We start from the raw sequence: 55,688 nt of genomic DNA on the forward strand, positions 1-55,688 counted from the left end.
AGCAGTTTCAATGGCTCTGCAGAGAAGGAGGTTTTAAGGAAAGATTACACTTTTAGAGCCATTATTGCCCAAGCTCACGCCCAATTCCCAGGATCTTTGTCAACAGACTCACAAAAACGCAAACTTAGAGATGCCGTCAATGGCAAGTGCAGGAAATCAAAATAATGAATAATTCAACTCATCCTTTCGTCGCTATTTATATCAACATAATCACATGACGTTGGGTAATTCTACAAAATCACATGCCAATCATATTTTTACCGTTATTTGGTCTCTGAACATTTGTTTTGCATTTAGGGAATTATAAATTTGGTGTTTTTCTGTTAGAACTGAACTAAATGTGCACAGACATGTAAAGTTTTCTATTCCTTTTCTAAAGTTGAATGCGGTTTGCCTTTTAATACTTGTTCTCTGAAATCGAAATGCATGTTGATGCTTACTTCTGTACTAACATAATTATACATTATATATCTTGCGACTCTGGGGTGTCAATTTGTGTCATGTGTATCTTTTAAATTATTTTTTCAATCATTTTTATCTTAGTGCTCCAAGACACTTTCCTGGAGCATTCTTTAATCAGTCTACAGTTCACACACTAAAGAATTATGGGGAAAACTTAATTTAGATAATTTGGCTGATTCAACACTTGATTTTGTAGACAAAGATAATGTGCTATCCAGCAGGCCTTTGCGTTGTTTTAGTAGTTCAGAAATTTTCATATCACTGGATTAGTACCCACAAGACACGTTCAATTTTAAAGATCAGCAAATGAGATGGGAAATTATAGTATTTAGTCTGAACAGCACTATCAAGACGATTCAGAGAGTTTTCAGAGGAAAAAGCGCTGGGAACAAGCTCACAAGGAAAGCAGGCACATCAGCGGTCAAGCAAGTGGCAAATCACCTCTTTTAGAATTCAGGAAATCAGCTACTCCCAAGAGTGGTTCAGATATTTGCATGTGCGTTGATTAAATATCCCCTGTGTAGTTTGACCAGGTGGCTGAGGCAGCACATGCTGTCTGTGAACCAGACACAGCTCAGAGGAATTGAAATACCCCTCCAATTTAATCAAGTTGTCTCATGAATCAAACAAGTTGGCATCAGTGAAACTGGCATCAGCTCTTTGTCAGAGAAATGACCAGGCTAGGGTAGACACTGAGGAGATTCTATGGACATGGACTGGTCAAATACCACACAATTTGCTATTCTGGCTATATGGAATAGGGCATCAAAGATGCCGCTACCATAAGATGTACAGAAGATGATCAAATTTGTTAGCCAAAAATGTGACTAAGCTGTAGCTCTGAAGTTCCAACATTGTTAACTATTCCAAGGCAGACAAGGCATTAATGAAAGTGACAGATTATCACGCAGCTAGAGGGGTGAAGGTTAAGGCATAGATTTTCTATTTGTCTCCCTCCACAAATGAAATTTCAGAGCTTGGGCATTTCTTCCAAGTTCATCGTGTCACTGCCGATAACCAGCAATAACCTGGTAGTAGTGTCGCTGCCCAAAAAGCAGCAGATGACAAGTTCAGGTCGTGTGGTTTCTTTCTTTCCCCTGACATATTCATTGAAATTATAGATCAGCACTTGCGATCTTTCAAACCATGTCAAATGAGGCCAGATGTAACTAGATACCTGGTATGATAAGGTAATTTTGCAGGTCTCATTCCTTCACACTCTTCTGTTTCTATTCCCGATGTAAGGAAATACTCCATGTAACAAGGAAATGATAAATCTGTGGTTCTAAGCAATTCCTTGTAATGAGGTTCTCCTGTACCAGACTGGCCTACTCAGCCATGGTTAAACATATTGCTTGAAGAAACTTGAACTCTTCACAATGATGCTAATCTCCTCACACAACCAGTCACAGCTAAATAAACTCTTGCCCACTGCTAACAGTACTCTTATGATTCCCTTTGTTGCACAGTTGGTTTTCCCTTACCAACACAGTGACCTGAGCAAAATACTTTGGGGATCATCCCGTCATCAGTGAGGGACTGAAATTAATGACAATAAATGTGCCTTTTAAAGGATTTCTTTTGCAAGTAGGAACTTGGATCCACATCAAGCAAATATTGAAAGAATACAGCAGTCTCCACAAGTGTCAAACAGACAAGCTGTGGCTGTACACACTGACTTACTGTGCTGCTAAATTGGGCACATTGCTAGATCAGGTAAAATATGTTCAGTCTGACACTACCCCATTATGAGGAATCTACTTTACTGGAATATTGAATTACAGCGTGTTGTTTTTGCACACAAACACACAAACAAAAAAACAATCAAAAACATATTAATAATCAGATTGGCACTAAGGTCATACCTCAACCTTTGAAAGCAATTTTACACTACGTCACACTTCACAAAGGGTTTTCAAACTTTAGCCCCCCCCCCCCCCCCCCCCCCCCCAAAAAAGACAAGCACACACAAACAGGATAGATACAATGTACTATTGTTGAACATGAGATGCTGGGATAGTGCTTACCTCAGGAAAAGGTATTTAGAAAACAAACTATCACTCAATGAGCTTTATAGGGCATAAACTTTGGTTTCACTTCAACCAAACATCTTAGCCAACATCACTGTGATTTGCAAATAAATTGGCATGAAACTGATATGCGCTGCCATGGCTCAATGACTGCAAATTGTGATTGCTGAAAGGTTAACCCAATAAAGACTAGTCCAAGTATACTCGGGTGGGTGTGTATGGGAAATGTATGATATTGCAAAATTAGCTTGTCCTCAAGCGGGTTAATGAAATGCACACAGACCAGAGTGCACTGAATCTAACTCTTAAAAACAAAAATAAATAAAATGCAAATTAGGGACTCTTTCTTGGCATGGTTACATAATCTTGGTCCCCAAATAATATTTCATTACAAGGCATTTGCTAGTGAGCAGTGGACATGAACCCAATATGCACGGACTGTTGTGAAGTTTTTCACTTTGTCATGATTCCAGAGCACTCCCTACATCTGTAGATCTCTGATGATACCTTCATTCCATTCATTGCCTTGCCCCAGCTAGGCTGGTTTTCATTCCCTTTGTTTAGTGTCTCTGTATTACTGCAAATAACAAAATGATTGTGAACATCAGTACACTGTGTACAGGTTGCACAACAGATTGGAAGGATGGTGTTCACATCAAGCCTGTTTACATAGCTATGTTGAATGCTTGTAAGCATTCAAGCAGTTTTACATAAGTTTAAAAAAAAAAGGCTAAATGCTTTAAGCACTTCACGTCACGTACACAACACCGTATGTTCCACTTGCCATGGTTCATGCTATGCATTGACAGTGCACCATTCTTGCTGAGAGACTTGATAAAATGCATCAGAATCGTGATTCGAGGGCAAACAAACGTTGCTATATACATGTAGGGCTGTTCTGCTCCGCTACCTGGTACACTTTTCCCTCGTTTAAATGGAGACAAATCACAGACATGTGGTGACTGTCGTATGCTTGCTGTATGTGACAGCACTCAAGCACCCTTCGTGTTTCATGCACAACACCTCATGTTTGACTTGCCATGATTACTGCACTGGAGTGTTGGCACACCATTCCTTGCTGGCAGACTCAATACAATGCATCAAAGTCATTGCATGTAACTCAGCACCCATAACAGAGGCAACAGCAGTACTCACAGATCCATCTGGAGAAAAAAAATATTATGAGACAGTGGCAAATACACTAGCTTGAGATTGTGTTTGTTTAAGGACATAAAAAATGTTAATGCTTTTACCTCATTTCATGAATGCAGTGATTTGTGCTTAACATTTCCCCCAAGTCACCGACGGAACAAACTTCATTCTTGGTGATCCTTGCAAAGAAAAGGGTAACACCAGTTACTACAATTCTAATGCATTATCTATCCTTAGCTTTGAAAAAAGTGAAATGAAGGTGGGGCTAGGGTCACAATATCATCCTTGAAACCCATACTTGTTCTGACATATCATACAGTATAACTTATCAAAGAGATTATCTGCTTTTTCTAGGTGACCAATGCCCTGAACCACTGCAAAATCCCTGGAGATATTTGAGTTGTGAGTGAAACACCTTCCCACATCGTAGCAATCTTTATAATATGGCCACCTTATTGTCTCCCTTGGTGATTTATGGCAGAGTTTCTGCATCTTTTTTTTTTTGTGCTTTATTCAGGGCCAATCATAAATCAATAGTAATAAAATTTTAGTGAATACAGTTGAACCTCTCTTATCCGGCCTCTCTTTACCTGGATCTCTCTATTATACGGACGCAATCTCGCGGTGATTTTTTTTTTCAATAATTACGGGAGGAAAGGGGGATTCCCAACTCCTTGAGAACTCTTACACAAACACACATGAATTACATGTACTTGATACACTTCTTAATAATTATTTAGGTGAATCATCCCAAGAATTTATAAAGGAAAATGATTTCATTCTTGCAAACACGAACCTCTATTTTGGGGTCTGTTACTGAGCGTAACAATGAAAAGGTTGCAGTATACACATTACTACATGTGGTACTACAATGGGCTACATCAGTACATGTGTATGTATGTGTATGTGTATAAAGCATCGAGTCTCCCGTATCCGGCCAAATCCCTTATCCGGACGAGCCCCAGTCCCGACTTGTCCGGATACGAGAGGTTCAACTGTACCAAGACTGTTTTGGATGTCTAATGAAAATAGGAATACCTTAGAATATTTTCCACCTTACAAATGTGTCTGCGAGAGATGTGTGAGACATCTATTAAAGTTGTTACGTGTTTACAGAGTAAATTACTTTGGCCACCACAGCTATGTAAAGAAGCCACTCTTCCTATTTCACATATAGCAGTGGTCATTACAAGCAAGTTTGATTGTACTGTCAAGTGCTGTGATGCCAAAATAATTCTCAAGAATGCACATACCTGTTACGGCCAGGCACAGCTGGGAGGAAGCATGCCATTACAAGTTCTACGTAGTCTACATGGCTGGCAAGAAGGCATGAGGACATCTACTTCGCTCAGACGACAACGGTGTAACCACCCACCTCACTGCTTGCACACTGCTTGACACAATAAACAGGGAATTTTGAGAAAACATTTACATAAACATGCTGTCCTTGATCTTTTTTTCACTGTAAAAGGAAGTCCACATTAACCAAACTATTATTGAATTCCTATGCAATCACAACAGTACTGCTTAATAAATGTACAAGACCGCATACTCGGAATCAATAGTTATTTTATATTCTATATCTGTCATATGGTGGGGAACAACTATCAAAGTTCCTATAAATGATTAACAAAGAAAGAGATATCATAAAGCACATCCAATGTTTGATACATTTTGATGATACATTTTGCTATTTACAAGAATGCAATGAATAACCTCAAAACTTTCTTCATGTTACCATATTCTCAAGCAGGGCTTGATCTTTATCAGTACATATCAATTGTCAGTTCGTACGAGGTGAGTGGTGACGGGGCTCACCATTCGGCCGACTTGTCAAAATGTCGCAGCAGGCAGACGGGCGCTTTGTCCATCTCTGTCTTCAGGGCTCTTGACCGCCAGTCGTCTGATCAGAAGCGAAGCATTAGCAGCCCTTCTCTGCCGAGTACAACGAGCCTTTCTCTGCTGACACCGTTGAGGGTGATCTTGTTAATCCGTACGGCACCTCACACCTTGAACACAAAGTTGTCCTGCTTTGAAAGAAAAACACGGCAAGACGTCCTCCAATCAATAAAACTTAAAAGATATACCTGCCACCAAATTAGTCTGCTGCCCATTAATAGCATCACTGCATGCTTTGCTACAGAGCATTTCAAGCGTCACTAGGAAACTGTTTGGATTGCATCTTGTAGCTGTAAACACAGCAAAAATCACATGACTCTGTAAAACTTCCAATAGAGAAATACTCGGTGTCAACTGAGCACTGTTCTTTCCCGTAAATGGGAGACCTCTCCCCTTTTCAAACAGGTAGAAACAGATTCCAATGTCAGAGTATCACACATCTACAAAATAATAACTTTACTGCAGATGTAAGTGAGATTTTGCGTCATCAAAGGGAACAAAGCAAGGACCACACAAGGAACGGTTCGAAGCTTCAGCATTTTTGCTCTGGAAATCATGTAATCTAATGCATACTTAGAAATATAATATTTTGTCAATTCTGATTTCTTTTTTTTTTAATTTTGTGTCAAAATGTGACATGCTTGGTGGTTGAAAATCCACCTTTTTGTGTGTTCTGCTCTCTCTCTATTGTTGTTTTGTTTGCTGTTTTTTGGTTTGTTTGTTTGTTTTTGAGAGAGGGAGGTGTGAGGGAAAGCTTGTCACAAATGTCAAGCATGTGAGCAAAAGAGAGACCCCTGTGATGTAGTCATGAGTCAAATGCCCAGAGAGTGAGACATACCAGTACATTGTAAGTTCACAAAAGTATGGACAATCGAATTTTCATGGTAGAGTCTAACTTTATAAGGTTCTCGATCAAAACATATACAAGAATCAAACACATATTTTTCAGTTGTCTGGAGAAAGGAACTAATATTATAATGCATTACAGACACTGAAAAAGTATTCTGCTATTGTGCATATTATCACATTTTACCACATTGACTCCTTGCAAGATGTGTTTTAAAGTATACACTATGGAAGCTGATTAAATTTGTATGAATTGTAATACTGACAATTGAAGATATCATATTTAGGCAGTAGCTCTACGCAATGTCTGTTTGCAATTGCTCAACTTGTGAATGGTTGAGATCAATTGCCTTTTCCTTGGATCAATATATATAATACCTGCCTCTATCATAGTATCACATCACAAACTCAAAGATGCTCTGAAGGGTGGTTTGAAGTTTGGCTTGTTTGGTGTGCCCTCTCTTGATGACAGCATGACTAAGTGGTTGGGAGGTTTCCCTGGATACCTGCCTCCTTCACTGTGCCTTCCCAGAAAAGTCTCCTTGAAATCCTCCATCCACGATAACAAAACCTAATTGGAACATATAAAGTAAAATGCATCAGAAATAAGAGTTGATTCATTGACATAACTTTATTCAATTATTGCTTCTTTGATTTGTCTATCAACATCCAAGGACAACGTCTTTACGACTTTAGATTAATGTATTATAACAGTAGTACTGGGTATCGGGCATATACATAGCCTATTACCTCTCCAAGAAATATGCTTTCCCTGGTGGCCCTTTTATTTTGTCTTTTATGTTTTATTAGTGTGATCATGCACACTGTGAATCACCGCTCTCTGGGGCCTGGTACAAATAGGTACATCATTTAGATAGGAAAGTGAAAATTTTTTTTTCAGATATCAGAAGCAAGCCACCCCAAATTTGATTGCCAGCTACATGTGGAACCAAGGAGGTTTTATATGGAGTTCCAGCTGGCTGTAATTATTCAAACAGTTGTCAGATTTCTATTGATGTACAAAAGAATTCCACAGGTGCACTTGTGCCTTTGATGTTCGATGTTCGACGCCGCCGTCCTGCTGAGCAATCTGAAGATTCATTTTGAACGTCTTCATAATGTTGGCCATATTGTGCTTATTTATCTATTAAATGAAATGAAAATTCACTTAATGATAAAGCATGTAAAACAAAAGTCAATCCTGTCCAGAAATTTGTGCAAAAGTGTAAATCAGAAGTGTATCATGTGAAAATGTTTAAAACTGTACCATCCTGGAAAGCTAGTTTTATCACTTTTTTGCTTAATTTCCACAAATGAAACTAATATGGAATAATCTTCAAATTCTTTACTGATACAATTGTAGATATACACCGTATCAGATTAGTGCCCAGGTATGCCCAGTCGAGTAATTTTCACCTTTATTTCAGCATTTTTTGCTCAATTTCTATTCGCGCATCCTTGTGTGTGTACCACCTACCTTTTATATTTCAAGAAGGGATAGCGAAAAATAATTACCATCACAAAGACGTGTATCTTCCTTTGAAAGTGGCTGGTGATTATGCAATGAGACACGACTCAATTATCTTCGTATAGCTGCGCGGCAGATCCTGTTTGGCACATGCTTCAAATATTTCTTCGTGGCAGCATCAAACATGGGAATCAAAGGGAATAACACTGTTGTTACTGCATCTCTGAACCTCCTTGGTAGAACCTATGCTTTGCGTGCAGTTGAATTTTGGTACGGCAGGTCAATCCTTGGTGCGGGCATATTCAGGCTAGATACGCCGCCTTTCTGTGACCGTTTTGCGTCTTCTACTAGAAACTCTAGTTCTAGAATTGCCGAAAGGGTGGGTTGGGTGGTGGCGAGTCGCGTTAATGGGAACATCACCCTTCGTCCAAAGCCCCCCCCCCCCCCCCCCCCCGGTTTTGCCGAAAGGGTGCATTGGGAGTGTTGGGTCGCGTCGCGTTGACCGGAACCCCACCCTTCGTCCAAAGCCCCCCCCCCCCCCCCCCCGGTTTTGCCGAAAGGGTGCGTTGGTACTTTTTCTCATGTACTATTAACAGACGAGTTTTGAATTTATATTTAACATTCAAACAACCATTTCAAAGAGGCTATCGTCCGGATCTAATATTTAGTTCGTCCAATGTTCATTTGGTCCAATATCCATTTGGTCCAATATCCATTTGGTCTAATATCCGTTTCTGTTTTACATTACAGGGCATGGATCATGTGGATAATCAGTGGCCTATCTATATAGTCCAGCTGCTGGGGGCGCTGGCCTGGCACCATGGGGGAGGGGCGAGGGACCCTAAACTTTACCCTAATCTTATTTCATGTGTATGAACATCTGTTTTCTCCCTCAGTGCAGAGTCAGAGGGTAGTCCGTAGTCGTAGAAAAAGCCCCCCCCCCCCCCCCCCCAAACAAAAACTAGAAATGTCGCTACAGCGACTGGTTATACCCCCGCCAAACAACATTTCATAAGCTTTGGTCAAAAAACTGAGGAAGTAGTTAAATCCGCAAGATCTTTCCTTGATCTTCTGCCATTAATATGCCGTTACCATGGCAACGTACTTTCGGGTACTGTCGAAAAATGCGTCTTGCACATCTACAACCAAAGGCACACATCTATACCAAATTTCATGGAAATTGGGCAAAAACTGAGGAAGTTGTTTGCAACACAAAATTTTCCATCATTTTTTGGCTCATAATATGTGAGCTGTTACCATGGCAACATACTTTTTGTCACTGTCAAGAAATGTGTCATGCTGACCTATATCCTAAGACAAACATTCAATATGAATTCCATGAGAATTGGAAGAACACTGATGAAGCAGTTTTGCCATGAAGCATTTTGCCCTATATTTTACCAATAACATGCCGTTACCATGGCAACGCACTTTTTGCCACTGCGGAAATATGTGTCTTGCACATTAACATATTCAGATGAACATCTGTACCTAATTTCATAAAAATTGATCAAAAACTGTGGGAGGAGTTCGCGACGCAAGATTTGTACCCATTTTTGCCCATAATATGCCGTTACCATGGCAACGTACTTTTGGGTACTGTCAAAAAATACGTCTTGCACATCCACAGCCCAAGGCACACATCTGTGCCAAGTTTTATGGGAATCGGTTGAAAACTGAGGAAGTAGTTCGCGACGCAAGATTTGCAACGGACCGACCGCCCGACCGACCGCCCGACCGCCCGACCGACCGCCCGACCGCCCGACCGACCGTCCGCTGATTCCTATATACCCCCTTCAAACTTCGTTTGGCAGGGGTATGATAAATAAATAAAATAAAAATAAAAATAAAATAAAAATAGCCCAGTTGGTCGATGATTGGACCAAATGGTACCTGATTAGACCAGGAGGCTGGCTATTAGACCAAATGACTGGCTATTATACCAAATGACAATAAGATCAATGGTTATTAGACTAAATGGGTGTAGACTAAATGATGATAGACAGAGGCTAGACCAACTGGGCAATGGACCAAAATTAATGATGTGTACACCAAACTTATATTGGACAAATTTGGTTTTATTTTAGACCATTTGATGATTAGACGAAATGGATAGACCAACTCATAATAGACCAAATCGGTATTTGATGATATAGTTCTAAATTGGTGTTCGACCAAAAATAGACCAAATGGCTATTATTAGATGAATTGACTGTAGACCAAATAGTAATTAAACCAAATAACAATTAGACCAAACAGTAATGGGACGAAATGATGACTAGACCAACAGGTTATTAGACCAACTGATATTAAATAGTCTATTAGACCAACTGATATTAAATAGTCTATAGTATATTAGACCAACTGGCTGTAGACCAAGTGGTAATAGAGTGTAAACCGTTCCGGACGATAGCCTCTTTGTAATGGTTGTTTGAAGGTTAAATATAAATTCAAAACTCGTCTTTTAATAATATTACATGAGAAAAAGTACCAACGCACCATTTCGGCAAAACTGGGGGGGCTTTGGACGAAGGGTGGTGTTCCCATTAACGCGACGCGCCACCACCCAACCCACCCTTTCGGCTCATTTGCATTCTATGAATTCTGAGCTTTCCAATGATTTCTAATTGAAAATGCCATATTTGAGCATTTGCTTTGAATATCTAATCTACTTTAAATGTGCAAAGTTCAACTGGCATAGCGTTAGAACTCTGCTTTTACCTTTTAGTTTGTAACCTTAACCCAAGAATCTTTAAAAATGCCGTTGTCACAGCCTTCTGTTATCACAGTTATATACAAGGTCAGGCTTCCAGTTGTTGCTCTTGTGCCAGTGGTCTAGACTCATCCTTCCATATTAATATTCTCAATCTTTTCGTTTCTTTTGGCGTAATTTTCTTGCTGATAATAGTCTGGCTCTCTTCTAAGATCTGTGCTCTCGGCATTTTCTTCTACATATTATGTACCACATAGAAATCCATTGAGTGTGGAATTTCAAGGCTTGCACCATGCTAAATACAACTGTTAGAAATGGAACCATTTCTGATTCATATTGTACCAATTGTAGATACTCTACAACTACAGTACAAGTTAAACGTACGGCATCCCATGTTTTAACTTGTTAGTATTTTAATATTATTTATCAATATACCCACTAAAAAATACAAACGTTATTTGATTTTATTACCAAAGGTAGGCCTAACTGTTACATTTCTCTGGTGCCACACTTCTGCCACTGGCCGTACTGGGTGTCATTTCATTTTTTCTTTTTATTTACACGTACTACTACTACCTAGGCTATCTATTTTGTTTTTAACGAAAAATAAGGAGGGGGGGGGGGCATGCGCCGCTTGCGCCCTCCTCTGGATCCGCCACTGGCACTGGTATGATACTAAGTCTTCTAAGATAAATGCTGAGCTCCAGGACCAGGACCAGGACCAGGACCAGGCTCCAGTCTTTTGTTTGTTTGTTTTGTTGTTGTTGTTGTTTTTTTGTTTTTTTTTTTGTTTTTTTATTGTCCACGCATGTGATTGAGGCATGCCGTGATTGAGTCATTTAAAAGGCAATTCTAATCGCATCAAATATCACTCATCTCCTGTTTTTGTATTTAATGGTTAACGTTAGGTATATCTACCCTTAACTGCCACCGACCAGCAGCGGTCCCACCACGTTGACGTTCGTGTCCGGCTGCGTTTGCTTATACAGCGCACCAACCACCAACCGCCCAAAGACCGCATCGTCCGCCCGGGATGCCTGGTCAGCTGGACATCCGACCTGGTCCAAACAAGTCGGCATAACAAGATTGCAAACATGCAGCGTTCATGATCAGCTGACATCAAGTCCGCGTTGCGAGTTTTTAAGTGTAGGGCCTACTTAGCCATACTAGTACTAGGAGTAGACATTCTCGCATTGCTCTCTGGAAGCTGTGGTTCTAGCTACACCAAAAGATCTTGTAACGCTAGATTTTGTGGTTGCCATGATGCAGGGGCGAGCCGCACAGTTGAACACGTGTGTGTTGATCATCAAAAGCTAGAGACAGACGATCTCGTCGAATCCCTCTCTTTTCACGTACCTCGATCATTGGTCTCTCTTCAAGACCAATTGAGGTTAGTGCGTGTAATGAGAAATCGTTTTTCTACATTTTCTAATAACTGCGATATTTGAATGTTCATCCATTTCAATTATGTAAAGTTATATATGTCAATTATTTGACTCTGATGTTATAATCTTAACGAATGTGATTTTCTATAGGTCTTGTTGAAGGTGCACACAAGTAATTAGGTGACCACAAGGCTGTATGTAAGACTACCATTTGTTATGTAAAATCTGTTCCCACACAAACTTCACTGACACGTGGTTGGTGCTGCCTCTGTCATTCAAATGGTATTCAAGGCATCCTCTTGCTTAGACATCATTCTTCGAACTGATTTCAGAAGTCGCAATCATGCCAGAGGGTCCAGAATTGCATCTTGCAAGCAAATTTGTGACTGCGAATTGTGCAGGCCGCATATTTGGAGGGAAAATAGTCAAGAATCCAGTACACAAAAGCTACGACGTTGAGTTCGACAGCTCGGCGTACTCCATCGGGGCAGTTTCCCGTGGGAAAGAGATGATGCTGATACTCACCGATGATGCCAGCAAAAATGGCGCGAGCTCCAAAACTGACAAGAAGCCAGGTAATGATGACAAGGAACAGATCAAAGGCAAGGAGAAGCTGACTGTTCCGAAGTTCATGAAGATTTTATTCCGGTTTGGAATGTCGGGCAATTTCCAGTTCACGACTCCAGACACGATTCACAAACATGCACACCTGAAATTCTACACAGCGGACGACAAACCCTCGATGGTGCTGAGTTACGTGGATGTTCGAAGGTTTGGCCGATGGGAGGTGGATGTAGACTGGTCTAAAGAACGTGGACCTGACCCAATGTTCGAGTATCGTGACTTCAGGTAAAATTCAGGATTTGAGGAGTGAGGATTTACTGAGAAAATGACTGTACAGCGCACCCCGGCTGACTGCTGCATAATATTTTTTTTTTTTTTTTTTTTTTTTTTAGAGAGAGAGAGAGAGATTTGAGAGCAATTGAATGCGAGTGGAAATTTACTGGTTAAGTAGTGGTAGAATGGAATAATGTACCGTTGTATGTGAATTCAGGTTTTCATAACCAAAGCCAATTAGCAAAGGATACTGCTTTATCATGGTTATAGTTTGAAGAAAAGTATTTCCCTTTGAGAATCCCTTTTCTTTATGTATTAATTTCTTTTATACCAGTATATCTTCCCCTCAACTGTGATATGATATCGTCTGTTGAGAATGAGAAGGGCGTTAAGTGGTCTTGAACACTATACCTAGATGGGTTTTGTGGCAACTTAACGCCCTTATCATTCTCAACAGACAATATGTACCGGTATTGTAGATTAACGCATTTTGTAATATGCTCTCATGGTAGATTATACTTGTACCTGTTGGGAAAAACAAAAGACTGCACTTAATACATTTTGCACATGAAATAGAGATTGAATTGTGATGAATTGTGCTGGTTCCCCAAAATAAGCTTGTCGATGGAAAAATAGACTCATCTCTTGATAATTTCCAGATGCAGAATTATTTCGCTCAATATTATGTTATACAATGTTACCATGTAGGCCTAACTTACTCAAGCAAGCAGGCTCTATTCGAGTGTATGCATTTTGGCAAGGCTCTATACTTCTCAATGTCAAGTCTTTCAGAAGAGATCTTTGTCATTGTGAGTCTTGTGTGTATCGATCTACACTGTGCCATGCATGTAAAAGAATCCCCTTAACTTCTCTTGTAAAAAGCTAGATTCCTGTTGAGATCTTGATGTCGTCAAACACTAAATATTAAAAAAGAAAAGAAAAGAAAGAAGAAAAAACTGATATCTGCAGATATTAGTCTCCAGAATGGAAGGAGGGTATACAGATTGTACCTTCACACAAGAAGGACAGCTCAGGACTGCTTTAACTTAATTTGTAGTGCTGCTGGCTCATTGGTAATGACACACTTGTATTGTAATTGCAATGATAGACATATCATTTCTGACCATATGGCCTGTGTGTGGCATTTCCACTTTTAAAAACACTTTTTTATACTGTCTTTTGTTCGAGAGCTCTTAGAGGGCAAGTACGTGTATACACTCCATCTTGGTGCCCAAAATCATGTTCAGTCACTCTGTCACTCCACAAGCCAGGTCGCTATGAAAATGTTCACCAAACATGAGGAGAGGCTGTACAGAAGCAGACGTCATTGGTAGTTCCTGTGGTAGGCTGTGCTATATAGTCTACCCAAACGTGCTTGGTTCTCTCATTACATATCATAGGGTACTCAAACTAATGAAGATGTTAACATGAAGAGAGTTTGACTTGAGGTCATGATTCGAGGTCAGAGAAATACTCAGTAACCTATGCCACCATGCTGTGCTCTTTGCATTATTTCTTGGCAGGTCAAACGTTGTGAACAGTTTGAGTGATGCTGCCTTCAATCATCCCATCTGTGAAACGCTGCTCAACCAGAAGTACTTCAATGGAATTGGAAACTACCTGAGAGCAGAAATACTATACAGGTAAATCTGGCTGTCAATGCTGTCAGCACTTCTCAATGATTTTAGATAATTTTAAGAAGTAAAGACAGAAAAATAAAGACAATAAAAACAAATAATAACCAGGAGCTGTTTTTTTTTTTCCTGAGATATGTTGGCAAATTACATTCATTTTAGTCATCAAGAATTGCATATATGTACTGATATCACCTATTAGCATTCACACATTAGTATGCATATGATGCATTGTGTAGGAATCAGCAGGATAAATGGAGCATGTTACAGTGCCTGTACTAGTTGAAGTCTGCATTTATAATACTGGTATGTAATGATATTGCAATTTGATCTACGAGTTGAAGTACATGGTACTTTCCCTGATCAGCTATCGTGTTCGCAAGGTTTTGAATGATGATCTTCGTCCAACTGTCTCTTGTGGAAATAAGTTATGTGCACAGAAAATTTAGTAAACTGAAGTGTCTGTGTATAGAAGTTTTCCCTCATTCACTGTAGTATGACAATTGACTATCTCTTGTTACTGTCATACAACTTATGTGTGCAATCACTCGATCATTGTATGCTCCAATGCAGCTGCATTATTCCTTGATTATTGCAAAATATTGAAACCTGAATTTGATACTCGATATCTGTGGGATAACAGCCCTGGGTCAACAAGTGGATTATTGTGTGTTTTCTAAAGACTGGCATACTGTGTGTGTGTGTGTGTTTATATGTCTGTATTTGCAAGTGTATGAATAAACACACACAGACAGAGATAGATAGATAGACACACACTTTAGCTGTGAAGTAATGCAAATCTGTACAGTATTGAATTGGTGTTCATGTTCATGAGACCTGCCAGTTTCCCCTGATTCTGCAGTACCGGTACTGAGGCTTTCTGAAAAAGAGCAAGAAGTTAAATAAACTACCTGTACAGAACATCTGTTCCTCCTAATTGTCTTGCTGTATAAAAGCAAAAAAAAAAATATTAGAATGAATTATTAGTGCCTATTGAAATGTTGTCAGTGATATAGGAGTATCTCAGTCAGAGTGCTGTGGAATTTCCATGATTTTGATGTGTAATCTCTCAGATTGTAAAGAGTAAGATGTTGGCAACCAGATAACTTATGTGATTTTAAAGGACCATTTCCTTGACCCCCTCGAAGGCTCCAAATTCCACCATTTGAGAAGGCGAGGACGGTGCTGGAAGGCCTGAATGAGGAGCCACCCGATGTCAAGCCGATGAAAGGAGGAAAAGGAGCGGTGCGTAATGGAGGAGGGGGAGATCTCCTCCACCTGTGCCACACAGTACCCCTGGAAGTGATTTCTATAGGTACGAACAGGTTGCAGGCATTAGCTCTTAATGGGAGATTCTGCTTTGGAAAGGGAGCTCATACATCTGCACTGCACTTATAGGGCTTTACTTGCTTGTAGCTTGTGTGTGCTAGAATCATTAAAAGGTAGTTTTGAAAGCTTTAACCCGTTGAGGATGAGTCCGGAGTATACTCGGGCGGGTGTCTATGGGTAATGCGTGTTGTAGCAAAATCAAACCGTGCTCAACAGGTTAATGCCCATGCTCCCTCTCTGTTGATGCACAATGCTTAGTTGGGCTGGATATTTTCCAGTCATGTGTATGCAGTTGTTCAGTTTGATTTTAGAGATTAACTTACAAAAAAAAAAGAGTGATGAATGGCACCAAAATGGTAATATGCCATTGAAGCACACAGTGTTGCCTTGGATCCAGGATACAAAGAGAGTGTGGTTGAAAGTAGATGTAACCCAAAGAGTATTTCATACTCCACTAGTGCAGGAAAAGAGCAGCAAATACTTGAGGATGTGTAAAAGAATTATCATAAACATGGCACTCGAAGTACTGTAAAACACAATATTTTTGCGGCATGAAATTTTCTTTAATTGGAGCCGACAGCCTTTTTCACGGCATGAAATTTTTGCAAAGTGCCTCTGGCATTCAATGCACATAGTGTCAACATACAAGAGCTTTTGCATGCATTTTAATTTTGTGAATCTTGGCTCTCGCAAAATTCGCAAAATTAAAATGCGAGAATACGAGAACATTCCTCATTTTACAGTAATATTTGTAGTATGGACCTCTACATTTTGTTTGTCTGATTTGATTTTTTTTTAGAAGAATTAATTGATGTAGATAACTGGCTCTACATTTTTATGTATCATTTCTTATCCAAGACATGACAATATGCCAGTCATTACCCCCCCCCCCCCAAAAAAAAAAGAAAAAAAAATATTGCCTTATAGCTTCCTAGGCAGAGGAAATCATCTGCTACATGGTATTTTGTCCTACCCCTACCCCCCTGTGGCTACTAAAGACCAAGTAGGTTTCACTACTACATACGATGTCTTAGTGAGATGACCTCAACAGGTATTTGAAAACCAGTGTAGATCTCGACAGAGTTTCTTCCAAGTTATGTCAAAGACATGATTTTATGCATGTACACTTAATGTGTCAAGGAACAATATCAGACATTCTTCACTTAATGAGAAGTGAGATCCATTTGGGAAAACAGCTGATTGAATTCATCTCTTTCAGGAAGGAGGCAAGTTTTTGAGAAGTCACACTTGTTTAGAAATAGTCCAAAATGACTGAAGGTATTAAAGGGATGTCACTCACATGAGAAAATCAAACCTTCCAGGTGGGCATTACACAGTAATCAGCCAACATCAAGCTTAAATGACAAGTCCACCTTCATATACATTCGGATTGAGAGAATGCAGCAATATTAGTAGAACACATCAGCGAAAGTTTGATGAAAATTGGACAATCCGTTCAAAAGCTACGAATATTTTAAATATCTGCGCAGTCACTGCTGGAAGAGAAGACTACTACAGTGTATGATGTCACATGCGTACAACTATATAAGGAAAATAAAAAGAGAATTTCACAAAACTTTACTTTTTGAATAAAGTGGACATTTCTTCGACTTGCTACTGACGTATGATAAGGGTAATATTATTCCTCCTGCCTCCTGAAAGAGAGAAGTCGAGTATTCTTTTTGTTATGCGAGAAAAATGAAAATATGTTGAATTTTCTTTATTCTTTCTTTATATCGTTGCACTCATGTGACATCACAAGCTATAGTAGTCTTTTCATCCAGCCGTGACTGAGCAGAAACTTCAAAAATTCATGAATAACTTTTTAACGGATTGTCCGATTTTGCTCAAACTCTCACTGATGTGCTTTACTAATATGGCTTCATTCACTCAACCCACATGTCTACATGAAAGTGAACTTGTCCTTTAATATTCACCACAAGATGGCAAAACACGCAAGGTTAAAATTCTTGCTATTTGTGTTTCTATGACAACAGGGGCTGGAGGATACACAGCTGATGGCAAGGCATCAGACTACTCTGATTTCATGAAATGGCTGAGATGCTACTACCAAGATGGCATGAAGACCTTAGTGGACCACAACAAGCGTACAATTTGGTTCTCTGGTCCACCAGGACCAATGGTGCCAAAAGGTAAGCTGCAAGGGTTCATGTCTGCAGTTATCATACAGTAATTGTTTGTTATGCAAAGTGTTGGAACTAAATGTGGCTCAAATATTTATAGCCCTTCATTTATTTGGTACAGTTCCATAAATTTTGCTAGAGGATGATATTAGAGTTCAGTATAGAGGTGCAGAAAACTATGCAGCTAGAAAAGTTGAACCTGGTTGAATTTTGTGACAGTGTTCTTTCTGAAAAAGTGAAAAACGTTGAATTGCTCCCCAGCCATTGTAAACTGTAACTGTTCAATAGATGTTCAATTACACAACTTCTGCATAAGTTGTCATTGTGAAGATGATACATTTGCAGAATGTTTTTCGGTACCGGTAGAATACTTCTTAATTGAAGACTGAAGTGAACAGAAACTCAAATTGTATGATGCACACGCTTGTACCAGCTATGTTTCTGAAAAAGATCATGTATACTGCTTCTGAATGTAAACCTGCGGTGTGTAAAAACATTTTTCCAGTAATACCAGCTGTCTTTCAAATCAGAAGGAGGATGCTGCTTACATGATGTCCTGAATCTTCATTCACATTTTTTTTCCCGCTAAATGCTCCCCCAGGTTAATTCCTTGTAGTAACACTTAATGAGTCCCTATAAATTGTGGCTTGTATAACTGCGTCCATGTCTATGTTCTGCTGTCATACATGTATATGTGCCATTACCCTTGAGAAAGGATGTGAAAAATTCATTTGATATCTGTCAAGATTTGCCATCATTGGAAAGTAACAACTACTGTAAAAGGTGTTATTTTTGCTACGCTTTAATTTCTGTGAATTTCACAAATCATTGTTTGGCCATGTACACTTTGTATTTAAAAATGGACAAAAACATCACCATATGCTATGGTATAATGATAGCCTTGGTGTAAAACCAGGAAAATATGTTGCAAAGGTGTCTGTAACCTCAAATGCGAAAAACATTTGTATGCAGAAACAACAGCTTTTACAGTACTCGTGATATGCCTGGATATAACACCAACTGCTCTGCACATGATTTCTCGCTAGATGAAAAGTCTCGTAAGCCACGAAGTCCAAAGAAGAGGAAGCAAGAGAAAGGTGCTGGAGATGAGGAAAGTAGTGAAAAGGTAAAGAAAGAAAGCTTGTTACCCTATCACAACCCATCTGAAGCATCAAGAGGGCTAAAGAGGAGACTTGCTCAATGTTCAAGAAGACTGTCATACATAGAAATTTAGTCAAAAAGCCAAACCAGTGGCTGGTTCATTAATCTGGTACAAGAAGTGAAGTACATGTAGTAAATTATATGTTTAAAGTTTCTCATATTTGAGGAGATAGGAAATTCCATTGAACTAACAAAATTTTGATCAATTGATGGCATTAGAATGAAAATGCAAGTCTCCCACATATGCTAAGACAATAATTTATAGGAAAATTCCTTTTGTAACATGAAATCAAGGAAATTATTTATATACTTTGCAACAGATTATTATAGACTTGTAGGACTTGTAATGATTTAGCTTTGATGACTTTGTAAATGGAAGGGTGTTAATGGCAAGACCAGTAAGAAAGTTATGAGACAGTTCATTGTTCAGCATAAATGTGTTTTTTTCCCGAGGACATGTCGAGTAGATGGTTTGTTAAGATATTGACCTCAAATTATTTGTAATGGTTTCACTTAGGTGAAGAAAGCGAAAGAGGAGTCACCCACAGCAGCAGGTGATGCAAAGAAGGGAAAGAAAAGCAAAGGTGCTCCAAAGACTGCTGCCAGAGCTACAGCCAAGAAGTCAGCTGCCTCTAAGACGCCAAAGACATCCTCAAAGAAACCGGCTGCAAAGCAACTACTGTCATCAAAGAGTAAGAAGAAGAAGACGACGACGCAACCAGCTGCAAAGAAAAATGATGTGGGAGCAACAGATGAGACTGGTGATGGGAAGACAAAGAGGGCGCCTGCAAGGTCAAGCAAGAGGGCAAAAAAATCAGTGCTGGACAATCAAAACTGTGTGCAGGAAACAGTGGATGATAGAAGGAAAGCAAGCAGAGGACGAGCAGCCAGAGCAGCGGCACCTGTCACACCTGGGAGAAAAGGGAAGACCAAAGCAGCTCCCAGAGGAAATGGGAGGAGGCAGGGTAGTAGGAGGGTCAGCAAGAAGTGATGTCCCTTTAGATTTGAGGTTGACATGGTGCAAACATTCCCGTTTTCCACTCCTTCAGACTTTCCTTTATACATAGCATCATGTGGCTATTCATGTTTTGTAAGGGAATATTCTTCACTGCTTGCAATGTATGTTCAGGCATGTTTGCCATTCAGCGGAGGAGTGTCTTTTATTGTGCCATACAGTATTGGGTTAACATACACTGTAAGTCTGTAGAGAGAGAATTGGAAATGAAATAGATGTTTTTGATACCATGGGAATTAATCAGTGGTATGTACTTTCTGTCTCCAACATAGTGCTTCATTGATTAGATATTGAAAAATGTAGGAATTTTCAAAGATAGCTTTAGATGTGCTGTGATAAGATTACTGTCTACAGCACACAGGAGTGGATGTAATGAACTTTACTCATGTGATTTGGATCAGATGTATACTTTAAAGCCAATTCTGATTGTGCTATGTATCAATTTTATGTTTTTTGTTATAGATGTGTATGAACCATTAACAATTAATCAACTATTTCTGGCAATCATTTGTCTAAACAAAAGATAATGGGGTTAATGTGTACCATGAATTCTGGTGCAGTGTACATGCATAATGATTCAAAGAAGTGAAATCTTGAAAACTTGGTCACTTGAATTAGTGTTGAATTGTTTTGCTGTCAAGAATTAATGGACATTTTTCCCACAGCCTTTCTGTTTAAAGGGATGGTATAGTTTAGGTTGAGGTGGGATGTTCAGATTATAACTTTTGTGAACTAATGAAATAAAAGAAGATGCACGGAATTCCAAGGATATATGTATCTGTGATGGAAATCAGTTTTGAAATGACTGAGATATCGAAAAAGAAAACAAAACAGTGGTTTAAATGAAATTTGGGTCCCACCTTTTATTAGGGCCTTGTTTTTTACATCATAGCCATTTCAAAACTGACCTTCATCAAATAAACTTTGAATCCTCCTAGAATTATATGCTTTTTCAAATTTCATAAGAGGTTTCTCATTTTCTCTTAGAAATTGGAAACCTGAAGCCCATCTCAACCAAAACAAAACCATCTCTTTAAGTTAAAAATTGTTTACATCTATTCAATTCAAACAAAATCAACGTTAGCATTTGTGCTGATATTCTGGGGAAGATTCTTAACCTAAATGGTAAAGTATTCATTCAAAAGGCACTGTACAGATTAAATCGTTATAAATGTTATTTGTTATGTGTCTGTTTGCTGTATCTACACATCAGGTTGAGGAAAAGTCTTTCATTTTGAAAAATGGCCTACAAACAGAAGCTTGCCTCTTTGTTAAGTAATGTTAAAGGGTGTGTACAGTTCTGGTCGAGGTGACGATTTAGCTTTTAACGTTTTGTGAGATATTCAGAAACCACTCTATGAGATGTCAAAGAGCATGCGGTTCTAAGGGGTATCAAAAGTTTATTCGATGAAAATCGGTTTTGAAATGGCTGGGATATCCAAAAACAAGGTGAAACAAAGAGATACTAATAAAGTTGGGGCATGTCGTCTTTTATTATTAGCACTTTTTTGGATATCTCAGCCATTTGAAAACCAATTTTCATCAAATAAACGTTGAATCCTTCTAAAAACTACATGTTCTTCATATTTCATAAGAGGCTTTTCATTATCTCACTTAGGAATGTTTAAAACATGAATCCCTACCTCAACCAGTACTGTACAGTCCCTTTAAAGGGATGGTACAGTATTGGTGGAGATGAGAACTGGGCTTTTAACTTTTTGCGAGATACCAAGAAAACACTTATGATATAGTACAGTGCATGCCATTTTAAGAGGAATTAAAAGTTTATTTGATGAAAATCGGGTTTGGAATGACTGCAACATCCAAAAACAAAGTAAAACAAAGCAAAATATTGTAATAAAGTGTGCCTCCCACACTTGATCAGAATCGCTCTTTTTTGGTTATCTCAACCATTTCAAAACCAATTTTCATCAAATAAATGTTGAATTCCCCATAGACTTTAACATGCTCTTTCCTATTTCATAAGAGGTTTCTCATTATCTCACCAAAAATGTTAGAAACCTAATATTAGGTCTTAACGAAAACTATATGATCCCTTTAACATGTACTGGAAATACCTCATGGACAAATTATCTTTTTTCATTTCTTGTGTCATTTTATGGCCAGTCTCTTTGGTCTCATTTGAGGTTTGCTCAAGTATCTTTTCCATGTGTACAAATGATGATTGTTATGTGCATGAACTGCACAGTACAGTATGTTCAGAGAAAAGTTTGTGTGTGTTTGTATGTGTGTTGTGTGTGTGGGTGCCTATGTGATAATATAAAGGTATTCTCAAGGCAAAGACACTCTTTTGTACAGGTACTTGTACTTGCAAACAGCTGTTAAGCTGAGTACCGGTAGTGTATTTTCACTTACATGGGCAATATGTTCTTTATGTCTCTGCTGCCTCAATGATATGAAGACAGTGACATTTTTAAAATAAGTGCATGTGAAAAATCAGGAAGCATTATTTTGTCTGTGTGAGCCACAAGCCTGGACAGAATTTTACTCTTGAGAAGGTAATGCCTAAAATGTGCTGAAGCATTTAAGATGAAAAAGTTAACAACAGCAATAAAAAAACAGCTGTACTGTCTACCTAACTGTCACTGATCATGATCACATAACTACAGTGCATGCGATATGCTTTTTATAAACTTTCAAAGACAATCAGAAAATGTTCATGATATTTCCCTTTTGGTGTATATTTGAGTGATTGGTAACATCATTACCAGAACAGCAAGGAGACATACAGTGATGTTGAGGTCTGTCGTACAGAAGCATTTTGCCACAAGCGTGATATGTTCTCTACTAGCAGCTAGAGAGCATGATTGTGGATGGTCACATTAGTAAGGATTACAGCATGGTTGATATTTGATAATTCAAAATTGATTGAACTGTCTTAATTGTCCATCTTCAGGCCATCTGGAATTGGATTGAGGACTGCAGTATAGTTTACTTGTGATACTTTTTTTTTTTTATAGTTCAGATATGTTTGTAGGCATGAATTGTGCACAGGTGCCAATTACAGGTGATTAGAAGTATAAGTTAAAGTCATGAGTAATTACTCTGTAGATGATGCCTTTGTAGGCTGATCTCTGTTCCATTGTGTGTGCTTAGACTAGGAGAATAATTAACTGTGTATTTTATCTTTTTTTTCTGTAATGATTATAGATAATATTTATATGTTTTGATTAAATTCCTCCTGGTTTTGTGAGAGTATTTTCAGCACATTGGCAACTAGTTTTATCTCCACTTATTTTGTCTTTGCACTCTAAATTCTTCCCAGTCTTGGCATCACCTCTGTTTTCTAAGGGTATTTCTGTAAGCACAAACCTGCGCGGGACTTTCTAATATGAATACAAGTCCCTTCAGTAATGGAGACTGTATTAATTTTGGTATCTTTGTCATTGTTTTTGCCAAATACACTATGCAAGTACTGTATATGAAGTTTAGAGTTGCAGATACGCACACAACACACACGCACACACACGCACACATACACGCATATTTTCAAGCAGCCCTTCAAATACAATATTGTGTAGTGTACTATCCTTGAACTGCATATGTAAAATTTATACAGAACATTTATTTGGTTAACAATTTTCTCCAGATTCCCTGTCAGCACTATTTCTGTCAAAGTCCAAAATCAAGGAGGCCCTGTACACAATGGGGTACAATGTCCAACGGGTTTGATGGTTTATTGCCGATATTCTCCGCCTATTCTGGGTTTGATGGTAATAACAGAAGATGCCAATGTGTTGTGTGTGTGTGTGTGTGTGTGTGTGTGTGTGTGTGTGTGTGTGTGTGTGTACGCGCGCGCGCGCAGTGTGTGCAAGGGTTGGGGGTAGGGTAACTGCGACCAGCAGCCCCAACGTACAACGTACAGTGTTCTAGGGGTAGGTGGTTACTGTGGATTTAAGTGATCACAGGGCACAGAAAAGGGACTCGTTTCGATAGTTATGTTGAACATTTTCTGCATTTTCTAAAGCGCTTTTTTGATGAACATGCTTTGCTCTTTTCTATCCTCTCTCTCTCTCTCTCTCTCTCTTTATATTGCCGACATTACATACCAAGTTTTATTTCAGCTTAGAGTGTAAAAACAGGTTCATACTTCTCAGTAGTATCTTACTCATTTATTGTCTCAATTGTGTGTTACACCTTGGACCTACAGTATTGTATATATGGACATTCATCATTTCGTCAATCAATTCATGCCTCTGTCTATGTCAAAAGTGTCACATAAACATTTTGAACATTTTCCCTGCCTTGATCGTATGATCTCCACAAGCCGGGGCAAAACACAACGAAGCTTTGAAAAAGCTAACCAATAAACAAAAATAAGCAGAAGATAAAGTTCTGTCTTAGATCAAGAAAAAATGCATGCTCATTAATTTTGTGGCATGTATTGGTAAATCACCGCTCAGACATTTTCACTAGCGAAATGCACGTACTTTTAAAGAGAGAGCTAGCTTTTAAGCATATTGATTATGATGATTTATGTAATCTCATTTCCCGTTTCCCCCGCATATTTCCAGAGTAAGAACAGATACTGGTAGTCTGAAATTACATACAAAATTGCATCCTTTACAACAACAAAAAGGACAAACAAACAAAACCCTGTTAGACCTCGTTGATAAAGCAAGCGTAAACTTTCGTTTTCTCGTTCGAGTTGTGGAGTTACACACAACAGTACCTGTACAGTAACTGTATGGGTACATTTTGAACGGAAATACAATGGAAAGAGACTTAAATGTACAATTCTTGCACATATTATGCAACCCTAACAGCTCAGAAGATGAATAGTACGTCGCTGCAGCTAATCTACTATTGTATTGCGCATGCTTCATGATTTTTGCACGCAAACCGTTATTGCTGAAGAAGATTTTTTTTTTTTTTGGGGGGGGGGGGGGGGGAACAGTGATACAGACTGCACAGCGAGTCAAACCTCACAGCATGTTGTCCTTTTTTCTCAGTTTCCCAATATTCCCATAAAGCTGGGTTTACACCATGTTCCTGGCGGCCACGGTAGCCCCATTTGCCCGAAACGTATACTGCGCCGTGGGTGGTTTTCCCCCTCCCCCTTCGCATCGGTAGTCTTCTTCGTTCCAGTCCTCGCCCCGGTATTGCTATCAGACGCTGTTCTCGCGGCGTCTGGTCTAGCTAGACTATCAATATTAAATGTTGATTTAAATTTAAAAAAATTTCGGTGGCGTCCCGCTGCAGACAGCCTCCAAGTTTTGTTACGGCCTATTACGTGCGGCCCCGTTTTGTTGCGTCCACCCCGTTTTCTTACTGCATTCAAGATTCCTCATTAGCACCGGGACTGCCGTGGCAAGTTTTTTTGACAGTCTAACAATCTGACACGGCATCTACGGCAATCACGGCCTGTCGCGTTTGCTTATATCCCGTCTCACCGCGTTGTTCCAAGTCCATCCCGGTTTGTCCACGGTGGCCTGAAACGGGGCTGTCGTGGTTGCCGGGAACATGGTGTAAACGCAGCTTTAGCAAGCCCCAATTCGGCAAGACTTTCGCCACAGTCGCTCGGTCAAGTGGCCGCCAGCAATGCGGTGGACGAGACGATCATCAGTGCGCCGACGACGCTGCTCCACGACGGAACGTTGCCGAAGAAGACGAACTGGAAGATGAAGGAGAAGATGATTGTCGAGTTACGCATGAGCGTGACCGAAGCTGCGGCTTCTCGTTTCAGAGCTTCACCGGTCAGAGCCTGCGACGCCAGACCTGTGGATGACAAGCGAATCATTCATATTGTTTAAGAATCTGATTACAGGACGGATTAAGGCCATTATCAAATAGGGCAAAATGAAACCTTTCATACCTTACTTATACCATGATAAGTACACTGTAATATTCTCAGAGTTATGATTAAAGCTATCCAATATTTTCTTTTTGTGACCGTGCACCACAAAACGAACAAAAAGTCGCACACACTGATTTTGTGTGAGGACTGCAAAATAGGTGAAATGGGTCAACCGAGCCAATGTTGACTTTTTCATATTTTCTGAATGAGCAAGTCTTCTTCTACACTATGCTAAAATTGGGGATCATAAAACGGGCAGGAAAGTGTGATTTTTAGCCGTTTTTTCTGGAACATTATTTGGCAGAATAGTGTGGTTAAGTGTGTCTTTAGAGTCCCGTTTTCATTTCTTAAAAACCTTGTACACACTCTTCAATTTCACGTCCTATAACTTTTGAAGGGATGGTGCTACTGCTTTGAAAGTTGGCATAGATTAAGGGCAGAATGTGTTAATAAGGCATGTTCAATTTCAATTTAATCTGACAATCCCTTCATTGTTGCTACTCCGGGGGTTTACATCCTGTTTTTTGTCACATTCATTGCACAGCTAGCACAGCTTGGTAAGGATTAAGCGCTTGAATAGACCATGTACTTCAGAGCCTCTTTTCTCAGTTTACACTTTTCAAGAGTGTCTGCCTTCTTTCCAATATTTAGATAGGTTAGGAAAGTCCATTTGATTTCAGTTATACATCATTTTAAAGCTAAAAGTCTGCTCTTTCAGAATATGCTCCTAACTAAAATTTCATGTCTGGCGACTTTTTGTTTGTTTTGTGGTGCAGGGTCGCTTTTAATCTTTTTCGTTTTAGCAGGTTTAATCGCATGCAAGTTAACTGGGTTTGAGATCAAAACCTTTCGAACTTCTAACCAACTATTCCGTGTTCCTTGTATGATATTTTTGTTTTCTTTTCGAAGAAAGGAAGTTCAACTTGGCTGTTGCTCCTGTAGATGTCAGATAGATTTATTTTAGTGATAGAAATCATCAGACAATCATGATAGCAAACGAATGGTAATGATCACGATAATGTCAACGAACGATGATGACAATATTAGAATTATGATAAAGTTAATTATATAAGTATTAAGAATAAGACAATGTAAAATGAGACAGGAGTGTTCTCATATGTGGCGCAAACTTCAGGCATGGCCGCTTTTTACATTCTCTTACACTGCATAGCAAGTCAACATTTATCAGTAGCGTACTACAATGTACTTTGCTTTTCTTCCCTTAGGTCTTCTGGTTTCATACAGCAATCAGTGTCATGTACCATTATGTATCGTGAAATCACTTCTTCAGTAGAGATGTTGTTTTATGATAACTGAACAAAGACGCACGACGCTCTCTCTCTCTCACACACACGAGCCCACTCACACCCTTGTCCGTTCGTCCAATTCCCCGGAATACCACACAAATCAGTTACCTCACAACCAAGGATCATCTTGACGCATGTTTAGTCTCCTCTCTGTGATTTCATGTAGGATTCCTTAGATGATTACGTTTTACACAGAAAGTATACACAAACATAAACCAACACATGAAAAAGCATACACTACAATTTCATACGCATAAAACATAAGATTACGAAAGTAAAAGAAAGAGGAAGAGAAACTCTCCAAACCTGCCACAATTTCCGGTATCAAAAACTTCCAGTCACGAAAGGGCGGTATACTGATGCCTTCTACCGTTGCCATGACAACGCATGAATACAACGTCACTCCAATGAAGGTGACGCAAATGATCATTGATTGTGGCGTCGACTGTGACAGTTTTCTCGATATGACGAAAGACAGTGAGGACCCAACGGGCACAAGTAACGCAAGCAGAAGGTAGAATTTGTCCGGAGGTGGGTTCGCAGTCTCCACCTCGAAGCCGTCGTATACGTGAGGGAGAGCGTTGATGAGGAACTGCGGCTTGTATATGAAAATTATTCCAGTCCAGGCAAGCAGAGTCAGGTGTATATGTTTCTGTTGCCAAGCCTCGCCAAGCATCACAATACTCAGCAATCCGCTGAAGACCGGGGTGACACCGAAAATGGCAGATGCGTCTCCTGAAGAAAATGTGAATATTGCATTACCTATTATGAAAGAGAAACATGGTCAGCAAATTCCGTTGGCTCTACAAGTCTACAACTACGTTTACATTTGCACCACACGCTATATCAACAGTTATGTCTGCTCACAAGCGATCATGCAACCCAATATCCAATGGAACATTAACGGAGTGTGGTTGCAGTGGTAGTGATAGTGACAAGAAAGGTTATAAAATATGAGCGACATCGCTGAGCCTAATAATGCACCTAAACTGTATTGCTCAAACAAGAACGAAAATTATGTTTCTAGATTTACTTAGAATTTAGAAAATTACATGTAAGGAATAATGTGTGTGGATGTCTAAATCCACTCACAAATCTTTATCACTTCACTGTTAGAGGTGGGGGTTTTGCTTAATTTGTTTGGATAAGGTTTAATCAAAGTGTAATAATACCTTCTTATAATGGCGATGAGCCATTATCACTAACGTGAAGGTAAATAATGACTCACCCATCGGCACTTTCTTATACACGGCGTAGATCGTCATCATTGCCACAAACGATGAAAAAGAGCGCATGACAAGCCATCCGAGAGTTCTGATCGGCAGGTTTGGTAGGAGGTTGCCCGAACTTGACCAATGGCCTTTCGCGAGACACCACACCAGCATGAACCCGCCAATCACAATTGCCCGGACTAAAGTGATTTGTAAGAAGGTCGAACTAGTGGCGAGTTTGGTCATCAGAGACGAGATGGACACCGTAAAGCCAGACATGAATGCCAGGAAGAGACCACTGATCCTCGGCGTTCCATCTTTTCTCCTTGGCGCCCTGGAGTTTTGGTGATCGTTGGCTGCAGCAGCCATTGCAGAGGTACCTACAGTAGTACTTTACAGCAAGAATCCTGACGTCACTCTTCATGCCGATAAAACATATCATAGATGTCATTATTGTCATCTTTTATATTTTACATAGATAAAAAACAAGGTAAGTATTATTCTCATATCAATAATGAATACCAGATGCATTAATACTTTAGTTACGAGTCCGTATCAATAAAATGTAAATTAAAAGCAAATTACAGATGGGATTTTAAAATACTCATGCTGGGCACGCAAACAACAATGCTTGAGAAATAAAGCTAATGATAATGATATTAAAACAAGAAGTGCATAAATTCAATAATAATAATAATAATAATGATAATAATAACAATAATAGTAATGATAACAATAATAATAGTAATAATAGTAATAACAATAACGTCTTATTTACCCAGGGTAGCCCCTTCAGTGTTGCCACTGCTCTACCAGAGGGCCCTGCCATTATTATTACCCTAGCGTTGCCAGGTACCCATTCATAAACCTGGGTCGAGAGGGATATGGTGGGTAAAAACATCTTGTCCAAGGACGTAAGCACTGGGCGGGATTCGAACTCGGGTCCTCCGATCGGGAGTCGGAAGTCTTAACCATTATGCCACAGCGCCCCCAATCAATGACAATTATTACCAACAAACTGTGAAGAAATGGGACATTACACTCTTACTAAGGTGCAATTACAAAACAGAATCGGTAAGTAGTACAATAGACTTTCGAGTCTCATCATTATTGTATTATATTCATTTATGTAACAGCGTTAAAAATACCAGAAAAAAAAATGTCCCCTGCCTATAGCTGTGCTAGATCCCAGCTTGTTTGCATGGTGTTTTATATCACTGATAATGATCGCCTGATGATGTCAGATTGAAACCCGATTCCAACCCGGGATTCCACTTTGGTGGACGTTCCGCAAAAAAAACAAAAACAAAAGGGGGAAAAAACAACAACAACAACAACAACAACAACAAAACAAAAAGCACATATGATATACATATTCTATGTCTTTCGGTAGTGAACGTGTTAATGAACTGAATGGTCTGTCCAAATTTGATTTTATTCAATTTGATCTATTGCCCATTTTGTCTTGTCTGCTTGTGAAGCGTTATAGAAGTCATCATGATACGTATCTTGCATGAGATAATGTATCCTCTTGTCAGTCGCATTGATTGTTTGGTTCAGTGTACACATAGATAGTAGAAGCACCAATGTCAGGACAATCATGATTATGGTCGATTGTATATTATGTAACTTTACCCTGTATTTGTAGTTTATAACAGCAACACTCGATCACAACTTTAGCAGAGCAAAAATTTTGTAACCGACTCTCTATTTATGTAACAGATAACCAATGATGACAAACCGAAGAGACACGGACCTATACCGAATTATTCATGGCTGTTTACACACTTTTGAACTTCACAGGGTATTGTTCAAATCGTTAGTAAGGTATATGACACATGTCTAACCTGGTTCACATAGGTTTATGTCCTACACTCCAGAATTTTGCACCTTATTGTGACACAGTGGGAGCACCTTTACGGGTGCAAATTTGCACCTTTCAGACCAGAAATGTGCAAAATTGTTCCCGTGAAGGTGCTACAATAATGTCACACGTAAAAGGGCAAAATTGAATCTATTTTTCTTAGAGTGTATAGGACATAATTATTATCCTGAACCAGGTCAGAAATGTGTGATATGTCGTTCCCATTCCCTTGGGGGAGACGTTGCAATGAGGGAGATCTAAATATGTCTTTGCGTATGTCGTTTCTGCCTTCTAGAACGAATAAGCCTTCGTATACTGCTCAGACACACTATTCGTGTTCGTCTTCAATACACTTTTCACACAGTTTTTATACAAAGACATGCTGTATGACATAGCTAGATCGGGCGTTGTCTATTTGGTTTATTTGTTTATTTGTTTTAAATTTCACAATCATGACAACAGACCAAAATCAATACATATACACAAATAGAATACATTCGTTCACGCATCTATCCATACACAGTGATTACTCACTCACCAAGATTGAGTCCCCTTCAATGCATGAATCCTCGCTGTCCGGGTCATACAGGCGATAATTTCTAATACATGCTCGTCACGAGTGGCTTATTGATATTTTATGATATCATTGTATTCGGATATATCTGTAAGGCACCGTGTACACTGCAAGCAACGTGCAGCTACCTCAGTTCCCTCAGTTACCATCACCGGTTGGTCATACAGTCACTATAAAACTGTTATGACGTTTTACCGTTGTATATCGTCTTCCAAAAAGTATCATGCCTTGTGTAAAGCTCCTTACATGATCTTCAAAAGAACTCGCACTTTGGACTTTTCGCGATTAACAGCAAACGAATGTAGATTGTAAAGATAGGCTGAAGAACAGGAAATTCCACAGCCTGCTTCACCCTGTAATACTAAATTATGCACCCCGACAAATTCAAATGGTAGAATTTCACATTACATGCACGTGAAATACTGGAATATGCCCCGTTTTGATGCTGCAAGGTAAAAGGACTATAAAAACCAACTACTTCCGCGTTCTCCTGTTGTCCCCTAGCTCACTGGTGCAGGTACCAGCAATTTGACTGTGATAAGCATGTAAGGTGATGGGCTACCTTGGATCGAATCATTATAATCTCGAGCGCTGCCTGTGTTATATAAAGATAAGAGAATGTCTTTTGAAATTCTTCGTTTTCTCTTCAGTTCTGTCTTTCGAAGAGAATTAATTTAGAAACGCGTGAGCTTTATACATTACGCACACAGACACAGCAAATACTTTTCGAAGACACAAGTCAAAGGCTTTTGTGATGGTAGCAACGGAACTTTCTATCTTTTTGTAGGGTTATGTTTTTGTTTTTGTTTTTTCAGCCATCTTGATAAAGTCCTGAACAAATCATAATAATTTTTGGGAGAAAAGCCCACAGGCACAAGTTTTTCTCATGGTGTACAAAAGACAGGAAGTCGGAGGACGAACAGATTGGCCAATGTCAAAGCGTTCTACCGTTTATCTACTCCACTTTCACTTTGTTACTTCCTATTTAGTATCCTTAAACAAACAGACAGACACACACAAGAACGCAACAATGCTGCATTAAGAACAAGAGATCGATATGCCACTTCGCAAAAAGACTACATGTATATAATATATACAAGAATATGGAGCTAGTGTATTTAATTGCAATTCATCTGCAACATGGCAAGGTCTTTATTTCTTACACCGATATCCAATTAAAATACATCTCTGAAAGACATTTAAACAAAAACAAAAAAAAAGAAATCCTGGTTCTTTTAGGCTGTTTATTTGTATGGCTCATCAAGTATATGAAATTAGCACATGATGTGACAGCACTATAGCCCAGTTGAGCGATAGCCCTATAGAGAATGAATTAATGATTATGTATTCTGAGACTTAAGTCACTGCAAATATCTATGACTTTGCCCACAAAGATCCATGAAGTGAAAACCTAATAACACGCACGCATATAATTATTTCGTATCGAATGTGACGAGAATGGAAAGGCAGTAACTTCCGAGTATAGGTCCTACTGCTATCTTTTTTCTTTTTTTTTTGCGAGTTCATCAAGTGGCTGCCTTTTGATTCAAGAGTCGATTTTTTTTTCCTTTACCAGGAATTCTATTGCCAACTATCTTGGAAGAGTCTGCGTTTTCTTTTTTCTTTTCTCTGTTTTGACCTGGCCTTTTCCAGACTGCAACCTTTCAACTCTTTTTCTTTTTCATTCATAGGACATGGTACATCATTAATCATTTCGTTTCAGTTCATTTCATTTCATTCCATTTATTTAATTTCATTTCCAACAAAAGTATCAAGTACAATGTAATATTTGCAATCACTCGCGATCAATGCATGCTTTATTTTAGCATTATAATAGATAAAGCATAGTTTTAGAGAAATGAATTCATAATGACATAGGCAAACTTTAACAGAATTGTATCAAGAAAAAGTTGTTGGAAATGGAGGAAACTGCTGAACCGGGCTTGTAGAATGCAAGTCCACTCATGAACAATAACTAATCGTATTCTGACGCAAACAAAACCTCCAGTTTTTTGCCTGAGAAACTATAGGGAAGACAGGGGAAAAAACATTTAAAAAAATCATATGAACACAACAGCACACACAAACATAAACAATCAGCTTTCCTATAAAGAGGATCAGGACACGCATTGAAAGAACAAACAGAAGATCAAAAGGGACGGGAAAAGGGGGACAGGGAAAGGAGCAAAGGAAGATCAGAGCTCAAAGGTTAATACAAACAACGCACACGAGCTCACTAAAGAATACTGGGAGACAATGTAGTTTAGATGAATCAAGCAAAATTAATTACAATAAAGCAATGGAATAAATTTACGGCTTTCAAAAATTCAAATGCTAGTGATGCAGGAATTGAGAAGAAATTTTTTTAATCGATAAAAGTAAAATCATTAAAACTTAAAGCTCCTTTTATGCTGTTATCAAGACAATTCCCAAATTTAGGACCAGAAAAACACAATATAGATTTTCGTTAAAGTGGTCCCATACAATGGCAATTGTTTTTGATAAAGAGAAAATCAAACAAACACAAAACAGAGGGATCTATTAATTAGTTTGTTCACAAACTCTTCAAATAATGAATCTTTAACATGTTAATTTCATGTAATAAGACATTTGTATGAAATCGCTCTGATTCATTACAAATAATATGAATATCTTTTTTTTTTTCTGCTATGAGAAAATGCTTTCTAAATACGAGGAACATGTGTTACCCCAAACGAGTACGCCATATTTCAAGTCGGAGCCTATCGTGTAAAATCAAAGATGAGTAGGCCTATGTACAGTAGCATTAGTACAAACTTTGTAGAAAAACAAGTGCTTTAAATGCTTTTTAATGCTTTACACACACAAAAAAAATGTGCTTTTTAATGCTTTACTGTAATTTTCTATCCTCTCCCTTTGAACAAAGTAAAGCTTGATAAGTGAGAGGTTTTTAATACTTTATTGAAAAACAAAACATGTTTTTTAATGCTTTCCTCTAATTTTCCAATTTCTCCTGAGCAAAGCAAATAGTGATAAGTGAGGGATTCTTAATGCTTTGCAAAAAAAGAGAAAAACATATGAATTTCAATGCTGTACACACACACACAAAAAGGTTTTTTAATGCTTTACTCTAATTTTCAATTTTTGAACACAGTAAAGTGTGTAACTGAAAGATAACTGAATGATAATGTGATCATACAGGAATTTAAAAAGAGTGTGTTTCTCTGGTGTTTCTCTCTTTGTCATTCTGATTCTCACTCTCTCTTTCTCTCTGGTCTAAATATATCTCTAAAAAAGACTTATAGAAGTAAGGGTAATAATGTGTAGAGTATATAGTTTCCATCATTATATACTGAACACAGTAAAGTGTGTAACTGAAAGATAACTGAATGATAATGTGATTATACAGGAATTTAAAAAGAGTGTGTTTCTCTGGTGTTTCTCTCTTTGTCATTCTGATTCTCACTCTCTCTTTCTCTCTGGTCTAAATGAAGAGTTTGTTTGCAAAAACCGATAAGTCATAAGTCCATATTTGCCAAATGGAGATATTTGCGATTAAAGGTCAAGAAAAATAAAGAGAATAATAAGAAAAATTTTGCTTCTTTTGACCATAACTTCAAAAATATGCCTTCATATGTAGTGACCAATATATCATTTAAAAGGTATTATTTTGTACTTTATGACAGAGATCGGACTCCAAAATCTTCAAAAATGGACTTATCGGTTTTTTGCAAACAAACCCTTCAAATATATCTCTAAAAAGGACTTATAGTAGTAAGGGTAATAATGTATAGAGTATATAGTTTCCATCATTATATACTGAACACAGTAAAGTGTGATAACTGAAAGATAACTGAATGATAATGTGATTATACAGGAATTTAAAAAGAGTGTGTTTCTCTGGTGTTTCTCTCTTTGTCATTCTGATTCTCACTCTCTCTTTCTCTCTGGTCTAAATATATCTCTAAAAAAGACTTATAGAAGTAAGGGTAATAATGTATAGAGTATATAGTTTCCATCATTATATCAGTTCCATAAGGAGTGAACGGGTTATCCAATTACATTTGTACAATGATTAATAAGTATCCAAGGAGGCTGAGGTGTAGGAGTGATGTGAGATTTTACATCACTGAACTGTACATAAGCGATGCTTTTCCACTTTACAATCTATGTTTTGGAATGTGATAATATGACTTGTGAACAACGATATCCGATGGAATGGAGTTTACGTCCGAGCATCCTGGAGATAAAAATATATAAAAAAAATATTAGAATTAACTGCTGAAACAGCTGTGTTTGTACTGCTATCATAATCATTTGATATATTATATATATATATATATATATATACATATATATATATGGATGCACGTAATCAACACTCCTTTCAATAGTTAAAGTAACTTTTGGACACTTGCGGAAAGCGTTAAAAGAACAGTTAGAAGTTAGAAGTCACGGCAAAAACGACAAAGTTTAATTAGCAATAAAAGAATTTAAGAGATACAGAAGCCATTCCTATAAATACACATTTCATTTTTCTGTTTTTTTTTCTTATTTGTATTTTGGAGACTTCTTGTTTGGTCACATGTATGGCCATAAACCAGACTTGAGAATATCACAAGGATTTTATGAGAGCGCGTAATGGTAATGTCTTCGGATTTTTCACTTCAGAGTTATTCGTGACTGTATAATGTACCCTTTCTCTTCCTGTTATCAACAAAGTCTCAGAAATGAGCTACATAAGCATTCAAAATGTGTTTATCAGTTTCATTTGTATCACCTCACGTTATGGCCTTTCTCTCTCCGAAGGCCCCCAAAACGGAATTCCCTTTCAAGATTAATATTGTACTCTTTCCCAAATCAGGATTAACAAATGTCTCATTCTGTTAACTCTACAGGAGATCCAGCGTGCAACTGATCATCGTGGTTTCTTGTTTTCAACGGAAAGGTTCAGGGTTCGGGACATAATTATCATGCCATTTCAACTGTATCCTTAAACAAGCCAAATTATCCAATCGCCCCGCTGTACCCACAGGTATAAATGGTTGTCCAGTAGGAAAATTACATGTTATTGTTTCAGGTTTTACAATACACGAGTGCATCGAAAAGAGCACAGCAGAATGTTAGCACGGCAAGTTCCTTTGGTGCACGTATGGGTATTATTCGATCTATAGGACCATGCAGGGTAATTAGGTTTATTTGTTTGGAAACTGCATGGACGAAAATGATATACATTGTAGTGCATGCAATGGGCGGGTGTGCTAACAGTGGTATTTTTCTGTGTTTTGTAAACTCAGGACATTAGCATCAAAATAGAAAAAAAAAATTCCACCACAGGGGCGGATCCAGAAGGTAGGGGACGCGCCCCATGTTTAATTTGTTTATCTTTGAGATAAAAGAAATGACAAGGATGAAAAAATAAAGGAGGGTGTACTGGGATCGCGCGCCCCCTTTAGTTTTCTATCTTTCTTTTTGAATAAAGTATATCCCCAAAATTGCGCTTAAAGGGGATGGCTAATAACCGATCAGTGGGAATCAATGGAAATGCTGAGGGATGATTGTTCCAATCCTTGTGGGATTCATTTAAGAGTACATTATATATCTACTGTTGTGTGAAAATTATTTGCTTCAGAACGGTCTCATTTTCAAGTAATGTGCAGATTAATGCCCCGTCACTGACCAGGGACGCTTACCTGGAAACATTAAACTGTACATTACTTGAATATGAGACCATTCTGAAGCAAATAATTTTCACACAAGAATAGATATATAATGTACTCTTAAATGAATTCCACAAGGATTGGAACAATCATCCCTCAGCATTCCCACTGATTCCCACTGATCAGTTACTAGCCATCCCCTTTAAGCCTTGTCACCTGGTGAAACCCGGAAGTGGCACCTTACTCCCCCCCACCCCCCCCCCCCAGCTTTTTACGGAATTCCTGTATTCGCCGCGGCCATCATAATCGACAACCTCATATAGGTAGCAGAATTGGGATACCTACCACATAATGCCATGGCGTAGTCCAGTTCCTGTTGTAGGATATCGAATACGTGCTGAACCCCAGATGACCCCTGTATAGGGGAGAAATGATGATATTCACACTCGGTTTTCAGAAAACGGTAGAGAGTTTTCTAGAGCACATTGCCGCGTCATTAGGATCTCTTGACTTTTGTCTTTCGTAATCTTAAAGGCAAAACGCGCAAGAATGCCTGCTGTCTTTCATGATACCGGTTCGGTTTAGAGTCCTGTACATTATTTGTTATATCCGTGGACTGTCATGGCAGGTGTCACAAAGTTTAAGTCACGGATTCATTTTAGCTGGTAAATGACTATAAATCTGTGTGTCGTGTTTGTGGACTGTATATTTCATAAGATCTGCTCCAAATATACATAAAATGATATATGACAAAAAATTACAACAAAATACTGTAGATGTTCAATCAAATCCCCCGTAAAAGAAAATATTATTGCTGTTACAGTACACTCTAGTCCTCGGGACCAGCGGTTTTCTTTCTTTATATCTAAATTTCGTTTTAACCGAATAGTAAGATCTATAAAGATAAGTAGATCATCATTTTGGAGATTGAATTTTTACTCTGTTGTGACGAAATCTATGTTATAACCATGTGCGTTTTAACGGGAGTGCGCTGCATTGGCTTTTAGTTTATTGGAGTTCTAAATGGGCAGGTGAGTTCATCTCTTTTAAACTGGTCAAAAGGATATACTTGTGTACAATACTCGAAGTACCATCAGTGACCATGTATAAAAGTCAAACTACGTGTATATAAGTGGGATGGTAGATGATGTGAACTTTACCCTACACGTCAGTCCCCAAAGTATAGGTCTGCCAATAAACACTGCCTTGGCTCCTCTAGCCAGAGCCTTTAGTACGTCGGCTCCCGTCCTCACTCCACCATCCATGTAGACTTCCACGTTGCGACCACGGACAGCCTCCACCACCTCGGCCAGAGCGTCGATCTGGAAGACGGGGGTGGGGGGGGGGGGGGGTGGGGGGAGGGGGACCATTCATGATAATGCACAAGGATTACTGAAAGATGAGGTAGAATGTTTTATTTTTGTTAAGGAATTCTAGACACTTTACACATTATAAGTAATGATTAATCGTCTCTGTCTGTTTGTTTTGCCAAATGTACCTATAAAAATCATGTAGAGATAAAGAGATAATACACTCAGCAAAAAAAGAAAGTAAGCACTTTTTCGAGTTCATCTTTCTCATAGACTATTTTGCTAATAATGGTGTTTTATACACCATGTTAAAGGTAATTCAATTGGCTATCAACCTAGTAGGTCAGTAAAAAGGAAAACTTGAGTGAACATATTGGTTTTTCTCTTCCAAGGCTCAAAAGTAAAAATTGCAAAAATGGACAAGCTGCACTCTTAAAACATCCGAGTGAGAACTGACCCGGAACTGGGTCTGTTGGGGTCACATCCCGTTCCGGGTCAGAAATGACAAGGAATAGGGTCAGATATGACCCCATTCAGAGTAAAAAGTTGTGTCAAGGTCGTCATGACCAAATTCCAAGTCATTTTTTACCCGGAACGGGGTGTGACCCCAACGGACCCAGTTCTGGGTCAGTTCTGACCCGGACTTTCTTAGAGTGTGTTATTCAGGCGTGTATGCTCTTCCATATAACAATGAGAACAAAAAACAAATTCAACACAATAAAAATGCAAATTAATTTGCAAATTGGTTTGCAAAACTCAACCTATGATCACTATAATGTTTCTGTAACCCTCCAAAGATAGAGACAGACAAAAAATAATGGAAGAAATTGAAGAATCTTCTGTCAAATCCATAATCAAAAGACATAAGAGATAAGTAATGGTAACAAAGAAGGTTAAATTTGAAGCGTTACTCCAAATCAAGGAAATCTGAAAAATTTGTCTCATGCATTCTTAAATTCATTGATTAAAAAGTGAAATGAAGAAATTCTGTCGATTTTATCACTTTTGCGGCTCTCCCTTTGCCATTTAAAGTTTGAATTGATAGAAAATTCTAAAGTTCCATTTTCAGTTTCCCCACTATGTTTTTGTTTTAGAATATAATTTTTTTTTCAATTCATTTTATTTTCATACTTCTCATTTATGAACATTACAACAGAAACCAGACAAGTTCTTTTACCTTGTGAACAATGTGCAGAAAACAAACAATATACATGGTGATAACACAGTAATTACATGTAATGATAACTGGTCAAAATCGAAATCGAAATGGGGTTGATCAAAGAGAAGTATGACGGGACCTACATGAAAGCTAGCTTGTTTGGCTGTAAGCCCCGAGTAATCAGTGTTTGTGAAAAAGAAACGGAGAACGGATAGAAGACCAGAATGATGATGTAAGGTTGCCAAATTTTATGTAATAAAAAAGAAGAAGAAAAAGAAGTAGAAGAAAAACAAACAAACTATACATTAATATGAACTTACTGTGACCGAGCCATCATTATTATACAGCCTACTTTGGTGTATATACTATAAACTATTGTTGCATTAAAACTTTCACCAGGATATGATCAGTAAGACACAAAAAGTAACATGTACAACTATTAAGCCATTTGGTGCCTGCCGTCAAGCTCTGCATAGAAGGTTAGAGAGGGGCAGAGGGAAAGAGGAAGAGAGGGAAACGAAGTAGAGTGTGGAATTGCTAATGATGAATTCAGAGAGCCCCATGGCAAGACCCTAAATGGAATCTGTAACGTGTTGACAAAATGTTTGATTGGACAATAACATACCACAGTATTACATAAGACATTACGACTGTTCAGTGTCTGCAAAATATGCACTCAATAAAAACTCTTTTAATTTACGTTTAAAGGAATATAAAGACGAGCAGCTTGTTATTTCGGGGGAGAGGTCATTCCAGTATCTAGGGCCCGTATACATTATCGTTTTTTTAGCGAAAATTGTTCGAGTACGTGGAAGGTGAAATGCGTCACTTTGGCGGGTAGGATAATTATGAATCAAATAGTTTTTTCTGAACATGCTAGTAAAAACATCCGGTAACTCGTTGGCAGAAAATTTGTACATAAATATGCCGACGTTGTAACTGAACAGATCTGATATTTTCAGTATTTTATTTTTCAAAAATAAATCATTCGTGTGGGACAAATATCCGACATGGTTGATATTTCTGATGGCACGTTTTTGAATACGGAACAGTATATCAAGAAGATTTCTAGTTGCATTCCCCCACACAAGAATACCATAGTTAAGGTACGGAGTAATCAAAGTAGAATAAAGATTAAGCAGAATTTGACTTGGAAAAACACTCTTAAGTTTATTAAGAACACCCGTATTTTTAGAAAGAATATTACTTAAATAACTAACGTGGGATTTCCAAGATAAATCACTATCAATAAAAAGCCCTAAAAATTTTATACTACTGACTTGATTTAATTCAGTTTCATTAAACTTAATATGAAAAGGAAGGGTTTTAAGACTATTGCTAAAAAGCATACAATGAGTTTTATCAATATTAAGTGACAATTTGTTGGCGTATATCCAAGATTGCACAGATTTAAGTTCTTTATTCACTGTGTTAACAAGAGTATAAGGATCTCTGTGTGTAAAAAACAGATTGGAGTCGTCAGCAAAACATATAAAGGAAAGAATTGGCGAGGAACTAGGAAGATCGTTAATGTACAAAATGAACAATAGTGGGCCTAGTAAGGAGCCCTGTGGAACACCACATGAAATTAACTTTAACTGAGAATCACGGCCATTTATACTCACAAATTGTTTTCTGTTTGATAAATAATCTCGAAACCAGTCCAAAGCCTTCCCACGTATACCATAATGTCGTAGCTTGTAAATCAAAATATCGTGGTCAATTGTGTCGAAGGCCTTCGAAAAATCAAGAAAAACTCCAATAGTGTGGGAGACATCATCTATAGCATGAGCAACTTTATGGATAAAAGTGAGTAAGGCATGGGTCGTACTGTGGTTTTTCCTAAAACCAAACTGGGAGTTACAAAAAACTTCACACTTTTCGAGAAATTTGTGTGTGCGCGTATATACCAACCTTTCAAGAAGTTTTGAAAATGAAGTTAACAAAGATATAGGGCGATAATTTGTCACAGATTCTTTTTGTCCTTTTTTAAAAATTGGTACTACTTTAGCTATTTTCATTTTTTGTGGAACTATGCCAGTAGATAACGATAAATTAAAAATGTGTGTTAATGGTATAACTATTTCATTGATGATGTTTTTAAGGAGAAAATTGGTGATTCCATCACATCCAGAGCTTTTCTTAGTGTTCAAGTTTTGCACGATATCTTTGATTTCTTCTTCAATGACAGGTTCAAAAAAAAGAGACTGCTGATTCTGGTCTTTTAGAAAGTAATAAAAATCAGTATTTGAATGCGGAATACTGCTGGCAAGATTAGGTCCTATGCTTACAAAGTATTCATTGAATACTTCTGCCACATCAGCTTCATCTTCAATGTACTTATCATTATTAATAATATGCCTAGGTGGTTCGATGTTATTTTTAGTGTTCAGCGCTTCATTTATCACCTTCCACGTACTCTTGATGTCATTTTTATGCTTGATAAATTGCTTTGAAAAATGCATTCGTTTGGCTAAACGTATGGATGATGTAAGAACGTTGCGATAATGCACATACCGAGACCGAGTTCGACTGTTAGGATCACTTCGGTATTTGTAGAAAAGAGCATTTTTACGGTTAATAGACCTCAGGAGAGATTTCGTAATCCATGGTTTCTTTGGAACCATAAAGAGAAACGAGGGAACGGAAACTTATTTCTGCCTTTTTATTCATGTCTCTCATTACGTTGAATTGGTTTTTTGGTATCATTGTTACCGTGGAGGGTATTTGCAAATGAATTTCAATATGTCAATTTCTACGATTTTTACTTTTCTGCCTTAGAGGACAAAAATGTGTTCACTCATCCGTAAAGTTTACCTTTGTATAAACCTTCCACGTTGATAGCCAATTAGATAATCTTTAATGTGGTACAATGATTTTCATCGAGATCTTCTATGAAATATATTAACTGGAAAAAAATTACTTTCTTTTTTTGCTGAGTGTAGATAGATAGATAAGGATAGAGTCAAGGAGAGATATAAAGATAGAGAGGGAGATAGAGGTAGAGATAGAGATAGTGGTAAAGATAGATATGGAGAGAGAGAGAGAGAGAGATAAAGATAGAAATACAGAGACAGAGATATATAGAGATAGATATAGAAATAGAGATAGAGATAAAGACAGACATCGAGATTTGGATAAAAATATAGAGACAGATATGAAAATATAGAGACAGAGATAGAGATAGGGATTAGAGATAGAAATAGAGATAGAGATAGGGATTAGAGATAGAGATAGAGAAAGAGAGAGAAATAGGGATACGGAGATAGAGAGAGAGAGAGAGAGAGGGGGGGGGGGGGATGTATCGCATCTCTTGCTTTACCGGAGCGGGTACACCATCCAGCTGCCTACCACCGTGAGCGGACACCAAGATACCGTCCACCCCAGCATCAGCCGCCTGTCTAGCTGCCTCGGCTGTTGGATGAAATGATTTAGAGCATTTATGAACTATATATATATATATATATATATATATATATATGATCAATGATGATCGGGCAATGAGTTGATAGATTAGGTCATATCAGTAAGTTTACTATAATGATAACGGTCTCCTCCACATGTACCTTATATAATAAGGTATGATATAATATGCGTTCTCGTAAATTATGTACACGTTATTATTTTCTTCTACGTAGGCCTACTCTTTAAGTGCTCTTTAAATTTTGTTAAGTTCTCTTATTTACATTTGATGAGAAAGTTGTTGATTTCATATAATGCTTACTTTGCACTAGTGAAAAAAATAAAAAGAAACTAAAACTGGACTGAGCTGGAGTAAAATTTTAGCTGCAAGCATTAACATGGCTCCTTTTCATGGATATGTGTAGTGCAGCATAATTATTGCAATAAGAAAAAAAGAAGTGGCATCGCTACGCAGCAGTTATAATTTCACTTTTAAAAAAAGGGAAAAAAAGAAAAAAAATCCTACCTGTTAGAATTCCCTTGCACACAATTGGGAGCGTGGACAACCTGCGGAACCATTTGACGTCATCCCAGGTGAGACTAGGGTCAAATTGGTTCCTATGGTAACGGACGATACCACGAGCACCTTGCTTACGAGCCTCCTTGAACTCGGGTAAGCCAATATCAATATTACTATACCTGAAAAATAAGAGCGAACACATTTAAGAAAATAACGAAACATTACAGAGACTACTCTTGGTCGCATTTGAATAGTAAAATATTATTAATATATGAAAATAATAGTGAAAAAAATAGCGAATGCGTAAGTTGTTAAGATGTTTGGATATTTTGATCGTCAGATATTGTAGATGTATTGATCATCCTCTAAGTGCTAGATATAGAAGAACACGTAAGTAATTAAGTGTTTTGGGCTTATTTATAAACATTCACTCTGCCATCATATTGAGTTGGAAGATTTCTAAACTTTCTATTTTTTCTAAAATTTCTATTCCTGAAATCAAGGCTGTTTGATAGGATCTAGTTGAGTTCGAGGTGAAATCACACTATCATTGTGGAAATTCAAAACTCTCATTAAGATCTTTTTGAGGCAATATCCTATATATCAGATTTGCTTTATTTCTAGTTGTTTGGGTTTTTTTTTTCTCCTCCTGTAAAAATGACAGCCTTTTATTACAATTTCTTTAATCCGAAAAGGGAAATATTATGTTTCGTAATTCTGAGAGTTAACTTTGTAAGAAAGACGCGTATTTACATTTTCGAATTAATAAACCTCATTTTTCATTTTTGGGATAAACAAACCGTCGGATTTACAGGCGTTATTTCATTTGTCTATTTAGTTTTATTTATTTATTTGTTCATTACTTTATCTATCTATCGATCTATAAGTATTTGTTTTGCTGTGATTTTGGTAAGATATATTAGATTAGTAAATAAATTTAGGGTTTCAGTGATAGGGATATTCGAGAAAGTATATCCCTGATTAAAAGGAGGGTTGAAAAGGGAGTCATTAAATTCTTCAAGCAGAGTTTGCTATATTCTGGTCAGACAATTTCCAAGCATAATTATCATGATCAAAATCCAAATACTAAAATGATTTTCTTTATGTATCTCTTTACCTGGGGCCATCTTCCTCGTCAAGCTTAGCTTATGATGATGGTCCCCTGCATTTCATTTTTATCATTTCCTATTGCTTCCTTTCATATATGATATTCGTTCTTGAAAAAAAAAGAAAATGTATGTAAGATCCAAACGTTACGAATATTAGCTGTGTAAATGACTATGTAAGTATTTTGTTGATTTGTTGATTTGTATTGATTTTGAAATGCAGAAATAAAAACTGAACTGAACTGAACTGAACTGAACTGAGCACTGTGGAATTTTCATAGTTCAGTGGGAATAAGAATAAAATATTGCTCGAAAACACTGTTAATAGGAAGGAGGAAAAGAGTGAGACTCAAAGAAGTAAAGTAAATGACTTCCTTTAGAATTAGGAAACCGTAATGTTTTTATCAGCCACCTGCATTATCCTCTATAGTATCACCTTTGATATACATGTATTTCACCAGGACATATTATAATTCAGACATGCATTGTATGTGAGTCTATACGGATTTATTTTATAGTGTACATCATTGCATTGTCTTTCTATCCCTTTATACAGCGGCCTCAACATTTACGGCTTTTAGGTTATCACGTAAATATTCCAGATTATTACAACACGACACAGCAGCTCTCACCGTTACATTTACCCGGAGAAGAATGATCATACCAATCTCAGTTGCAAGTCGTATTCCATTTTTTTTTTCTGCAGAAATCATCTTGTCAACACTAAATTTTGTAATTCTAGATTTCATTGCATTATCTTATTATATTATAAAGGAAAGAAATAAACAAGTGATTATGAGTCTAATGATAAACAAGCCGTCCCTCATTTTGTCAACTGTCTTTTGAAATTTGGCCACAAAGAGCTCAAACATTTGGGGTCGCCATTTGAAATGCAGTAAAAAGAATAATACGCCATAAAAAGTTTAAAGTGGTTTTAAATGGTTTAAAGGGTTAAAATATATCAAGCTTATACTTTTGCTGCTCCTCGTTGAAGAGCTCGAAGTCCCTGTCGTAACCAGAATCCAGCCCCGACATTGGAGAGTCGACAGTAAAAACAATGGCCTTGTGGCCTGCTACTTCTGCGGTGCGGATGATATGTTCGACAATGCGCCGGTCTTTGAACAGGTAAGTTTGCATCCAACGTAATCCATCTGGCGCGGAGGCGGCGACGTCGGGTATGGTTTTATTCGAATAACAACTCTGTATCATAACCGTGTTTGCAGCGGCCACACCTTGCATATTGGAATCGAATGGATAATGATTTAAGTAAGCATGATCATTTCAGCAAGTCTATTGGTGCATGACAGAGTTAGACATTGTTAGAAGCATGTCTTTGGATTCTTAATTTGTCTATCTAGCCCTACTCGTTGGATGTTTGTGTGTATATGTATAATATATATTCGCCATTAATAGCACATTTTTCAACCAAACGCACTCAATCGACAGTATTGTCTGCGTCTCATTCTGATTCACAAATCTGCCAGGAGCTCATTTTTCTAGAAATATTGGGTGCCTTTTGTATTCATTGATTCTTTCATCAACATTCATATACTTGCATATATGTGTTTGACATGACGATTTTTATTCCCCTCTATGCTATGTTAAAAATTATGAAAAACTATGTCATAATATGATATTATAGACTCTTTTATAGCCAGCCCTTTGTCAGTGATTTTAACTACTCTGAATGATTTTAACATCAGTCAACAAATAAAACTTTTTAATACTTGCTTTCAAATTGACCAGTGCACATATTATTTATGTTTAAGAGCTTAATAGATTCCCGAGTACTTATACAAGACAAAGTTTGACAAACCTTTAGCTGTTGCAATCTCGGCATCTTTGTGAGCGAGGGAATGGATCGCAGTGGGTGAAGCTCCAATGGGAATACTGATTGGTTGACCAAGCACTGTGGTTGACAGGCAACGTCTGGACACATCAGACAGCGTACGTGGCCGAAATCGATACCTATAAGAGAAAAAAAAATAGACAACGGATACTCTGGTGAATTTACTCCATCTTCTCCTTTTTGGGAAACTTCGCTGATTATATGACGTCAGGCGCATAGCTAAGAGGTAGATTAGAGGAGCACGCGACCCCAATATAATGAGGCTTTCACTGATATACATTGTAAATTCCATCACCGTGTGCCATTAGCTGCTGTGCACGTGTTCATTATTATATTTGAAAAAAAATATTAAAAGGCTAGAATGAAATCAATGAAAACAAAGTTTAGGTTACTAAAAATATAATGTAAGGTTTACTAACATGTCAGAGATTCTTGCTAATAAAACAATTTTCTCTCTCCAGCAGAAATGATAATCCCTCGTCCATATGGGTCACGTAATGAAGATTGATACTTTCAACAAGGGACCGAATGATCCGAAATGATGTGGCTCAAGACTGTCTATATCAAAATTACCATTTATTCTCGGCCTATCTCCTTGTAGAGAACAACTTATCCAGGCATGAAATGCTGTTGGTGGATTATCCATTTATTCATTTTTTTTCTGAACATGACATGTGAAAATGTTACACAGTGACGCTTAAAGGTCCTGTTTACCTTTGGGAACAGTGATTTAAAAAATTTTCAAGAAATGACATTTTGAATGCATATGTGTAGGTCTGCTGTACCACAAAACATCCTATCATATAAAATTTTCGCGATAAAGCCTAAAATATAAGATGTCTGTATTTTTCTAGATAAACCATAACTGCAGACGGTTTAGTCTGGAAACATCTTCATTATAACTATTGTTCACATTTTGTATATTTAATAATATTTAACATCGTTTTTACCACTTCAAATTTTTACAGTGGTTGTTTCTATCCCTAACTCACATCTTAGAACTATTTTAAAGCACCAATGCTGGGTTATTGTATCATCTGTAAATGGTAAACTATGCCTTTAACACTAAAATCAAATCTATGAAAGCAGAGTGAAGATATTGTTCTCAAGTAATCATAGGGTTTATCAGATAATTTTATCAAATTCATCTTATGCATATAATGTGGCCGTGCATCACAAAACCAACAAAATGTCGCGCCCCTTGATTTCACGAGAGCACTCAAAAAGAGTGAAATGAATTTAACCGCGTAAGCCTAAATTCTCAGTCTTATGTATTTTCTGAAAGACCTATTCTTCTTCTATATCATGTGTATATAAGTCGTAGGTTTGGGATCATAAAATGAATGGAAAAGTGGGTATTCCGCAGTTTTTCTACAACCCTTTATGGTAGCGTATATCTGTGATCAGGTATATCTCAGAGGCTCTTTTAATTAAAAAAAAACAAAATCCTTTGCACACTCTTGGATAACGCTACCGCTTTAGAAGTTGTCTTTATATTATGGACAGAATTTGTTTATGCAGCATGCTTACTTTCAGCTTAATATAACAATCACTTCATTGTTGTTGCTCCTGTGGTTTACATCCTTTTTGTTGTTGTTGTTTGTTGTTGTTTTTTGTCTCATTCATTACACAGCTAGTACGGCTTGGTAAAGGTTAAGCGTTTAAATAGATCCTGTACTTCAGAGCCTCTTTTCTCAGTTCAAACATTTCCAGAGTATGTGCTTTCTTTCAAAGATTTAGATAGGTTCTGTAGGTTAGGAGAGTCCACTTGAATTGAGTTATACATCATTTTGAAGCTTGAATATAGTCTGCTCTTTCATAATCTGCCCTTAACAAAAAAAAAAAAAAAATCATACCTGGCGCCTTTTTGTTGGTTTACATATAATGCAGGGTAACATATAATAATGATGTATGAGATTCTCCCTATGCAAATATGCAACAAAGAGAAAGAGAGAGAGGGAAGTGGGCAAAGCTCACAATAATTCATTTTGTACCTTGCCCAACCAAATGAAATTGTGCTAAAGTGACGAAGAGTCGTCTTGGGAAAAACAAACTCTGTTATGTTTATAGTAATATTTTATGGCTCCATTCTTATTAAGGAGTATATTGTTTGACCATAGTTATCATTAACAAAGCTTGGATCAGGTCGAATATAGTCCCAATCTGGGGACTGAATAATGACAGTCACGATGATCATAAATCAAGTCTGTGTGCTTGCATTGCATGTCTTCCTGCTAGAAATTTGTTGGTTTTAGTGTCGGATAAAGAAAATAGACACAACGTGATAAGGGAAATGAACAGAAATTGAACAATTACAAAAATGAATACACACAAAAGAGTACAAATCAAATGATTAGCTTACACTAGCCACAATGTACTATAAGTGCCATCCTATATAGGGAAGTCGTGACAATGCCGAATGGGATCGATGCAGGCAATCAATGAGGAATGTATAATGTGTTTGAATGGATCAAAAGTTTATGGACCATGCATACTACTGGATGAAATTAATACTGGATCCTAAATCTTTACCTATACCTATTCAGTTTCTCTGTTTATTTCAATGAAATAAATTTCATTGTTTACAGGTAGATGGCACTTGTATGATAGATACATACGACTAACCTATTAATGATCCCTAAAACAATTAGTGTATACCTAACTTGCTAACACAGCAATAACCCTTGGTAATCCGGAGTTCAACCAAACCTAGCTAATGTAGCAGTTTAAATTGTGTTGATTAAATCAATTTCATGGTTTAGAGGTAGATTGTATGCTTACATAAATGTAAGAGCATTTACATAATCCCTAATACAATTGTATCTACCTAACCCGACAACAATAGTTATGCGATGTGTAATCCGGGGTTACACCAAACCTAGCTAGTGTACTGGCCATTATGGAAATATCCTTAGTTTGGATTGTATTCAAAATAAACAGGCACGTATAAAGGGGTCCTACAGGTTGGCGGAAAGGTATACCTTCCTGAACGATATGTTCCAACGCCGGGGTAGCTGAAACGTATTCACCTACCTACTGAAGGCTGCGAGACTGTCTCGATACGTCTGTCTTGATAAGCCGGGGTACGTGTAATAACTCAAATATGGCTCCGGTAACAATTTTTCTGCCATGACCTGATAGTCATGGACGCTTCGTAATCCATCTGCGCTACTAGACATCTTTTAATTGGCAAAAAATCTATATTTCTTTATAATAAGGGAAGAGAAGGTATAGCACAAAATCCGAGGTGCACTCGCAATGGCAATCAGGAGGAAACTGGTCACGTAATCAGTGCTCGTATAGGTGTTAAAGTAGGGACACATATGACACATTTTGGAGGCGTATAATGCAAAGCAATATTTGAGAATGGCCGCGTTCTATTAATAGGAATTATATTAAAAAAAAGTAAGGCAGCGCAGGAAAAGGAAAAGGCCTATATGAGCACACGTGAGTGTCGGGCAACTGTATCCTCTAGATAACAAGCGGAAATCATAGCTCTATGTCTGTGTGATTGTTGTTGTTGCTATCCTCGGCACATTGTTTCGGAAACTAAACTTCTAGGACCAAAGCCGCCGGAAGCGGAGTGTAGGGGATGGGCAAAGGGGGCACTTGCCCCCGCCCCCACCCCAAGAAAAAAAGAAGATAAAATGTGCCCGCTGAAAGATAACAAACAATCAATCAATTATTAAAAGACTACAATGAACAATGAAAACACTTTTCTTGTTTAAAAACTATCAATTTCATAACTGAAAAAAAAATGCGCAGTTTTCGCCCCTAACGGGGCACTTGCACTTATCATGATTATAAGTGAATTTAATATGTAGATGGTAGCCTCGCGTCCTTCGACGAATGTGCCCCCTGAAACATACTTCAGTTTCAGTTTCAGTTTATTTTATTTTGTACCAAGCATTAAAAATATACAGAGCATACAATAAAACATGAAAGTACAAAATGAGATACAACAAGAGAAAAATTCATAGGACATACAACATACAATTAGAAATAATGTGGCGGTATGACTTTATACAAAGACAATGCCATTGGTGGGGGAAGCAGCAAGAAAGGAAAAAGCCCTTGTGAGTAGCTGACCCATGTACTGTAACACATATACCTTTGACAGATTTAAAAAATGTCAGTTAAGTTGACAAAACGGAACAAGTCAAGACAATGGAATCATTACAAAACAAAACTACGGAGGTATGGACGATAACACAGAAAATAGCAACAACAAAAATACGCCATGAATTAGCTATGCTTGTAATCTTCCATTAAAATTTTTTATATTTAATTTTGAAATTGTTTATAGATTTTGATGCTTTAATTCCTCTAGGGATAGAATACCATGTATGAGGACCCTGATATATAACTGAATTTTAAAAAAAATGAGGTGCGCATGTGATACAGATGATACTTTGCAGAATTTCTTGTTCCGTAATTATGGATAGTGTTGTTCAGCGAAAAATAATCTAAAAGGGATTCTGAAAGTAACTTTTTGTGACATAAGTACATAAAAATACCCAACCGTAAAAGATAAATATCATAAAATTACAGCATCTTATACAAATGAAAGATTGGCTTAGAATGGGCAAGGTATGGAGCATGGTGTACGATACGTATTGCACGTTTTTGTAAGACACAAACTCTATTCAACTATAGGTTTTTGATGCATTGCCCCAAATTATATCCCAGTATGACAAATGTGGTAAAACAATTGAATTATAAATCATTTTCAAAAACGCTTTAGGCATTGACTCTAATTTATACATAACACCAATATTCTTTGCCAACACATTACAAAGGTTATTTACATGAGCATTCCAGATAAAATTCTTATCAAGTAGCTTTTAATCCTAAAAACTTCAAAGCCGACATACGTTTTACCTGAGAGGCACAGATATTGACAGAAAAAATTGCAATATTACATTTTCTCTTGGTAAAGAACATATAATTAGTTTTGTGATCATCAATTGTAGGTTTATTTGCATGAATAAAATTACTTTGTCATCAGAGTAAGTTCTTGGTACAAAATGATTTGTAACTCTTATTCTTGTGTGGAAAAAATATGCTCGTGTCATCAGCAAAAAGAATAAGATTTAAAATTTCAGAAACATTAAAAATGCCATTAATATACAACAAAAATAGCAGAGGTCCCAAAATAGAGCCTTGGGGCACTCCACATCTTATGCTTAGATTAATCGATTTATCATTACAGATTGTTACATATTGTTTACGCTTACACACAAAAAAAAAAAACAACTCTTGAGTAATTATAATTGTAATCCTCTAATTCCATATGCTTATATGTATGTACCAATATACTATGATCAAGCGTGTCGAACGCCTTAATTAAATCAAGACCAACTAATCATAATACCTATATTCCTTACTCTCGATTGCAGTTACAACTTCATGCACAAAATTCATCATTGCAGATGATGTGGAGTGCCCCGGCCTAAAACCATATTGCACTGTGTAAACCCTTTCATTTTCCTTTTCTTCTAAGCTTTCTAGCAATATAAAAATATTTTTCATTGCTCGGACACAGCGATCACGTTTAAGCTGTTAATAAATGCATTGGCTCACCAATGCATGCTGGTGCTGATTTAGCCGATGCACGCAATGCACCCAGCGGGTCATTCGCATTATGAAATCGTAGAGGTATGAATGGCCAAACCGAAGATTTCTAGCAATATAAAAATATTTTTCATCGCTCGGACACAGCGATCACGTTTAAGCTGTTAATAAATACATTGGCTCACCAATGCATGCTGGTGCTGATCTAGCCTATGCACGCAACGCATCCAGCGGGTCATTCGCATTATGAAATCATAAAGGTATGAATGGCCAAACCGAAGATGGTGAACGAGTAACACTTTAGAGACTTCAGGGGATCGTTTCATGAAACTTTTTGTCGGTGATTTACACCGACAACTGTTAAAAGCTACTGAAATCCTTGCGTCTGATTGGCTGATAGCAAATTTGTCGGTGAAAACCTCCGACGAACACGTTGATGAAACGCCCCCCAGACCATGCATATTTCCAACAGAAGAATAATGTGTAGGCCTACTTGTTTATTAAGATAATATTACTTTCTCAGAAATGAAAACTCTGAGCGCTCGCTCAGACGCTTCACGCTCTTGCGCATATTAGATGTAAATGTTTCTGAATGAACATGGATGGAAAATACCACTTTGGGGGATTTGACATTGATAGAGTAATTGTTAAAGTAATAGAAATATGACTTCAACAATAATGTAATATTGACAGTGAGAGTAAGTGCCAAAACAAAGGAGAGAAAAGAGACAAAAGAAAGAAACTTATGCCAAAATTCATCATACAGTGCCCATCAGTCACGAAGTGATATAGATACAGTAAAAGCACTTATACAGGGCTGGCCTATTGGATAATATGCTCACACCACTTGTGGCATATACAATGCGGTCATGTAGCCTACATACGATCACGAGAACACGAGAAACGAAAATTTGCAACGATTCTGAGCTCTCGCTCCCATCGTTCGCGCATATGAATGTGTATAAATGTTTCTGAAAGGATTGCATGACATGGACATTGATTTGTATTGATTTATGATACCATCAATATCACTTTTGCAGTGAAACGAATATCTAGGAACATTCCATAATAAATATTTTTCGTCTATTTTTCTTCAGATTACTTGGGAACGTCCACAAAAAAAAAAAATCCTTCCAAACTGATATTCCTCAGATGACCTCATTTGTCAATCAATGCTAAAGTACTGAAATGTTTAACAAAAGACATTGGAATGCACCTTCCCCTCAAGTCAACATAACTTGCATGTTCCCTTGCTATGATTTTTGTTAGTCACATTAATATCACAGAAACATGCAAGTTCTGCTGAGTCGAGGGGAAGGTGCATTCCAATGTCTTTTGTTAAACATTTCACTACTTTAGCAATGACTGACAGATGAGGACACACGTCTGAGGAATATTGGTTTTGGAAGGATTTTTTTATGGGCGTTCCCAAGTAATCTGAAGAAAAATAGAAGAAAATTCGTTAAAAATATATGGAATGACTTCTAGATATTCGTTTCACCTCAAAAGCGATGTCGAGGGTATCATAAATCAACACAAATCAACATACATTTTGATTTCAGGGGCCCTTTAAAAGAAAAATAGATCACCTTTAATTTCGTATAGGTACATAGCATTGATTTTTATGAAAGTCAGTGATGAAAAAAAATGAATTTAAAAGTTTTTTTCTTTTTTGTTGAGTATATATATATATATATATACGCACACACACACACACATATTTTGATTACCAACTGTCTCACGCTCACGTGGTACACCTTTCTCAACCATGTCGCATGTGGTGGTACAAGTATCGTTGGTTGGCGCGGGGTAAATGCTAAATCGCACTATATCAACTTCTCCCTTTTCCTCTGGAAACTGGGACTATACGATCATTGGTACGGGGTACGTTAACAGCACTCCCGTTATAACGAACACGGTTATAACGAAGTTCTGGTTACACCGACGTAAAAATTCAGGTCGCAACATTATCCACTCTGTATTTTTATTGTTTATTTGTTCGTGTATAACAAAATTTTCATATAACGAAAGAAAACTACCGGTACGTAGTCGAGCTTCTTGACTCTTTGCTCATTAACGGTGATTCATTGTACGCTACAAGCCGTAAGAGGGCGTCTCACCCGAGGATTGCGAAACGCCCGAGACCAATCGCATGATAATGCGATGAGCGAGTTGGGCGCTCAGACTGGACTAATGGATGGTAATCAGAAAATTTTCATTCTTAACTTGGATTGTGACCCTATCTAACAAATAATTTGTTCCAGACAATGACTAACATAAAAATCAGAACAATATAAATCTCAAGGAAATCAAACATTATTTTTAGATAATGCATTTAATATAATGTCTCGTATTGGATGTCTCCGCAAGGAAGCTCATACATTGTAATTAATATCTCCAAAAGGGAGCTTATAAATACAGATTTTAATTATTACGGTAATATTATTCAGCAACAAAATTAAAAGTCATGACACAAGAAAGGGCTCATAATACATGAATACTTAGAGGTAAAAAGTTACGGTGATGGATTACCTCACTCTTATCACCGAAACACAAATACCTTCCACATGCGTGTACTGCATCCTCGAACACATACACACACATACAACCACACATTAACATATATCACAGATGAGCAAAGAGTGATATTAGAATGCCTAAAGATTTAGTTTTACCGAAAAAAGAAATATACATACAAAATAGAGAACAATAAAATAGTTTTAATTGATTCGAGGTAGAATAAAATATATGTAATCGATAGCATCAAACCAAATCGGTTCCAACAAATTTCTTACAATATTATCCATATACATTTTTTGTAAAGTCCTCACAGGAAGGAAGGGTTAGAGGCTGCATAGATAGCGTTAGGCTGAGACTATACATGTGTGATTGTAAACACGATTTCACAAGAACATAGATTCTTAAGTTGTGATATTTTAATTAGCCTTATATGTAATACATGAAATATGTAATTTACTAGCATCTTTTACTTGCACATGCTTCACGTTTTAATTGTACATTTTGGTATAACAAATGCACCATTACCATAGGCGCCGGAAGTGGGGGGGGGGGGGGGGGGGGGGCGCGGCCGCCCCCCCCCCCCCCCCATCCAAAAAGTGGGGGGGGGGCAAAACGCATTTTTGCCTCCCCAAAAAGCCCCCCCCCCCCCAAAAAAAAAAAAAAAAAAAATAATAATGATGATAATAATGATAATAAAAATAAATGAATAAACAAAGAAAATAAAATAAATATGTATATATATGAATAAAAGGGAAAAATATGGCTACAAACGGCAGCTTTTTGACTGTAAAATGTCAAAATTTTCAAGCTCGCTCGCTTCGCTCGCTCGCATCCAGCAGTTGAGCCCGGGGCTCCTCCCCCTTAATTTCTAAAGCGAAAAACATAGCTACGACGGCAGTTGTTGGACTCTAGCATGTCAAAATTTTCAAGCTCGCTCGCTTCGCTCGCTCGCATTGAATCGTTATGCCATTCTCCTAATGTTGCTGACAGTAATTGCCAGTAGTTGCGCCCGATGCCCCCACCCCTTAATTTCCAAAGCGAAAGATAAATATAGCTACAAACGGGAGTTTGGGGACTGTAAAATGTCAAAATTTTCAAGCTCGCTCGCTCCGCTCGCTCGCATTGAATCGTTATGCCACTCTCCTAATGTTGCTGCCAGTAATTGCCAGCAGTTGCGTCCGATGCACCCCCCCCCCCCTTAATTTCCAAAGCGAAAGATATAACTACAAACGGGAGTTTTTGGACTGTAAAATGTCAAAATTCTCAAGCTCGCTCGCTTTTGCTCGCTCGCATTGAATCGTTATGCCACTCTCCTAATGTTGCTGCCAGTAATTGCCAGCAGTTGCGTCCGATGCCCCCCCCCTTAATTTCCAAAGCGAAAGATATAACTACAAACGGGAGTTTTTGGACTGTAAAATGTCAAAATTCTCAAGCTCGCTCGCTTTTGCTCGCTCGCATTGAATCGTTATGCCATTCTCCTAATGTTGCTGCCAATAATTGCCAGCAGTTGCGCCCGATGCGCCCCCAGTTATTTCAAAGCGAAATATGTAGCTACAATTAAAACTCCAGTTTTGGAACTGTAGAATATCAAAATTTTCAAGCTCGCTCGCTTCGCTCGCTCGCATTTTATTGTTATGCCATTCACCTTATGTTCCTGACAGTATATAATTTGTCGATCGTTTCACACCGTCATTCCATAATCCATGTAAGGAAAACTTACAATGTTCCTCAATGACTGCGTTGTTGAATGTATCACATTC

General features: G+C 37.8%; 3 protein-coding genes across 3 annotated transcripts; 1 reads left to right on the forward strand and 2 right to left on the reverse strand.

Moving 5' to 3' along the window:
• Positions 1-12,298: 12,298 nt before the first annotated feature.
• Positions 12,299-20,051, forward strand: LOC139744527 (endonuclease 8-like 1). Its single transcript, XM_071654959.1, has 6 exons — positions 12,299-12,804; positions 14,316-14,435; positions 15,575-15,741; positions 17,753-17,908; positions 18,946-19,067; positions 19,578-20,051. Exons 1-6 carry the CDS (start codon positions 12,299-12,301, stop codon positions 20,049-20,051), a joined length of 1,545 nt encoding a protein of 514 aa, XP_071511060.1.
• Positions 20,052-25,620: 5,569 nt separating this feature from the next.
• LOC139744528 (solute carrier family 35 member G1-like) lies at positions 25,621-28,780 on the reverse strand. The gene is made up of 3 exons (XM_071654961.1): positions 28,429-28,780; positions 27,507-27,935; positions 25,621-25,814 (listed from the first exon to the last, which is right to left on the reverse strand). Exons 1-3 carry the CDS (start codon positions 28,778-28,780, stop codon positions 25,621-25,623), a joined length of 975 nt encoding a protein of 324 aa, XP_071511062.1.
• A 6,208-nt stretch (positions 28,781-34,988) lies between these two features.
• On the reverse strand, positions 34,989-49,064 carry LOC139744518 (2-Hydroxyacid oxidase 1-like). The gene is made up of 8 exons (XM_071654951.1): positions 48,868-49,064; positions 45,802-45,953; positions 44,959-45,217; positions 42,886-43,058; positions 42,280-42,371; positions 37,649-37,810; positions 36,834-36,903; positions 34,989-35,068 (listed from the first exon to the last, which is right to left on the reverse strand). The coding sequence occupies exons 1-8, from the start codon at positions 49,011-49,013 to the stop codon at positions 34,989-34,991; spliced, it is 1,134 nt and encodes a 377-aa protein (XP_071511052.1). The 5' UTR covers positions 49,014-49,064.
• Positions 49,065-55,688: the final 6,624 nt, after the last annotated feature.

The sequence above is a fragment of the Diadema antillarum genome, unplaced genomic scaffold (assembly GCF_040938485.1).
Source record: "Diadema antillarum isolate AM-2024a unplaced genomic scaffold, OU_Dant_1.0 seq00001186_RagTag, whole genome shotgun sequence".
In the NCBI taxonomy this organism is placed as follows: domain Eukaryota; kingdom Metazoa; phylum Echinodermata; class Echinoidea; order Diadematoida; family Diadematidae; genus Diadema; species Diadema antillarum.

Excerpts from the sequence above, each read along its gene's own strand:
- LOC139744528 (XM_071654961.1), bottom strand. The coding sequence starts at position 28,780 with ATGGCTGCTGCAGCCAACGATCACCAAAACTCCAGGGCGCCAAGGAGA. Across the intron at positions 27,936-28,428 it reads GTATAAGAAAGTGCCGATGG|GAGACGCATCTGCCATTTTC; the intron begins GTGAGTCATTAT and ends CATTTTCTTCAG. Across the intron at positions 25,815-27,506 it reads GATACCGGAAATTGTGGCAG|GTCTGGCGTCGCAGGCTCTG; the intron begins GTTTGGAGAGTT and ends TGTCATCCACAG.
- LOC139744518 (XM_071654951.1), bottom strand. The coding sequence starts at position 49,013 with ATGTCTAGTAGCGCAGATGGATTACGAAGCGTCCATGACTATCAGGTC. Across the intron at positions 43,059-44,958 it reads TTCAACGAGGAGCAGCAAAA|GTATAGTAATATTGATATTG; the intron begins GTATAAGCTTGA and ends CTTATTTTTCAG. Across the intron at positions 36,904-37,648 it reads TTTGGGGACTGACGTGTAGG|GGGTCATCTGGGGTTCAGCA; the intron begins GTAAAGTTCACA and ends TCCCCTATACAG.
- LOC139744527 (XM_071654959.1), top strand. The coding sequence starts at position 12,299 with ATGCCAGAGGGTCCAGAATTGCATCTTGCAAGCAAATTTGTGACTGCG. Across the intron at positions 14,436-15,574 it reads AGAGCAGAAATACTATACAG|GCTCCAAATTCCACCATTTG; the intron begins GTAAATCTGGCT and ends ACCCCCTCGAAG. Across the intron at positions 19,068-19,577 it reads CCTATCACAACCCATCTGAA|GTGAAGAAAGCGAAAGAGGA; the intron begins GCATCAAGAGGG and ends GGTTTCACTTAG.